This window comes from Panthera tigris, chromosome E2, assembly GCF_018350195.1.
Source record: "Panthera tigris isolate Pti1 chromosome E2, P.tigris_Pti1_mat1.1, whole genome shotgun sequence".
In the NCBI taxonomy this organism is placed as follows: Eukaryota; Metazoa; Chordata; class Mammalia; order Carnivora; family Felidae; genus Panthera; species Panthera tigris.
The window spans coordinates 46686999-46759087 of NC_056674.1; the positions used below are offsets into that span (position 1 = coordinate 46686999).

General features: G+C 40.0%; 1 protein-coding gene across 1 annotated transcript; it reads right to left on the bottom strand.

The window, feature by feature from the left end:
• Nucleotides 1-30782: 30782 nt before the first annotated feature.
• Nucleotides 30783-33695, bottom strand: LOC122234002. The gene is given in 2 exon segments (XM_042968082.1): nucleotides 30783-32290; nucleotides 33560-33695. Coding segments are annotated over 2 exon segments (1644 nt in total).
• Nucleotides 33696-72089: the final 38394 nt, after the last annotated feature.

Genomic DNA, 72089 nt, shown 5'->3' on the forward strand with positions numbered 1-72089 from the left:
TTCCTTATGCCTCATGATTTTTATAGGCCCAACACCCAGGACAGTGGTCTGGACATAGTTAAGTCTTCCATAAACATTCTTTGGAATAAATTTTAAACATGTTGTACAGAAGTTCTCACTGAATAGCCAAATGCGACTGTTTAATAGGCATTTGGAAATACACAATGGACGTTTTAGAATGGTATCAGAACTGTAGATGTAGACTTTGATTACCAGAAAGAAACAATATTTGATATGCCGAGAACAGGTTAATACTTTGAATGAAAATGTGAAAGAAACGGCAAATCGAGTAGAACTGAGGGTTAAAGACTCTGAGGGGCAAGAAGAAGAAAGGAATAGAAACAGGATTCAAAATATGAGATCTTTATTTAAAGGAATGGCTGATCAATCAAGCCAAATGCTAAAGATTGAGCAAGTTTCTGATGGTCTGTAAGAATCCAGAGGAAAATGATGTTTTCTTATTACTCATTTTATAATTTCTATATGACTATTGTGGAATATTATATTTGAAGAGATAGTATAGATGCTTTATAATTAGGTTTATTAGGCATTTGCTTTTTGTTTTCTTTAATAAATTTTGTATACTCCTCAGAGTAAAGGAAAACATTTTCATAGCTAATCAGTTCAGATGAAAAATAATTAATACATCGTAAGCTATCCTATTTCAAACCACCCTCATTTAATCACCTGACATGGAATATCCATTAACTTAAACATGCTTGAAGTTTACCATTATAACTTCCATACTACCATATTACAATGCCAGATAATCTCCATTAAAGGTTCTGTTTCTAATCTCTTATGATTTCCAGTAGATTTTCCCTTTTAGACAAAAGGATTACATGCTTTGGGTGGGTTCTGAAGCCTTTTGTCTGGAGAAATTCAGCAGAGTGTCTATTTAGCTGTCTTTTATTTGCATTTGAAATGTTTAAAATGTGCTCATCATACAGCCCTCTTTAATGTATTGAATTATGAAAACTGACTTCAAACCTTCTTGCATATATTATTTTGAAAATGCAATTGTTTTGTCACTGTTCTTTTTAAATAATCACAAAATACCTCATCATCTTAGAGAGCTAAGAACTCAGACCATTAAAGAAAAAGAATAACCAAAGTTATTAGCATTATAAGTACATTATTCTTATAATGTATCATAAGAAAAAACAATAGCAGGCTTTATTAGGTAAGATAAAACACATGCATCTTGTAATATAATTGGTACATTCTAAGAAATAATCTCTATCCATGTATCCTGGAGTGTGCATTTCTCCTGAAACTTGGAATAATAACCCTAGAATGATTATCTTTTAAAAGTCTATTCTCCATCAGAACTATAATAACATATTAATAGCTATAGGTAGAAATGTAAAAAATTCAATAGGACTAAAATCTAGATTATACAGAACAACAAAATAATCAGTATGTGGAGGGCAGTGGTGAGAAATTGACAAAAGCACAAAGAAATAATATATAAGTAAAAGCGGTTAATATAGAGAAGATATATTGAGAGGCTGCACACCAGGTCTAAAAATAGATCCACAGGGAGGCTCCTGGGTGGTTCAGTCAGTTAAGTGTCCAACTTGAGCTCAGGTCATGATCTCACCATTCTTGAGTTTGAGCCCCACATCAGTCCCTCTGCTGTCAGTGCAGAGCCCACTTCAGATCTTCTGTCTCCCCCTCTCTCTCTCTGCCCCCACCAAAATAAATAAACATTAAAAAAATTAATAAAAATAAAAGTAGATCCACTGGAAATGAATAGAAGGAAAAAGGGGGAAAAAACTATATTTGAAAAGATGATAACCTACAGATTTCCAGAATTCAAAAGTTAGTGGCCGTCACATTTAAAATGCACCTTGAATAGTGAGCAGGATAAATAAATGTAAAATCATACCAACTCACATTATAATGGACCTATAGAACATGAAGGATAAAGAAAAATGTTAAAAGCTACCACAAAAAAAAAGATTACCTTAAAAAGGTAACCGACATTTTATATGTTGAAAAGTCTTCTCAACAGAAACAAAAAATGCCAGAATATACTAGTGTTGGAGAGAAATTACAATCAATTTAGAATTTTATACTCAGCTATACTAACATTCAAGATGGAAAGCAAAACTATAGATGCTCACTGCACAACCTGAAAAATAGACAAGAATATAAGAAATAAAGATAACACAGAGGGAGACATGGAATATACAAAATTACAGCAAGCATAAAAATTGATAAATATATTATTAACAGCCAATTATAGAAAGGCTTCAAAATTTTTTGGTTTTAAAAAGGTTAATCCAAAAGTATAGACAATAATAAAATAGTGGATTGTATTATTTAATAGGTAATTAAAGTACACAAAAATCTGTCAAATGCAAGAGGAAGAGAAACATATCTAATAATTTGGTATTTTAGGCCTTAAGAAAACTTATTTATAAATTAATAACTCATAATTTTCAAACCTAAAATAGAAAAAGTAGAGCATGGAAACCTTATCAATGTTGCATTAAGATAAAAAAAGAGAGAGAGAGAGAAACAGAGTAAATGGAAACACAAAATAACTATTAGAAATGAGGCCAGGTGTATCAGTCATCACAATAAATGTGTAACATGTTTATTGAACGTGTTGAACTTAGTAAAATGCAATCAGGAAATAGACTTGTTTTCCTCTCACTAATCCCCTTCAGACTTCTGTATGACCTGCTGTTTCCCAGATAGATCCCATAGCCTTTTGTCAATTTCACATATTAATAAACATGCTTCATTTTCACATATTAAAAGTCCAGGCCACTCAGAGTACAAACTTCAGTTTCTCATTCAGTTTAAAGATTCTACCCTTCCCCTATCCCCCCTGCAGCTCAGGCCTGACCAAGCCATGGGAACTTGCAATGGGGAAGCATTCTCATGGTTTACCTTTTAAGGTTCCTCCTTGCTCTTGTTTCCCTTCCCTATTGTGTGACCTACCTTAGCTTTTCCAGGGTTGCAATGAAGAGGTTCAGGGAAAGGTAACAGGGAATTCTATTATAGCTGTCATATGCACATTGTCATGGGAAGGCTGGCTATTTGTCATGGAGTGCAAAACAAACAGGAAACAATAAACAAAATGGCAATAGAAAGCATTTTATCTATTAATAATTACATTAAAAATAATAGATTAAACTCCCCATTAAAAGGCATACAGTGGGTGAATAGATTAAAAGAAAATAAGATCCAGTAATATGCTATTTACAATAGATTCACTTTAAATATAAAGACACACAGGGGGCCCTGGGTGGCTCAGTCATTTAAGTGTCTGACTCTTGATTTCGGCTCAGATCATAACCTCACAGTTTGTGAATTCAAGCCCTGTATCAGGCTCTACCCTGACAGTATAGAACCTGCTTGAGATTCTCTCTCTCTCCCCCTCTCTCGGCCTCTCCCTTGCTCATGTGTGTTCTCTCTCTCTTTCTCTCTCTCTCAATCCCTCTCAAAATAAACAAATAAACTTAAAAAATAATATAAAGACATACATAATCTGAAAGAGAAGCAATGGAAAAAGATGTACCATGCAAGTGATAACCAAAAGAAAATAAGTATGGCTATACTTGTATCATACAAAATAGACTTTAAACAACTATCACTAGAGACAAAGAAAGTCATTATATAATGATGAAAGAGTCAATTCAACAGAAATATATAACCATTATAAATATATATGCACCCAAAATCAGAGTACCTAAATATATAAAACAAATATTGACATATCTGAGTGGAGAAACTGACAGCAATACATAATAGTAGGAGATGTCAGTACCCCACTTTTGATAATGAATAGAATATGCAGGCAGAAAAATCAACTAGGAAAGAGCTAATTTAAACAATATCATAAGCCAAATGGACCTAACAGGCATGTATACAACATCCCACCCAACAACAACAAACAGATCACATGTTATGTCACAAAACAAGTCTTAACAAATTTTAAAAGATTGAAATCATACTAAGTATCTTCTCAGATTACAGTGGAATGAAACTAGAAATCAATAAAAGAAAGGGGGAATGCCTGTGTGGCTCAGTTGGTTAAGCGTCCAACTTCAGCTCAGGTCATGATCTCACCGTCAGTGGGTGGGTTCGAGGCCCACATCAGGCTCTAGCCTGCTTCTTCGAATTCTGTGTCTCCCTCTCTCTCTGCCCCTCCCCCGCTCATTTTCTATCTCTCAAAAGTAAATAAAACATTAAATTTTTTAAAAAATGAATAACATAAACAGGAAAATTCACAAGCATGTTAACTAAACAACATACTCTGGCACAACCGTTGGCTAAAGAGGAAGTAAAAAAGGAATTTGAAAAATAGTTTGAGACAGGGGCACCTGGGTGGCTCAGTTGGTTAAGCATCTGACTTCGGCTCAGATCATGATCTCACAGTTTGTGAGTTTAAGCCCCACGTCAGGCTCTGTGCTGACAGCTCAGAGCCTGGATCCTCTCCCTCTCTTTCTTCCCCTCCTCCGCTCACACTGTATCTCTCTCTCAAAAATAAATAAACATTTAAAAAAAGAACATCCATCTTTAAAAAAAATGCTTTGAGACCAACAAAAATACAACTTAGCAAAATTTATGGGATGCAGGAAAAGGAGTACTAAGAGAAGTTTATAGCAACCAATGCCTACATTTTAAAAGAAGTAGGACCTCAATTAAACAACATAACTTTACAACTGAAGGAACTAGGAGATAAAAGGGGGCAAACTAAACCCAAAATTAGAAGAAGGAAGGAAACAGTAAATATTAGAGTGGAAATAAATGAAATAAATAATAGAAAAACAATAGATAAAATTGATAAAACTAAGAGTTGTGTTTTCAAAAAGGCAAAATTGACATAATCTTAGCTACACTGGAAAAAAAAAGACTCACATAAATAAAATGAGAAATGAAAAAGGAACATTACAATAGATGACACAGAAATAAAAAGGATTATGTAAGGGACTAATATAAATAATTACATACCATCATATTGGATAACCTAGAAGAGATGGATAAATTCCTAGAGACATGCAATCTACCAAGAATGAATCAAGAAGAAATAGAAGCCCTAAAGAGACCGATAACAAATAAGGAGATTGAATCAGTAATCAAAAACTTTTTAACAAATAAAAGCCCAGAACCAGATTGTTTCATGGGTGAATTCTACAAATGTTCAGAGTAGTACTTTACCAACTACTACCAACCCTTTTTATACTCTTCAAAACTAATACCAACCCTTCTTAAACTCTTCAAAAAAAAAAAAAAACAGAATAAGAGAGAATACTCCCAAACTTATTTTATGAAACCAGCATCACCCTAATTCCATAGCCAAAGACAATACAAGAAAAGAGAACTACAGGCTAGTATTTCTGATGAACATAGATGCAAAAATCCTCAACAAAATATTAGCAAACTGAATCCTCCAGCACATTAGAAGGATCATATACCACAACCAAGTGATATTTATCCCTCAGATGCAAGGATAGATCAAAATATGGAAAGTACTCAATGTGATACACCACATTAACAGAAAGACAAAAACCACATGCTCATCTCAATAGATGCAGAAAAAGCATTTGACAAAATTCAACATCAACATACCTCAATACAATAAAGTCCGTATATGAAAACTCACCACTAGCATCATAATCAATGGGGGGAGAGCTATTTTTCTAAGACCCAGGACAAGACAAGGATGCTACTGCTATTCAACATAGTACTAGAAGTCCTAGCTAGAACAAATGAGCAAGAAAAAGAAATAAAAGGCAATAAAAAAAAAAAAAAGGCAATCAATCCAGAAATGGGAAAGTAATCCCATTCACATTAGTAACAAACAGAATAAAATACTTAGGAATTAACTTAACCAAAGAGGTGAAAATTTTTCACACTGAAAATTATAAAACATTGATGGAGAAAAAATTTTTGAAAGACATAAATGGAAAGATACCTTGTGTTCGTGAACTGGAAGAATTAATATTACAATGTCCATACTACCCAAAGCTATCTATAGATTCAATGCAACCCCTATCAAGAGCCCAATGATATTTTTCACAGAAAGAGAAAAACAATTATGAAATTCAAATGGTACTGCAAAACACTTCAAATAGCCAAAGCAATCTTGAGAAAGACAAGCAAAGCTGGAGGCATTTGTGAAGTCACACTACCTGACTTCAAATTATATTTCAAAGCTGTAGTAATCAAAACAGTATGGAACTGGCATAAAAACAGATATATAGACCAGTGGAACAGAGTAGAGAGCACAGAAATAAATGCACACATTTATGGTTAACTCATCTTTGATAAGGGTGCCAGGAAAACACAATGGGGAAAGAATAGTCTCTTCAAATGGTGTTGGGAAAACTGAATATTGGCATGCAAAAGAATGAAATAGACCTATCTCATGCCCATACATAAAACCAACTAAAAATGGATGGAACACTCAAATATAAGAAACCATAAAACTCCTGAAAGAGAGCATAGGAGAAAACCTCCTTGACAATGACCTTGGCAATGATTGATGATTTTTTTAACCAAAATATGACACCAAAAGCACAGGCAACAAAAATAAAAATAGACAGCAGGATTACATCAAACTAGAAAGCTTCTGCACAGCAAAGGAAACAATAAAATAAAGAAGCAACCTATGAAATGGAAAAAAATATTTGCAAATCACATATCTAATAAAGGGTTAATATCCACAATGTGTAAGGAAATCACACAACTGTGAATACCAAAAATACAAATAACCTGATTAAATGAGAAAGGGACCTAAATAGACACTTCTCAAAGAATATTTTCACATGTAACAGGTACATGAAAAGGTGTTCAACATCTCTAGTCATCAGGGAAATGCAAGTCAAAACACCATGAGGTATCACCTCACATTTGTCAAAATATCTATTATCAAAAAGACAAAAGGTAACAAGTGCTGGTGAGGATATGGTAGAAGGAGAACCTTTGTACACTGCTAGTGGGTATGTAAACTAGTACAGCCATTATGGAAAACACTATTGAGCTTCCTCAAAAAATTAAAAGTAGAGCTACAATATGATCTAGCAACCCCACTTCTGGGTATATATATCCTAAGGAAACAAAATCAGTACCTTAAAAACATATGTGCATTCCTATGTCATTGCAACATTATTCACAATAGCTAAGATATGAAAACAACCTTAATGTCCTTTGATGGATAAACTTTTTATCCATTCATATATATGGAATATTAGCTTTAAAAAAGAAGGAGGGGCACCTGGGTGGCTCAGTTGGTTAAGCATCCAACCTCAGCTCAGGTCCTGATCTTGCAGTTTGTGGGTTCGAGCCCTGTGTGGGGCACTGTGCTGGCAGCTCAGAGCCTGCAGCCTGCTTCAGATTCTGTGTCTCCCTCTTTCTCTGTCCCTCCCCTGCTTGTGGGCACGCTTTCTCTCTCTCTGTCTCAAAAATAAATAAACAATAAATAAATAAACATTTTAAAATGTTTTTTTTAACAAAGAAGGAAATCCTGCCATTTGCAACAACATGGTTGGAGCTAGAGGACGTTATGCTAAGTGAAATAAGGAAGACACAGAATGAGAACTACTGCATGATCTCATTTACATGTGGAATCTAAAATAGACTCATAAAGGCAAAGAATAGAATGGTGGTTGCCAGGGGATACATGAAGGAGATATGAGGTAATATTAAAGAGTAAAAAATTTCACTTATGCAAGATGAGTAAGTTCTGGAGATCTAATATACAGCATGATGATGATAGTTAACAATATCATATTTTAAACTTGAAATTCATGAAGAGAATAGATATTAAATTAAATCTTCTATGTGCACACACAGGGTAACTATGGGATGTAGAGGTGATGGATATGTTAACTAGCTTGATATGGTGATCATTTCACAATGTGTACACGTAAAAAATCAAGTTGTACACTTTAAATACATATAATTTTTATATGTCAGACATATAAATAGAGCTGTTAAAAAAGAAACTCAACAATAGAATCGAATAGTAGAGTAAAATATTAAAAGGAGAAGAAGGAGAAAGAGCAGGGGGAGAAGAACTTATCTGGGCAACTTTCAGGCATCAGTCTCTCTGGCCCTGCCAACTTCAAGAGCTACAGTTCAGTTTCTCTAAAAACTTTCTCTTTTCACTCGGCTCTGTATCAAGGCAGCATCAAGTCTGCAGGTGTCTTCATTCAGCATGCACATGGGTGAGATACCTATGAGACATCACCTTCCCCTCTGGCATGCACCTCACCCCTCCCCTCTTACCTTTCTTGTCTTGGGAGATGGGATAGGGAAGACACAATACTCTCCCACCAGGCCAATTACTCTCTCTCTCTCTCTCTCTCTCCCTCTCCCTCTCCCTCTCCCTCTCCCTCTCCCTCTCCCTCTCCCTCTCCCTCTCCCTCTCCCTCTCCCTCTCCCTCTCCCTCTCTCCCCACTCCCATTCTTTTTTTTTCCCTCTCCCTCTCTCTTTCCCACTCCACTCCCTCCCTCCTTCCTTTCTCTCCCTCAAGCTTTCTTATAAATATGCTAGGCAAAGATAATGGGGTACAAGTTGCAGAACCAGCTTTTTGCCTTCTGTTTTATGTGGGGGTTGTGTGTGTGTGCAGAAATAGTTTTGCTATCTCTAAGAAAGTCTTAAAGATGAGTCTAGTTCCTTTCTTTATTGTGTAGCTACTCTTCACCCATTGCCCTGGCTGCAGTTTGGAAACCAAAAACCTTACAGTTATTTTTTTTTTAATTTTTTTTTAACGTTTATTTATTTTTGAGACAGAGAGAGACAGAGCATGAACGGGGGAGGGGCAGAGAGAGAGGGAGACACAGAATCGGAAGCAGGCTCCAGGCTCTGAGCCATCAGCCCAGAGCCCGACGCGGGGCTCCAACTCACGGACCGCGAGATCGTGACCTGAGTTGAAGTCAGACGTTTAACCGACTGAGCCACCCAGGCGCCCCCAAAAACCTTACAGTTATATCTTACTACAAATGTAAATAGATTTCTTTATATTTTTAAGAATAGAGATGATAAGATGAGATAAAGTAACAAAATCTTGCTATTTACTGATCACAAAATATGTATCTAAAACAAAAATGCATTGAGGAGCACCTGGGTGTCCCAGTCAGTTAAACATCCAACTCTTGGTTTCAGCTCAGGTCATGATCTCGTGGTTCATGGGATCAAGCCCTGCATTGGGCTCTGTGCTGAAGGCACAGAGTGTGCTTGGATTCTCTCTCTTCCTTTCTCTCTGTCCCTCCCCCACTTGTGCACACGTACATTCTTTCTCTCTCTCAAAATAAATTTAAAAAAGCATTTAAAGCAAAAATCATAAAAATGTTGAGAATAAAAGGGTGATTAGGACTTATCAGGTAAATGCTAAAAACTGGTTTTGCAGGATTAATAGCAATAAAATAGAATTAAGATAAAGGGCCTTAAGAGGAACAAAGCACAATTATACAAAAAACAAAACTCAGAAAGATATAACAATTAGGAACTTGAAATAAATAGAGAAAAATTGCTAAATAGCAAGAAGAACTTAACAAAACTATAGTAATAGTGGGAGACTTTAACACATCTCTGTCACGAACTAGTACTGCAGAGACAGATAAAACATAAAAAGGTTATGGGAAATTTAAACAACAAAATTAATAAGCTTAATTTAGTTGGTAAATAAAGATGCCTCTATCCCTATAAAGAGTACACATTCCTTACAGGTACATACAGAAAAATTATAAAATTTGAACATGTCTTATTAGGTCACAAAGTAAACCTCAACAAAGTTCATACAATTTTTTCTGTCTACAGTGAAATTACACTAGAAATCAACAATTATAAATAGCAAAAAAAGGCTTATATGGTTAGATGTCTGTAGATTTACTCATTAATAATTTGTGAGTTAAAACCACAAAGGAAATTTTAAAATATCTAGATAAGGGGCTCCTGGGTTGCTCGGTTGGTTAAGCTTCCATGATTTCATGGTCTGTGAGTTCAAGACCTGCATCGGGGCTCTGTGCTGACAGCTTACAGCCTGGAGCCTGCCTCAGATTCTGTGTCTCCCTCTTTCTCTGCCCCTCCCCCACTCACACTCTGTCTCTCAAAAAATAAACATTAAAAACAATTTTTAAATAAAAAGGTAAAAATATCCAATTATGAATTAAAATTAAAGTAGTACATATTAAATATATAGCTTTAAATGTGTTTGTGAAGGGGTGCCTGGGTGGCTCAGTTGGTTAAACCTCTGACTCTTAATTTTGGCTCAGGTCATGATCTCCTGGTTCGTGGGATCAAGCCCCATGTCTGTTCTGGCAGTGCAGAGCCTGCTTGGGATTCTCTCTCCCTCTCTCTCTGCCCCTCCCTCTTTCTCTCTGTCTCTTACTGTCTCAAAATAAATGAATAAATAGTAAAAAAAAAAAAATGTGTTTGTGAACAAGAAAGATTGAGAATAAATGATGTGTGTTCAACTTGTGAAACTAGAACACTGCTTTCTGCTGTGTCAGCCTGTCAGTAATCAATGTTGTGACTGGACCAGCCTTTGTGGTTCATAGTATGATTGCAAGAGGCTCTTCAGTAACAACCATCAGGAAACTGAAAAAATAAAGGTTTATTACTTTAAAAACCTGGCAGTTACACTACACGCCTGGGGACACGTAGCAAAGTGTCAGGGAAAGGGAGAGAAACATGGGCCTGGGGTTCTGCTTATTGGGGTTGAGAGTGGGGGCCTAGGGATTTGTGGGGTGATTCTTAATTGGTGAGCTTTAAGAATAAAAGCAGGAATGCAAAGCATGGGAAAAAAATAAAGCAAGTGGTCCAAATGGTCAGTTATTAAAATCAACTAAAGTTTCTAAAACAAAAGAGCCTTGGTTGGGGGTGGAGGCCTAGCACTTTATGTATTCATGTGGGTAGCAATGTGCTTATTTGAGATGCTGTCTTTGAAGTCGATGCTTTTTTGAAATGGATACCTTGGCAATCAAAGCTTAAATCAGGCACTTGCATTACAATAATAAAAATAATAATAACTTTCAGGGTTTATACTATAATTTACTCTGTGATGCCAGAGGCATCAGAGTCAATGGTAGAGACCTTCACTACCTGAGTAGGTAATATGCTAAAAGTCAAGGGTAAGACACATTTTAAACTAGAAATTATATGTCTAAATAGGATTTTTTAATGTTTATTTATTTATTTTGAGAGAGAGAGTGTGTGAGCAGGGGAGGGGCAAAGAGAGGGAGAGAGAGAATCCCGAGCACACCCTAAAATAGGATTATAGTAGCAAATCCTATAATTATACAGGCAATAGTCTAAAATCCAGTCCATAGCCACTCTCCCAAACTTGAAGGGTCTGGCAATGAAACTAAGTCAGTGATGTTGAAGGACCTAGGCATATGTTCAAAGATTGTGATCATATTGTGGAATATTTTAATATTTTGGGCCATCTGGTCTAAGTAGGTTTGAACCTGTCCTGATTTGGTAGGTTACTTCATATCCCATTGAACTATAGTCTCTTAGTCCTGAGAATAAGTTAGCTCAGTGAGAGGGTTGTGTCTCATTTTGGGAGACTGTGACAAAGGTGGGTTCCCCAAGTTAGGCTCCTATGATGCAAATATTTGCATCAGATGTTTAATAAGAGGCATTTCCACAGAAACAAAGAAATGATGTTTACTGATTGGAGCAGATTATAATCCCAAATTCTAAATTCTTAAGGCATCCAGTCCAACAGATTTCTAGATGTCAGGCTTGAAGCGTCTTCAAATAGAGTGAGGGCAACCAGTGGCAATATGATAGGTTTTACTTGTTTCCAGTTTGAATGTCTCTAGTGATCTTTCTAAGTGACCCATATGACAACAGGCATGGAGGTTGTTCATATATGATCTGTTGTGGTGATTTCTCTGACGTTCATGTCAAGTTGTCGTACTTTAGTTTGCATGGCTTTGGAAAAAAAGACAGTTTTAGTTCTCAGTGATTCCAAGTCAGAAGGGTAGAAGAAAATTGGAAACATTAGTTTGGAAAGTTGTAGCCAGATATTGGAGGAAATGAGAATGCAATATCTAGTCCAGTTGACAGGTAGGAAACAAAACTTCAAAGACACTTAACAGAACTAGAATCTAATATCCACAAGCATGTATTATAGTTTTTACTGAAACATAATTTGCTCTGTACCATCACTTCCATTTCAAGCAAAGATAACCAAAAGAAGACTAATGTGTTTGCAAAGTAAATCTAGTTTCCATAAACTTGGCTTGATTATTTACGTAAGTGTAGCAGGAATACCAATACACCATTTAGGCCCTTCTAAGTCTGCTCTGCTGGAACTTCTTATAATAGATCTCAGATTGAATTTTTAAAGCCTCTCAAAACTAAGAAGTCAAGCCAAGAACTCAGACTCAAAACTCAGATCAAGAACTCAACCCTTAGATTTCCCCTGCAATACTGATAGATTTGGGTGAATTCTGTGTAGTTGTCTCCAAAATATCCTGAGGTTCCTGGGCCTGCCAGAAAGTGACCTTCTTTATTCAGGTAAGGCTGCTGGGAACCCTGTAAGCAATTACTCTGTAGGTATTTTTCCAAGAGGTTTTATTAGCTCCATAAAGTCAACTTTAGTTCTTTAAAGCTGTCCAGTCACTCCAGGTAAAGATCTGGTAATACAACCAATGTTTCCAATTAGGTCCTATTACAAGGAGGACAGATTCTTATTGAAATTATGCAAATAACTATATTGCTGTGAGAGTAAGAACACTCACTCAGAATTTCCAAATTTTGGAGGGATCAGGTAGGGAGAAAAAATGATTGTTTGATCTTTGTTCACAAAGGTAGACTTTGCCAAATTGCTATAAGGTGTAGTTAGTTTAAGAGAAAAAGTTTTTTTTTAATCTGGAAAAAAAATTGACCCATCTATGTTTCGGATAAAAGTCATACAAAATTGTAATCATTCTCATAAGTTCATTCAGCCCCATGAAATTAATTTTTGTTGATCTTGTTCTTTCATTAGGAGTTTTATGAGTCCAGTTTTTTACTTAGAGTTCAATAAATTATTATTCAGTTCAGTGGTATGATCTGAGAGTTATCAGAAACCTGTACTTAACAAAAGTCAAGACAATAGCCTTGTGACCCAATATACCCTCCTTAGCTCTCCTTGGCCTTGAGGCATGAAGGACTTTTATGCACATTAAAAGCCAATTAAGACCTTTATAATTAGTGTTCTAATTGTCTCATTAGACTATATGGCCTTGATCACAGTACTCTGGGGATATTCTTGGATTATTATGACAGCCATGACCTTTTGGATTGGATATCACAGACAACACAAAAGAGAAGCAATGTGCTAAAGCAGCAAGACAGACTGCCAGCAAGCAGTGTTCCTTTCCCAGATGGTATTACCCACCTGACTTAGGTGGTTAGTAAGCAAGTTGCAGATAAAGGGCATTCCCTTGGTTAATTACAAGGGCAATCATGCAATCTTGCTGACTACATTAATTGTTTTGTACCAGTCTTAGTTTATCAATAATCAATGTTGTCTTTGAACCAGACCTGTGGTTCTTATTATGACTGCAAGACACCCTTTTGCAACAACCATTAGGAAGCTTTCAAAACATAAAAGTTTATAACTTACAAGACCTGGAAATTACACAGCACACCTAGGGCCACACAGCAAGGTCAGAGAGAGTGCACACACAAGAGAGAGAGCACATGCACCCGGGTTTTAGGTTTTATTGGGGTTGAGGGTAGGACCTAGGGCTTCTTGGGTCCACTCTTAGTGACTTTAAAATATCAAAGTGGGAATTTAAAGCACAGGAAAAGAAAGAACAAGTGACCCAAATTGGCAGTTATGAAAATGAACCAAGATCTCTAAACAAAGGAACTTCAGTTGATGGAGGCAGCCTATCTCTCTATCTATTTGTGTGGCTGGCAACTGAAGTGGATGCCTTGGCAATCAAAGCTTAAATCAGGCGCTTGGATTACAAAAAGAACAAGACAAACACCAGGGCTTATACTACAAACAGAATAAATTGAAAGAAAATAGAAGGAAATGATGTAACAGAGATAAGAACATAAATTAATAAATTGAGAAACAAAGAAATAATGGAGAAGAGGAACAAACTGAAAGTGAGCCTTTCAAAAACTAAAGTACAAAAACCTAGAGCAAGAGTGATCAAGAAAAAAATATAAAAAACATAGATTAATAAAAATTATGATAAAAAATAGTGCAGAGGTATAGATATGTAGATAACTTTTAGATCACTTGTGAATAATTTTATGCCAATAAATTGTAAAATATTTTGAAATGGACATATTTCTAGAAAATATAAATTATAAATGATCCAAGAGGAAATAAAAATCTGAATAAATCAATAGTTATCAAGGAAATTGAATTGGTAATCAAAGTATCCACATATAAAAGACACCCAGCCCTGTTTTACCAAACACTTGAGAACAATTTTCCCCATTTATTCATGGAGGATTTATTTCAAGGTCTCCAGTGGATACTTGAGGCCAAGGATAGTACTGAGCTCTATATATGCTATATTTATTCCTACACATATATACCTATGATAAAGTTTAATTAATAAATTAAGGACAGTAGAGATTAATAATAACTAATAATAAAATTGAAAAATTAAAACAGTATACTATAATAAAAGTTTGTAACATATGTAAAGTACATAATGTGTCAGGATCATAGTTGAGCATAGGTAACTGAAACCACAGAAAACAAAACTATGGGTAAGCAGGAACCACTGTATCTATCAAAACTGGCAACTAAGCACCATATAAAACCGCCTCCCCCAAAAAACCTCAACCTATGTAGAAAAAGTATTTAACAAAATTCATTTCATTCTTGATTTTGTTAAAATCTCAGCAAGTTAGGAATAGAAGAGAATCTCCTCAAACTAATAAGGGGTATCAACTATAGTAAAGCCTAGAGCTAACATCATACTTAATGGTGAAAAACAGAGTGCTTTCCTCTTAAGATCAGTAACAACGCAAGATTCTTCTTCAATATTGCACAGGAGGTACTAGCCAGAGCAATAAGGTAAGAATAAGAAATAAACAACATGCATACAGAATGGAAAGGAAGAGTTACATTTGTCTTTATTCACACTTGACATAAATAACTTTATAGAAAATTCAAAGAATCTTCAAGAAAGCTCATAAAGCTAATAAATGAATTTCACAAAATCTCATGATACAAAGTCAATATGCAAAAATCAATTGTATTTTTACATAGCAGCAGTAAACAATGGAAAATGTAATATAAAAACATAGCATAAAATATCATAAAATAAGGTAATTCTAACAAAATATGTATAAGATGTGTATGCTGAAAGTTATAAGGCATTGCTGACAGAAAAAAATTTTAAAATAGCTACATGGAGAAATATACCATATTTATGAAGAGGATGACTCAATATGATAAAATGTCTATTCTCAATTTCATCTGTAGATTCAATGCAATGCCATTCTTAATCCCAGCAACTCTTTTTCCCTGTAGAGGTTTATTGGCTTTTTCTAAAGTTTGTATAAAAAAGCAAAGGACCAGGGTGCCTGGGTGGCTCAGTCAGTTAAGCGTCTGACTTCAGCTCGCGTCATGATCTCAGGGTTTCTGAGTTCAAGCCCCACATGGGGCTGTCAGCATAGAGCTTGCTTTGGATCCTCTGTCCCCCCTCTCTCTGTCCCTCTCCTTCTCTCTCTGCCCCTCCCCTGCTTGTACGCTCACTGCTCTCTCAAAAATAAACAAGCATTAAAAAAAAAAAAAAAAGGAAAGGACCAAAAGTAGACAAAATACTTTTGAAAAAAGGAACACAAGTAGAAGACTGATACTACCTGATTTCAGACTTAAAAACTACTACAATAATCTTAAAAAATATATATTGGAAAGATGTGCAGATCAATATAACAGAATAGAGAGTTCAAAAATAAATGAACACATATAATGTCAATTTGATTTTCAACAAAATTGCTAAAGCCATTCAGTGGAGAAATGATAGTCTTTTCAACAAACGGTCCTGGAGCAGTTAGACATCAAAACATACACACACAAAAAATTCTCAGACCTTTGTATAATATATAAAAATTCTTATATTAGGAAAATATTTTTAGAACATAAAAAGCATGAACCATAAAATAAAATGATACAATGACTTTCATCAAAAATTTTTAAATTGTGCTCCTGAAAAGACACTGTTGACAAATGAAAAGACAAGCCACAGGCTGGAGCAAATATTTGAAAAACATGTATCTGATAAGGAACTTGTAACCAGAACACATAAAAAGCTTTCAAATTCGATAATTTAAAAATAAAGATGGGAAAGATTTAGATAGACACTTCACCAAAGAAGATATACAGATGGTGAATAAGTACACAAGAAGATGTTCAACATCATTAGTCATTAGAGAAATGCAAGTTAAAACCACAATGAGATACTACTATATGCCTATTAAAATATCTAAAATAAAAAATAAAAATCATACCAAGTGTTGGCAAGGATGTGGAGCAACTGGAATTCTCAAGCTACTGGTGGGTATGTCAAATGCAACAACCACTTTGGAAGACAATCTGGCAGTGTCTTAAAAAATAAACATATACCTACCATATATCCCAACCATTTTAATTCTAGTTTAGTATTTAACCAAGAGAAATGAAAGCATATATCAATATAAGGACTTGAACATGAATGTTGATAGCAGCTTTATTCATAATAGCTAAAAACTGGAAACAACTCATAGGGTTATCAACAGATGAATGGGTAAACTGATTATGTATATATACAATAGAATAGTACTCAAAAATAAAAAGGAATGAATTATTGAAATGTAACAACATGGATGAATGTCAAAATAATTGTGCTGAGTGAAAGAAGCCAAACAAGAGTACATATTGTATAATTCCATTTATATGAAATTCTAGAAAGTGCAAACTAATCTACAGTGACAAAAAGCAAAGCAGTACAGGTTACAACAAAAGGCTATGAGAGAACTTTTTTGGGTGATAGAAATGTTTTGTTTGTGATTGTGGTTATGTTTATACTACTGTACATACTTGAACTTTCTGTTTTTCATTTGTTTTTATTTATTTTTATATTAAATATAATTTATTGTCATATTGGTTTCCATACAACAGCCAGTGCTCATCCCAACAGGTGCCCTCCTCAATGCCCATCATCCACTTTCCCCTTCCCCCCACCCCCCATCAACCCTCAGTTTTCAGTATTTAAGAGTCTCTTATGATTTGTCTCCCTCCCTCTCTGTAACTTTTTTCCCCCTTCCCCTCCCCCATGGTCTTCTGTTAAGTTTCTCAGGATCCACATATGAGTGAAAACACATGATATCTGTCTTTCTCTGCCTGACTTATTTCACTTAGTATAATGCCCTCCAGTTCTATCCACATTGCTACAAATGGCAAGATTTCACTCTTCCTTACTGCTAAGTCAATGCAATCCCAATCAAAATTACACCAGCATTCTTCTCAAAGCTAGAACAAGCAATCCTAAAATTTGCACGGAACCACAAAAGACCCCAAATAGCCAAAATAATATTGAAGAAGAAAACCAAAGCAGGAGGCATCACAATCCCAGACTTTAGCCTCTACTACAAAGCTGTAATCATCAAGACAGTATGGTATTGGCACAAAAACAGACACATAAACCAATGGAATAGAAGAGAGACCCCAGAATTGGACCCACAAATGTATGGGCAACTAATCTTTGACAAGGCAAGAAAGAGTATCCAGTGGAAAAAAAGATAACCTCTTTAACAAATGGTGCTGGGAGAACTGGACAGCAACATGCAGAAGAATGAAACTAGACCACTTTCTTACACCATTCAGAAAAATAAACTCAAAATGGATGAAGGACCTGAATGTGAGACAGGAAACCATCAAAACCCTAGAGGAGAAAGCAGGAAAAAAACCTCTGTGACCTCAGCCGCAGCAATTTCTTACTCGACACATCTCCAAAGGCAAGGGAATTAAAAGCAAAAATGAACTATTGGGACCTCATCAAGATGAAAAGCTTCTGGACTGCAAAGGAAACAATCAACAAAACTAAAAGGCACCTGACAGAATGGGAAAAGGTATTTGCAAATGACATATCGGATAAAGGGCTAATATCCAAAATCTATAAAGAACTCACCAAACTCCACACCCAAAAGACAAATAACCCAGTGAAGAAATGGGCAGAAGACATGAATAGACACTTTTCTAAAGCAAATTTTTTTGAACTGTACAGTTAAAATGGCGAGTTTTACTCTATCTGAATTACATCTCAGTAGGTCTGATTTAGAAAAAAACTGTTGCAGATATAATGAATGGTTAATGGTTAGAAGTAATCCTATTAAAATTGATTTTTAAAAAGATATCCACTAGTACCCGCTAATATTCAACATTTACTAACAAATATCAGGACTTATAAAGTAATAAGACTACCAATGGAGGACAGTGAGAGGGGAGAAAATGAAACAAAAGAGACAAAAAGTGCTTATATTTGAAAATGATATAATTATTTAAAAGATCCCAGAAAACTTGGAGACAAAAACACTGAAACCAGAAAGATAATTAAACAAGGTTGGTGGATACATATACACACAAAAATTACTAGTATTCCCTTTCTCTAATATTAACCAACTTAAGTAAATCTGAAAATTGAAGTACTTTTTTTATCAAATAGAGTCAAAATAGAAACCCAAACTATAAGATGTCTATGAATTTCTAGCAAGAAATCTCAAAACCTTAATGTAGAGAAATGGCAAAACATTGTTGATGGACATTAGAAGACCTGGATTAATGGAAAGATATCCCATGCTTCTGGATAGAAAATCCCAGTGTTGTAAAGGCTAAATTGTTCTTTATATCAATATGTATTCAATGCAGTTCAAAACCAATTACTAAAAGGCCTTTTCATGAAACTTGACAAGCTGTGCTTAACATCTATATAGAAGAATACAGATGAGATCTTCCCATCTGCAGAGAACTTCTACTCTGACCTGATGTTACAATTTTGGAAACAAGGGAAAACTGTATCCGTGTGGGTACAGGTGTCTTAGCCAATTCTTACTCTACCCAAGCCAATTTTTCAAACTTACTGCTATTTAGAGCCTTATCAGCTGCTATTTAGAGTCTTGTCTGCCTTGGAACTTGGAAAGGAAAAAGTGTTGTATACTGCTACACCCACCTATGCCATATCCCCTGATATAGACTTTATTGATTATACAGCAGATCTTATTTCCTTTGCCTAATTTCTTTGACTCTATCAGTTGAGTCAGAACTTGGGTAGGAAGGATGAAATATGTAGTAAATATAAAATAGCAAATACAAAGATGTTTATTATATTATTTTCTACATTTTTCCATAATGAACAATATTTTAATATGCATATATATCAAGGTTCTAAATAATTGTGGAGATATATATGTGTATACACATACACATTCTCTCATACACACGTGCCTATAAATAAGTTGGCTTTTTCATAATAGATTTCTCACAATTATTTAAAAATCACTTAATAATAATTAATGAATTCAGAGGACCTGGCTAAACAAGTACCATATTTAAAAAAATTTTTTTTAATGTTTTTGTTTATTTTTGAGACAGAGAGAGACAGAGTATGAGCAGGGGAGGGGCAGAGAGAGAGGGAGACACAGAATCTGAAGCAGATTCTAGACTCTGAGCTGTCAGCACAGAGCCCAACGCGAGGCTCAAATTCACGGACTGTGAGATCATGACCTGAGCTGAAGTCGGACACTTAACTGACCTGAGCCACCAAGGCACCCCTAAACAAGTACCATATTTAAACAAAGTCAGAATTTCATGCTGGAGAAATAAGCAACTTCTGCTTTTCTACTCACATGAATCAAATATAAATGACCCTCTGTAAGCAAAGTTATCTGTGTTTGAAACCAACAAGGGATAGCTTTATATCACTTATATTGTAAAAATATGAATGACATGGAAATGGGTTTGTGAGTTTATTTTTTTAATATTTTAAAAAAATTTTTAAGGTTTTTATTCATTTTTTGAGAGACAGAGAGAACAAGCAGGGGAGGGGCAGAGAGTGAGGGAGACACAGAATCTGAAGCAGGCTCCAGGCTCTGAGCTGTCAGCACAAAGCCCAGTGCGGGGCTCGAACCCATGAACTGTGAGATCATGACCTGAGCCAAAGTCGGCCACTTAACCGACTGAGCCACCCAGACACCCCAGGTGATTTTATTTTTTTATACCTCAGGATCATAGAGTGTAAAAAATTAGTAAAACGGGTATCAAAAGAGATGCTTGGTTAACATAACATTATACTGGTTAAATTCACCAAACTTGTAATTCCTTCAAGCTTCTTAACTCCTTTCCTTCAATTCTCCTACTTTGTTGTTTTCCGTTTGACCATATATCTATACTTTTAGGACAAGGGCTTGCCCTGCAGGAGAGAAAAAGCTTACTGGAAATTAGGAGGTTTAATCAAAGCTTTTCTAGACAGCATGAACAATCAGCAAATGCTGAACTGAGCAAAATGAAATGCCATTCACATGGAAACAGCTAGAGCTTGCAGATTTCCCCAACAAAGAACATGATGCCAACACTTACTCTTCCTCATCTCTTCATACTTTTTCCAGTGTTATATGTGAATGAAATTTGGGATGTTGGAGAAAGGGGATTGTGAGGGGCTGAGAGTAAGGAAGAGTCATACAATACTGCTTCCTGGTTGCTACACAGAATTCAAGTCATTATTTTTCAGTGACAGGATCCAGGGACTATTTGAGGTGCTGCTCTCTGTGTCTCTTTTTTCTTTTTTCGCAACGTTTTTTAGTTCCTAGAAATTGGCTCATACTTTAGCCTATAGACATGTCCCAGTGTGTCATTTTTTAACCACTATGAGAGAAACAAAATGTGCTTCTGACTTTGGAAAGGAGGTCAGAGAAGAAAGAGCATGTGTCAGAAGGACCTCTACATCTAGATGAAAAAATGAGCATAAACTGGTTTCTTTCCCAGAAGGATGGTGTGTTATATCATATTCTCAGCACTGTGGATTTATTAATTATGACTCATGGATAGGCATTTGTCAATTGAAAAATATTGAAATATTATCAATTAAGCTAGTCCAATTATATTGCTTCCAGAATAAACTTCTTTTTAATAGCTCCCCCAAATGTTATAGCTACTGATTGGAAATACAAGAAGAAGGTAAGGGAAGTCAGATTATTTCAGTAATAAATTCATTAATTCCTCTTTCAGAGCTGAATTTAAGGGAATACGTCTACATCCTTCCTCCTGAACTCTAATGTCTGAATGCTCATTAAAATAGAAAATAATCTTTATTCCTAAAAATGTAGGATATCGTGTTTTTGAAGGTTTTTCTTGTCTTTTTCCTAAATGAACTTAAACTCACATTTGATTATTTCTCAAACATATCTTATTTATCATGTACAGCAGGAAACAGGGGTTTATCTAAAAATAATGTTGCAAATTGACTAGAGAGCTGTGGGCATGGTTAAAGGAAGCAAGGAGTGGCAGGCAAGGGACTCAGAGACTAGTTGCAGTGGAAGCCATTTCCACCCACTCCTGAGACTAAAGGGACAAAGGAAGGAATGGAGCTTACCAGAGCTCCTTGAGAGCTAAGCATAGAAGAAGGTGTTATTAGATGACAGCTTTAGCCATGAATGACCCTAGTCTCTGCTGTAGCAGGATGCTTGCACACAAAGGACACTGAGGCTTTTCTGTCCAGGAAGCAACTTTATTTGTCCTACCAGTGTGGGCTCAGTGGGTTTGTACCCAAAAAACTGAGCCCCTAGCACAGCGGGGTGTAGCCTTTTATGCAATTTCTACTTCTTTGTCTCCCATATATAGTGACATATATATAGTCTGATTGGACACAGTCCAAGTTACAGAATCATGTCATATCTATGCATATGTGTATAGGAATTGATTGGGCCATGTTGCCTTCCTTTGTTCTGAGAAAGCCTCCACTACATTCCCCCCTTTGATGCTGGGACCTCCCTTCCTTTGGGTCAAAGAGCATCATCTTGGTTTAGAGGTTTATATTTCTGTAACATCATCACATGCTTGGCTGTTTTCCTTTTGACCACTGCCTCAGTGAGGCTGGAGAGAGACCATATAACCAGGGGAGCTAGGCAAGGTAGGACTAAGCAAGCTCCTCAAATCAAGAGATTAATACCTATGATGGTTTTGAATCCCCCAAGAGTCGAAAACCATTCTCCAAATAACTCCCTGGGGTTCCAGCATTTCCAGGCCTGGACTGGGACATGAGGAACCTATCTCCTGAGATCTGTGATCTCCTCTATGACTTTTGTTTCATCATCTATCTGCAGGCAGCAGTTGCTGAGGTTAAACTTTCTACAAACTCCTCCCTTGAAAGCAAACAAGTAATCTAAGGCCGAGCAATTTTGATAGATAGCATTGTGCATTTTGGTTTGCTACTTGGCTAGTAAGTTAAGAGCTCTGGCAGTTTCTTTGGTTATAATTTCTATAACTGCTTGCAGTCTGATTATGTGGTTTAGCATGTAAATGGGAGTGTGGTAGCCCCCAGGACCCATCCTCTGCCCAGGAGACAGGGCAGTACTATTGGATTATATGCTTGGGAGGCCATTCATCATCTTTCCAATTGCCAATTTGTAGGGCACATCCCTCCCTTTGAGTCTTCTTGTCTGCATACAATTGGACTCCCAAATGTTCCCTTCTGACAAGTGGGAGCAGGAAGAGAGATGGATGAATAGTTCCAGCACACATGACCCTGACCAGCCTGAGGGAAGTACTATATAGCCTGTCTTTCCACATATCCAGTATAGTCCACCTGGAGCCCGCCATTCAACTGTTGCATCGAGATTGTCCCAGGCCTCTTGGAGGTGAGAGAAGTTAGACAAGGGGTGGAGATCTGGCTCAAGGTGATCTGGGGATCACCACCACTGGGATCTGGGTGGTTGAGTTATAAAATCTTTGGCCTAGGCACATTAAGCTTCCAAAAGAGATGGTGAACTTTGTTCTGCACCAGGCAAGGCAATTTTTTCCCATAATTGAGGTTTTGAGGAGCCAAACCCTGGTAGTAGGGTTTGGGTATTCTGTTCCATTATAAGGTTCACAGAGATCTAATACTCTAGCCTCCGATGGCCATTGATCCCCCATGTTGGTTCCCCCACATACATAACAAGAAGAGATCTTTAGAGTCTGGGCTATAGTCTCTGCTAGGGCTAGAAACAGATTTTTCATCATGATGGAGACAGGAGGAGGACCCTTCTCCATTTCTTCATAAAAGGAATGAAAGACCTGGTGGATCGTGTGGCTTTATGTGTGACAATAACTCTCTTAAAATACAACATGGGTCTGTGCCCTGCCCATAGATAAGTATGCCAATCTGGTAGTTCTTTTTCCATTTTGAGTCTCCTGGGTCAAGGATGGTAAAATTAATGGGGTTACAGGTTCCCAATTGGCAATTTGACTCAGCCATACCCTTTTGGAGGAGTGCTGTTTGTCTTTACTCTGCCAAATGGCCCATGTGACACTGCTTCAATAAGGACAGAAGAATTCAGGTGCCTGTAGCTAGGAACCACACATACCAGACTCCTCACACATATTTATCATTGAGTTGGTACTGTCGTTCCCATGTCAGACCTTCACATGGCAAACCATACAGCAATGTGTCACTTATGGCTGTACATACATCAAAGAATATAGACACCAGCCACGTTGGATTGGTATTTGAGTTTTGTTAATTCGTTGGCCCACATCGGCGTTGCCTATCTTGGGGTGACTCTGGGCCTCTAGCCATTCCTCTGTTGGGGAGTACTATGGGTTGAAACAAGTGTATTGATTCTCCCATTACCAAATAGAATAGGTGGTCTTATTGTGTATGCAGGTCCTCAGAATCGTTTCCTGGCATGAGAAGTGCGTATGGGATAGTAAGGTCCAAGTGACTCCCTGGCCTGACCTGGTTATGTGCATACATGAGTCCCAGGATGAGGAATATAGGTCTACAGAAGGGATCCAGATTAGAAGCAACCAATACCAATGAAGCATCCTATCCACAAAAGGAATGTGAGTGCTAACAGAAACCTCTCACCACACTCCCAGCTGTCCGGTGTGGCTTCTGTAATCCTATGGCAAAAAGTAGAGGAAGAATCACAATAACAGCAAGAAACAAGGGTGACAGTGCCTCACATTAAGGAAACATACAGAAAATAAGGACACAGTGTATTTGTTCCCCCAGACTGTTGATTCCTCAAGCTTCTGCTGTGTGTAGATTAGTCAGCTTCCAGAGTGACTGAAGCAGGGCTACAGTCTCCCAGAGCCTCTGGAGTTGTAGATTGCTTCTTCCATATGGTCAGCTTGCATGGCGTCAGTGGATCAGGAATGTACTCCCAGTTTCGAGATGCTGGCTTCACTCTGCTGTGGTGAATCCAGGGACCCACTTCAGCTACATTTACTGCAGTAAGGGTGGGCAAAATGAGTGAATGGGCCCCTCCAGAAGGGTTTTAGGGGTTGGACATTCCACTCCTTCACCCATACAGCATCTCATGGTTTAAAGGGGTGAGTGTCTATGGTCAGACTCACAAGTAATCGCTCCCTAACCCAGTGATATAAGGTGGTTAGGGTAGGGCCAAGGAAGGGCCCGCATCTGTTGCCTTAGGGTTAGATTGCCTATCTCATTTAGATCCCCCCTTATGCCCTTGATAATGGTGAGGAGGGTGCCCATAAAGGATTTCATAAGGGGACCCTGTCTTAGTGGGGCTACACCTGATTCTTAACAAGGTGATTGGCAATACCTTGTCCCACTATAGGTGGGTTTCCTGACATAATTTACTTAGTTGAGCCTTCAGGGTTCTGTTTATTCGTTCCACCTTCCTGGAGCTCTGAGGTCAGTATGCTGTGTGTAACTGCCAGGTGATCTTTAACCTCTTTGCCACCAGCAGAACCATCTCAACCGAGAAAACTGGCCCATTAACTGATCCCATAGTGATAGGGATTCCAAATTGAGGGATGATTTCTTTTAGAAGACAGGCCACTTCATGTGTCTTTTCTGTGTGAGTAGGGAAGGCTTCCACCCAGCATGAGAAAGTGCACACAAAGACCAACAGGTATTACACCCTCAGACCCAGGGAAGGTCAGTGAAGTCCACCATCATATTTTCAAATGGGACTCCCATGACACTCTGCATCCCAGGGGCAGCCTTGAGTCCCTGATATGGGTTATTCCAGATTCACATTTCACATCGCTACCATACTGCTCGGGCTATACTAGAGAGTCGAGGGATGTAGAAATGTTGACTCAACGAAGTCCCTAGAGCTGTCCGGCCAGTATAAAACTGATGAAACTGCTTGACAAAAAGCTGGAGCCAGGCCTCAGGAATTGCTACCCGCCTATCTTCAAATTTACGCTATCCACCTGGAAGGTAGCTTCCATTTTCATTCTTAAATCAGGTACTCTCATGTTGTGAGTAATTAAGGTCCTATTCTGCTAGTGGACTATGGAACAGTGTGGCAGTTAAAGCCACTGATTCCACTGTTCCTTTGGAAGCCACAAGCTTTGCCTCTCTGTCTGCCTTACGGTTTCCTCATGAAGCCGTGGTCTCCCCTTTGATGTCCCTGACAATACATGACTGCCACTCTTCTACAGGCCCACACAGCGTATAAGAGTTCGAGGATTTCCTTACCATACTTTATGTCTTTTCCTCCTTAGTTTACTAGACCCTTCTCTTTATATAAAGCCCCATGTACGTGGAGGGTGGTGAAGACATACTTAGAGTCTGTGTATATATTAACACATATCCATGCTTCCAGTTGGAGGGCTTGGGTTAGCGTGATGAGCTCTGCCTTCTATGCCAAAGTCCCCTTTGGCAGGAGTTTGGCCTCAGTGATAGAATTCAAGGTCACCACGGAGTACCTTGCAAGGCATTCTCCCTTTTTCACAAAACTGTTACCGTTGGTGAAATACTCAGCATAGGGGTCCTTGAGGGGCTGGTCCCTCAAGTCTCATCAGCTGGAGAACACCTCATCCATGATTTCAATGCAGCCTTGATCTGGTTGACTTGGTCCAACTGGCAGTAGGGTTGCAGGGTTTAGAGTCCACACTACTTCTAGGTGAATATGTGGGTTCTCACATAGCATTTCCTAATATCTGATCATCCAGGCATTGGTTAGCCAATATTGTCCTTTGTACTCCATTAATGTCAGTGCTGAATGTGCCACTCAGACTGTCAATTTTTGCCCCATACTTACCTTGTCAGCCTCAGACACTAAGAGGCCCATGGCTGCAAATGCCCATAGGCAGGGTCGCCAGCCTTGGGAGACAGAGAAATATGCCACTGGGCAGTGCTATGACCCCAATATCTGGGTTACAACACCCACCGTGATGCCAGTACATTCATGAACGTACAAGAAGAAGGACTTGGACATGTCTGGGAGCCCCAGACCAGGTGCATTGCCAAGGGCCCATTAGATCCCTTCAAAGGCCCTTTGCTGTACTTGCTCCCATAACAGACATTCCTGCTCTCCCCACTTGTGGCCTCATAAAGTGGTTTTGCCAAGACTGAGAAGTTAGGTATCCAGATTCTACAGAAACTTGTGGCCCTGAGAAAGTCCCAAAACTGATGTCAAGTCATTGGGACCCAGATCGAACAAACGGCCTGTTTTCTCTCTGGGCCAAGTTGGTACTGCCCCTGGAAGAGGTGAAAGCCAAGGTACTTGACTTTCTTTTGACAGATTTGGGCCTTTTTCCTTGAGACCTGATAGCCAGTTTCCCATAGGAGGGTAAGGAGCTACCGAGTGCCTTCCATGGAGTCCTCCTGAGACCTTCCAGCCAGCAGTAAGTCATCTAATACCGTAACAGGACACAGCCATGTTAATCCACTGGGAAGGCTCTTAGGTCTGAAGCTAATGCAGTGCTGAAAATAGTTGGGGAGTTCTTGAACCTCTGAGGAAATCTGGTCCAAGTCAACTGGCCCTTGTCACCATTTTCAGGATTCTCCCACTGGAAGGTGAAGATTGGTTGACTCTGGGCGGCCAGACGGATGCCGAAGAAAGCATCCTTGAGTTCTAGGCATGTGAAGAAGACACCTTCAGCGGGGATAAGACCCAAGAGAGTGTATGGGTTTGGGACAACTGGGTGCAGGGTGACAGCAGCCTGGTTTACTGGGTGAAGGTCTTGGGCCAGCAGATAGTTATTGGTGCCCAGCTTCTGGACTGGTAGAAGAGGTGTGTTCTAAGATGACTGAGGGCTGGAGGATCCCATATTTTAGAAGTCTCTCTAGGTGCTTCTGTATCCCCACCTGTGCCTTACAAGGGATGAAATATTGGTTTTGGCAGATGGGCTCTGCCCTGGCTTTAGTTCTATAATTACTGGAGGTATCTTCTGGGCCAGTCCTGGTGGGTTGTCCTCCGCTCACACCCCCAGTACTCTGAAAGCAACTCAGGTCCCTATTGTGGTTCCTCCATGAGACTGTACATTCCCCTTAGGGAATCGGGAGAGTCATAATCTTTTCTTCCAGCTTTCGTAGGGCCAGAGCAGCTTGTCTGTGGGAGTTGAAAGTTATCTGGGCCTGCAGCTTTCCCAAGTGGTCCTGACCCACTAAGGCCACAGGGCAGTTGGGGAGGTACAGGAATTCCTGGATGACTTCATGGCCACCTAAATTGCATTACCAAGGCAGAAGGAAGGGATGGCATGTCTGATTGCCCATGGCCCCCACAATGGTGGCTTGTCTCTGTGAGAGGGAGCCCATGGGTTGGGTCACCATTGAGTGTTTTGTCCCAGTATCTACCATGAAGTCTATGGGTCAGCCCCCACATTTGTTTGGACCATAGGCTCTTGGGGGCCTAACAAAATAGAGCCCAGTCTGTCCTAGTCCTCCTCATAGTCCTATATGGCAGCTGTCCCCACAAAATCATCTTTGGGAGCCCCATGAGGCTGTGATGCTGGTTGATACCAGCCCTAGACCACATGACCTCTTTCTTTTTGCTTGGGGCCCTGCTGACAATTACTCAGCTGCAGGGAGCACTCATTTTCCAGTGGCCCTTCTTACAACAGTGAGCATACTAGTTCAGTCCTAACTTTGGTTCTGGGAGAGATCATCCTCCCCACTGTTCCCCTTTTTGGCCCCAGCCTTGTCCCTGCAGGGCACCTTTCCAAGAGCATTCCTACCACTCCACCAAGGCATCAGGTAACAAGTATGCCTTTTTCTGCACCTTCCAGCCTTCTTCCCTTAGCACTGCCTGGTCACAGTTGACAAACACCTTAGTTGCTACTTTCAGCAACTGACTGGTGTTATACCCAGAATTCGTGATCCCCAAATACCGCCAGGGAGCTGAGTCCGATGTAAAAGCAAAAGAGCCTTTGTTCGAGCTAGCTCGAGCTCAATCCCCTACCTGCACTGACGCAGCGGTGAGGTGAGATACTGGGGAGAGAGAGGGAGTTTCAAAAGGACAAAGGTTTTATTGGGGCCTAGGGGCAGTTGGTGAGGTAATGGCTGTGGCCTCAGCCAATTGGCTGGGGAAGGGTCCGAGTCCTGTTAGGCAGGTGAGCGGGAGGTTATTCTAGGGGAGGAGGTGTGGTCAAGGTGAAGGACACAGAACAAGATGGAGTTGGCCGGCGTAGGCCCACCCTTTCATTCCCCCCTTGTCATGTAGCTTACGGACACAATCAGGGGACCTGCTGCATTTATGGTGACAAGGGGAACAGAGTTTGGAGGTTTACGCAAAGTTCTGGGAACCAAGTGTCCCTGGGGTGGCTCTGGGACGTCTGATTAAGTATTGTCCCCGAGCTGGTGTCTATGATCTGCTAGGTGATGTTTTGGGGGGCGTGGGGACTCCCAGCAGCATGAGCAATGACATGCAGAGTTAACAGAGTTACCAATATTAGGTGGGTGAGCTTGAGCGGGTTGTATGGGTCCCGATTGATGGCTCATCGCGTGACAGAGTCCTTCCAGATCGAGGAGGGGTCCGCTGGCCGAACGTGGGTGTGATGGACCCAGGTCGCGATTCCGTCTACTTTGAGAGCGGTGGGGGTTGTCAGCACCATGATGTAGGGTCCTTTCCAGCGCGGCTCGAGGGTCTCTTGGTGGTGCCTCTTGACGTAGACCCAGTCTCCCGGCCTGTACTGATGAGGTGTCGGGGTCGGGCCAGCCTCGTAGATGGCACGGAGGCATGGCCAAATGCCCTCGTGCGCCCTCTGGAGCCCTCTCAAGGAAAGAAAAAGTTCTTGATCTTTAAACTGAAGGTTGGGAATAGGGGGTGGCCTGCTAAACATGATCTCGTAGGGAGTAAAACCCAGAGTATAAGGAGTGTTCCTAACCCGGTAAAGGGCATACGGTAGGAGAGTCACCCAGTCCCTGCCAGTCTCCATGGTTAATTTGGTAAGAGTCTCTTTTAGGGTTCTATTCATTCTTTCTAACTGTCCTGAGCTCTGGAGCGTATAAGCACAATGTAATTTCCAATTTGCCCCCACCACTTTGGCTACTGCCTGTGTTACCTGCGAGATAAAAGCTGGTCCATTGTCTGATCCTACCATAGCAGGAAAACCATACCTGGGTAAGATGTCTTCTAGTAGCTTCTTAGCCACCGTCTGAGCCGTTTCATACTTGGTTGGGTATGCCTCTACCCAGCCAGAGAAGGTGTCTGTGAATACTAAAAGATATTTATAACCATACTTTCCTGGTTTGACTTCAGTGAAGTCGACTTCCCATTGGGCTCCCGGTCTGGTGCCTCAGAGCCTGGTTCCTTTTTTATTTGATGTGGCCCTCGAGTTGGTGAGCTGGCAGGTCTTGCAGGCAGATACAACTTGTTCTATTTTGGTGTCCTGTTGGTGAATCTTGATTCCGGCATGTCGGATTAAGTCTTTTAATTTTCTGGCCCCCATGTGAGTAGACCGATGTATGTGCTCTAATATTGAGACTCCAAGCCGGCCTGGCAGCACGAGCTCCTTGTTAGGTGTATACCACCATCCCTTTATCTCCTGGGCCATGGGGAGTTTCTTGATCCGCTGTAACTCCTCCTGGGAGTATTTGGGCAGGTCTGGTAAAACTGGGTCTCCCAAGTCCGGTAATTGTTAAGCCATTTTCTAGCTCCCAACGTTAGCGCCTTGGTGAGGGCTATGACCTCTGCTCACTGGGCTGACATTCTGGAGGGTAGAGCCTCCGCCCATACGGTGTCCGTTTCGGTGACCACCGCTGCACCCGCATACCTGTGTCTGTCTCGCACAAAGCTGCTGCCATCAGTGAACCAAGTAGCCTCGGCATCGGGGAGGGGCTGGTCAGTAGCCATGTCCAGGTGAGTTGCCCACTGTAGCCCTCCTCCGGATCATGCCAATCAAAGGCAAACAAGGGTTGGCTCTGGGGTGCCAGCGGCAGACTGAAGAAGGCGTCCTTTAAATCTAGTACAGTATGCCAGACCCTGGAGGGCGCCAAGGAGCTCAAGAGAGTATATGGGTTGGGAACAGTTGGGTGTATGTCCGTGATCCTCTTATTTACTTCCCGGAGGTCTTGTACTGGTCGGTAGTCATTTGTGTGAGGCTTTTTGACCGGCAGTAGGGGGGGTGTTCCAGGGAGACTGGCAAGGAACTAGTACCCCTAGGCTTCGTAGTCTCCGGATGTGTGGCTGGATCCCCTTCCGGGCCTCCTGAGACATGGGGTATTGTTTGATCCTTACCAGACTCTCTCCCGGCTTGAGCTCTACCAGGACCGGGGTCCTGTGAGCGGCTAGTCCTATCCCCCCCGTCTCTGCCCAAACCGAGAGGAATTCTTGTAGCCATCTGTCTATATTATCCTCTCTCGGGAGCGCCTCCTGGTTCATGGTCCTGTTTCATCATGCGCATCCTGGTTCATGGACCTGGTTCATCCTCCAGTTTCATGGTCAGGACCTGGATGGGGTGGCCCTTGCCATCAGTGACCTGAGGCCCCCCTTGTCTGAAAGTTATCTGAGCTCCAATCTTGGTCAGTAAGTCCTGTCCTAACAGCGGGTAGGGGCATTCTGGTATTACCATAAAGGAGTGGGATACCCGGCCCATCCCCAAATCTACTGTTCTTCGGGTAGTCCATGAATACTGGCTCATACCAGTTGCCCCTTGTACCCAGGACTTCTTGCTGGCTAGTTTTCCTTGTGGGGTGCGGAGGACCGAATGTTGTGCTCCGGTGTCGACAAGGAAGTCAACAGGGGTCCCCTCCACTCTAAGAGTTACCCTGGGTTCGGGGAGAGGGCCCAAACCCGGACTCCCCTAATCACTTAGTTCATCTAGCTCTAGGACTTTTACTCGATCAGTCTTGCTTCCCTTCCTGCCGGCCCTTTTCGGACAATCTCGGGCCCAATGCCCTATCTCCTTGCAGTATGCGCACTGATTTTTCTGCAGCCTCTGCGTCCCCCCCCCCCCCTTGGTGGTTCCTTTACCTTTTCTTGCATCATCTGCCAGCTGCCGGAGACAGTGGTCTCCTTCCTCGGGGAAGTCAGCAGTGGTAGTTAGTAGTATTCTGGCCAGGTCTCGAGTCTGCTTACTGCTGGCAGCAGCCATGGCATGAGCCTGCTTGTCCTCAGGAGGCTCCCGGTTATTATATACCTTTTCGGCTACCACCAGTAAGTCCTGCAGACTTTTTTCTCCTAGTCTATCTATTTTCTGTAATTTTCTCCTAATGTCTATGGCCGATTGGTTTACAAAGGCCATGATAACAGCTGCCTTGCTTTCCGGAGCCTCTTGATCCATGGGGGTATAGGTACAGAATGCCTCCATGATCCGTTCTAAAAAGGCAGCTGGAGATTCATCTTTTCCCTGTTGTACATTTCCTACCTTGGCCAAATTGGTTGGCTTTCTAGCAGCCATTCGGAGACCCCCCATTAGAGTCTGGCGGTAGACCCAGAGCCTCTCCTTACCTTCTGCCGTGTTGAAATCCCACTGGGGCCAAGTTAAGGGGAAGGAGGCATCTATCTGAGCCTGGTTGGTGGTGGGATTCCCGTCTGCACCCGGAACTAGTTTTCGGGCCTCATTAAGGATTCTTTCTCTTTCTTCAGTCGTGAACAGGACCTGCAAAAGCTGCTGGCAATCGTCCCACATGGGCTGATGGGTAAAAAGAACAGAGTCTAATAAATCAATAAGCCCTGCCGGTTTCTCGGAAAACTTAGGATTCTGAGCTTTCCAATTGTAGAGGTCACTAGTGGCGAAAGGCCAATAGTGATGGGGCTGGTTCCCCTCCGCGTCTGGGGGTCCCGTGGCTTGCAGGGGCAGAATAGTGGAGTCGGCGGTGGAGGCAGATTGCTCCCTCTGAGCCCTTTGTCTGGTAAGGGGTGGGCTTCCCACTGGAGCATTTCTGCCTCCCGCTCTCGGAACAGCGTCTGCCTCCCCTGGAGGGGGAGGATGGTGTTCTTCCAGCATCCTAGAGGGGTTATATGGGGGAGGAAAAATTAATTCTTCTTCAGTACCCCCTTATAGGACAGGGTAGAGGGGTGCTGAAGACTGGGTAAGACTTTTCTTCTTCTTTGTCCCCTGCAAAGCAAGAATGGGTTTTGGCTCCAGAGGGAGCAGGGCTAGGAAGGGCTTAAGCCAAGAGGGTGGGTCTTCTACAAGGTCCTGCCAAATGATAATGTAAGGGAGCTGATCAAGATGGCCCGTCTTAGGCCAAGAGATGATACTCCTGACTCGGTGGATGGTAGGGAGGTTGAAGGTCCCCTCTGGTGGCCATCCGACATTGAAAGTTGGCCACTCGCTAGAACAAAAAAACTGCCACCAACCCTTTCGGACTTCCACACTGAGGTTGTTAGCTCTTCCCCTCACATCCTTAAAGTGACCAATCATAATACTTAGAGGAGTAGTCTGAGTCTGTCCTACAACATCTGTCCAGTAAGTCCAGTAAGTCCACAGAACAAAACAGAGAAACACAAAAACAGACAGAGGGCCCCTAGAAAGTCTTCCAACTCCATCGAAGCAAAACTGAAAGCTAGCTTAGACCTTTGAGGGGATTCCACGTCCCTCCAAAACCGATGAGGGGATTCCACGTCCCTCCAGAAGGGAGGATCGGAACGTCTTCCGAAACTCCCGGCCCGTGGTCCTCCAGTGCGTCCACTTAGACCGCGTCAGGCACTACCAGAATTTCAGAAATGAGCTCACACAGAAAAGACGGAACGAACAGACACTAACCGTGGCCAGTCAGGCTCTCCGTGTCGGGGGTCCCTCGGGGGTCTTGGGGATCCCGGACAAGCCCCCAAATGTTATGCCCAGAATTCGTGATCCCCAAATACCACCAGGGAGCCGAGTCTGATGTAAAAGCAAAAGAGCCTTTGTTCGAGCTAGCTCGAGCTCAATCCCCTACCTGCACTGATGCAGCGGTGAGATACCGGGGAGAGAGAGGGAGTTTCAAAAGGACAAAGGTTTTATTGGGGCCTAGGGGCAGTTGGTGAGGTAATGGCTGTGGCCTCAGCCAATTGGCTGGGGAAGGGTCCGAGTCCTGTTAGGCAGGTGAGCGGGAGGTTATTCAAGGGGAGGAGGCGTGGTCAAGGTGAAGGACACAGAAAAAGATGGAGTTGGCCAGCGTAGGCCCGCCCTTTCAACTGGCATTCATGCTGGTGAAACCCTCTAGCTTTTGCAGCTATGCCAGATGTCCCCTTGGGCCTGACCTATGAAAGCCACATTGACCATCTGCTGGTTAATGGGCACCTTTGGATCAAAAGGGGTGTAGAGATGAAATGTCTCACATAGCCTCTCATAGAACTGGCTCTGGCTCTCCTCAGGTCCCTGGAACACTTCTGACATTTTACTCATATTTATAGCTTTCCCCCGCTTCTTTCATGCCATTTAGTTCAGTCCTTATGAGCACTCCATCTACACTTGAGGCATTTGGGTCCTATTTGGGGTCCTCCCCAGGGAAGTGGGCCCAAGCATAAGCCTGGGTGTCTAGCGTCCCAGCCGGAGCATTCTCCTCTAATCATTTTAGGGTCACCTGGGTAATTTGGTGATGCTCCTCTGTGTCAAAGAAGGCCAGGAGGAGGTGGAGGCAGTCTGTCCAGGTAGGTTTATGGGTTTGAATTATGGACTGCATTAGTTCAATCATAGCCTGGGGCTTCTCTGTATAGGAGGGGGTATGGTGCTTCCAATTTAGGAGGTCCATAGTGGTAAAGGGTTGGTATACAAAAACACTGGCCTCCTCGGATCTGGCCTTCCTGATCATGGGTCCCCTCTTTTCCCTCAGTGGCATCTGTAGGGATCCCCAGTGTTGCTGCAGGGAGGGGCTGTCTCCACTGGCCTGATCTTTAAGTTGCCTTCCGGGAGGGGTGTATGGGGTTAGGAACGGCGGTACAGGTGAGCCATTCACATCCAGAGAGGCTGATGGTGCTAGAGGTGGCGAGGTCTCAGGACAAGGGGCAGGCTCCAGTGGGGTTTCAGCAGCCAGGGCAGCTGGAAGCACTGGTGGCAGTGAGGGGTACAGTGGGGCATATGGTGCTCCCAATGGTATGGGTTTTTCAGTTTCTGGCCAGAATTTATGGGAAGCCATGACATGAGCCATCATAACTTTACAGGTCTCTTCAATACAGACTTTTAGCCAAGGTAACTGGATAGGACCAGATCTTGCCAACAGTCAATGTAAGGAAATTGGTTGGGGTGGCCTGGATCCCCCACAGCTATCCTAAATAGCCAACTAGTTCCTTATCAAGTGAGCCCTCAGAGGGCCAGCCTACCTGAACAATGGCCAGTTCCACAGAATGTCCAGAGCTTTCTGGGAGTTAATTTCACACCATAATTTCCTGAGTATTCCATTTTGAAATTTCTCAATATACACTCTAGGGGAGTCGGTTTACTCTCATATCCACCCATTTCCTCCCCTAATGGACATGAAAGAGGAAAAAGGGGGAAGGGAGGGACTAATTTGGAGAGGATGCACACTCACTTCACTCATTTCCAGCCATTCTTGAAGATATTTCAGGAGCCTCTTAGCATTGGAAGGTTCACTATTAAATCCTAACCCGGATCAGACTCCCCAGGAAGTCTGATGCCACCTTAAGTCATATGAGGTTGCCACAGAAGCGGGGATTAGGACTCAACACTTGCTTCGGCCCATTGGTCAGGTCGGAACCTTTCCGCTATCCCTCTCATTCACACAGTCACATGGCAATCCCAACCCACTGCCCAATGCCCAGGGCCTTGGAGCTGTGGTTTGATTTGTTACAGAACTACTCAGGCAATTCTGGGAGGTAATCGGCTCCCATTCTGCCTCTTACGGGCAGGTCTACCAAAAGGAACCCAGGTTCTCACCAGTCTGACAGGTGGCGCTCCCTGAGCTGACTCTTGGGCTTCACCTGGTACCGTGGTGCATCTGAGGTCCTTGCCCCGGCATGCCAGGAGGGGCTGGTCTCCTACAGATTACGTGGTTTGCTGGCACCAGGCAAGGTTGCTTCTTCTGGCACTCCGAGGTTCACACCTGATAACAAAGGAGGTGGAAACCCACTGTCTCCAAATTCTAGATGCAAGCCCCCAAGAGATGTAGTGGAATTCTCTCACAGAGAGACGGGACACTGAGGATTTTCTGTCTAGGAAGCAACTTTATTCATCATGCTGGCACAGGCTGGTACCTGAAAAACTGAGTCCTGAGCACAGCAGGCTATAGCCTTTTGTGCAAGTTCTACCTCTTTGTCTCCCATATATGATGACATATAGTCTGATTTGTTACAGTCCAAGTTATGGACTCGTGTTCTGAGGAAGCCTCCACCACATTCCTTAGGTAGGGGCTCTACCACACTTCCAGAATAGGAAAGATGACAAACAGGGAAGAGTGAAAGGAATAATTATCCAGATCTCCTCCTACCCTTCTATCTCCTGGAGGTGGCTCCAGTGCACAGGAAAGTCCAGAAGATAAGGGAGCATAAAGCAAGCTGATAGGCCACAAACACCCCCACCCCCAGGTGTGATACGTGTGATATATCTCAGGAATGCCCAACTGCCCAAAGAAAGGGGAGAACAAATGGTTAAGTAATAGAGATCACAGTCCTTCATGACACAGGTCTCCATCAATTTACAAATATCTTGGTAAAGTGTAAGAAAAAGACAACCTTATCAATAGCCTAATCTCCAGCAACCTATAGATTCAGTTTCCTGGAGCCCCACCATCACCTTCTCCTCCATAGTGATGCGGGGAACAAAGGCAAGAAGGACATGGCAGATAAAAGTAAATTTCCTTATAACCCACAGCCCATTGACAGCTACTTGAGGCTGGCAGAGTAAAACGTTTCTCCAGGAACTCCCTGCTGTCTTAATGTTAATGCTTTGCTAGAAGGAAAAACAACCTTAGCTTGACAATAGCTAGGTCTCCAGGATCCTGTGAATCTCCTTTAGCATATGAAAATCTCTTTGGAAACTTCCCCTTGACTTTACCTCCCCCAACTCCCAAGTATATAACCAGTCTCCCCACAGGGTCCCAGGGCAGCTCTTTCTGCCCACAGGTCCTGTCCCCATGCTTTAATAAAATCACCTTTTTGCACCAAAGACATCTCAAGAATTCTTTCTTGGCCATCGGCTCCAGACCCCACCATCACCAAAACCTCATCACAGATGATATGGTTAATAGAGGTCAGCTTCTCAGACACAGAGCTAGAGAAGAGCAAAGAATGGATCTGACAGTAACCAGAATAACCAGCACACCCTCCTTAGACAGTTACGTCTATGCCTCATTCATCTGCATGTTAGTGCATACCAGAGATCATCTCTAATATTATATAAGAACATCACAAACATGAATCCCATTTATCCTTCATTCTAAACACTACACTTCAGCCACACAGTACATCCTAACATTATACATTTCAGCCTCAACCTACCAATCCACCATCACCCCTGCTAGCAATTTGGAACTTTATTGTCCAGATAGTAGACAGTTGAAGTCTTTAGAGAGATTTAGGGTTGTTTGTTTGGGAAAATAAATCTGGAAACAGTTGAAAGATGAACTTGAGTTGAAAGACGTTGGTGGCAGGGAGATTATAGCTGACACTCAGGCAAGAGAGATGATAGATTCTAAACTAAAGTGGGGTCAGACTGGATGGATGGATTCAGAAGTTGCTGTTGAAATAGAGTCTATAGGATATGGTGACAGATTTGGAATGATGAGGGAAGGAAAAGGAAGAATTGAGAATGAAGCTTATGTTTCTAATTTTGGAGGCCAGGTCAATTTTTATACCACTCATCAAGTTGAAGTAAATATAGAGGAGCAGGTTTTGGTGAGAGAAGATAATGAACTTAGTCATAGACTCGTTAAATTTGAAATGCCTGAAGGAAATCTCTAAAGACAAATTCAATGGGGACAATTCCAGTCAAACTGGTTCTATGGGTTCATTGTTTGAGCAACCCCTATCCCCTACTCCACACAAAAGCAACAATTAAGTACAAAAAGAAAAATTGAGATGTGGTTGTATTCACAAGTAAGAGAAATACCCTTAAAGCCAAGAAATGAAACAAAAACTGAAATTAGTGGAGAAAAGGTTTGAATCCATGGATGGGGAGGGATCTGTGTTTGAAAACAATGATGTAGGCCAGCCTCTAAAGGTGATGGGCACTAAATTAGTTGTTCCTTTTGAGAAAGGGGATGGGAAGTAGGAGCCAGTCAATATCTGAAACCAGGGACCAAGGTGGAGAGCCCACAGCCCATTTAAATGGTGGCTGAGGGCAAAGCTGTTGCTGATTCTTGGCATGGGGCTTCAGGAGAGAGCAGACAATCTCAGTACCAGAAAATAAATAAACCTTCTCACTGGCACAGTGACTAATTTGGTGATGTCCCCAATATCACAGGGGTCCTCAACCCCAAACTTAAGCCTTGGTGTGGGACTTGGTGCCCTGAGGGGCTGCCTAAAGTCAACTACAAACCAATGAACAGGAAGGAGGGTGGGGTGAGAGAGAAGAATAGAGTTAAAAACCTTCTTTTCAAAAGACCTTGCAAACAGAAGTTCAAAAACAAATCTATGCTAAGATAAATAGAAATAAAAATTTAATCAGAGTATGAATTCATTCTAAATGATATTATTATTAAAAAACCTAGTTGGACAAAGTATTTAAAATACCCCTACATATATATACATTTCTCCCCTCCCTCACAAAATGTCCTTTATTTCCTTTATTATGTGACATGAAACACCCATTGTTCTGCTTAGGAATAAAAAAGTCTCCCTTTCTCAGGAGTTCTAAATCTGTTCAGCCTAGCAGCCTGAGATGGGGAGGGGGCATGTCCTCAGGAAGGGTCCCTTGGGAAGGGTATAACTGGGGTCCTGCACTTTCTTAGATGAGTCATAGTTGCTGAGCCCCTCAGGAGGAAACTTCTGCTTCTGTTGCTCTTTCTGCCCCTCCTGGGTCTCCAGCCTCACCCTGACATTGAAGCCATGTCCACCCACGTAGGCATTTCAGGAGCCTTGGTAGCAGAGTACCTGGGGTTCTCCTTGGCACTCTGAAGCCTTCCCCAGGGGAGTAATTCTGTTTGCAAGCATCCTGGGAGACAGCGCTGGCATTTTTCCTGTTTTGCTGAGCAGGTAAGTGGATAAATGGATAAATCCCCTTATCTATTTAGTGACTGTGTGGCCTTGGACAAGTTACTTAATCTCTCTGAAGCCAGTTTTCTTAACTCTAAGATGGGAATACTACCACTTACTGTGACTTCTGCCCACTGGCACATACTAGGTTTTTCATTAAAACTTGTATCACATTTTAAAATTTCAACAATGTTAAGTTTTTCTTTTTTGAGGAGAGGATTTGATGTTTTTTAAACTGGCAAAGCCCATTCATAGAGAAGCCTTATGGTGAGTGATTAAACTGAGTAATACTGTCTAGGATTTTTAAAAATGAGGTGTTAAGAGGCTTATTTTCTCATGTATCCTGTGTGCTGACACTGGGAGCAATTCTGTAAGAGAAATTTCAAAAGTGCGTTAGCAGCAATTAGTGCTGGTGGAGTTACTGTACAGTCTCCCAAGGTGACAACTTCATGGTGTGGTGTGTAAAATCTGATTTTTTGTTCTACATCATGTATTTTGCAGCATTTATATATACCCAATAAGCTTATGCATACCCACTTCTTTCTTTCCCTCACCAAATATTTTTCCTAATGGATTTTCATTTGAGGTTGTACTTTTTTTTTTCTAGCCTAGCAAAGCCACTATACCATTAAACCCAAGAGACAGAGATAGAGCAGCTGTGTGCTCCTCAACTTGGATTCAAAAAGTGTGGGTGGAGGAAGGGAAGGTCAGAAAATAGGTTGTTATTTCCATTGCTGGCAATTTAGATTCAGAGGCATTTCATCTGCAGTCCCCTCAAGTGTTGAATTGAATAAAAGTAGTAGCAGAAACAGTGGGAAGGGTGGTTGGGGGAGGGGCAGTGAACACTTCCAGCTAAATGCAAAGAGACAGGCAGCTTGTAAGCGTGCATCCTCAGCTTGGAATAAAAGCCACAAAAAGCCTGAGAGCCAGCCTTTATTGAAACAAGATGCTGCCGTAGTGAAACAAAACACAGACTGAAATCCATCTACACTGGCAGAGTAGTGTGATTATTGAGTATGTGCTCCTCCAACCGGGAGGGGCTATGTAGACAACTGTATGAATGAGAGGAAGAATAAAGCACTGCAGCATTTACATCCTAACATGTGAATGATGTAGGAACAGACATATTTCACCTGCATCTATACCAAGAATGAATGTGTCTATAAAGACTTACTCCTTATTTTACATTCAACTAGCATTCACATTTGCATTGAACTAGATGTTATGAAATACAGACTGTGTACAAGAAGCTTGTTGTTTACAAAAGTGTGATATCCCATATTCCATTTTTAAGCCCTTTAAGCCACTGTTCCTCAAAAAATATTGTTACAGATGGTGAGATGCATAAGCTAGCCTTCAAAGGTCTTTGTAAACAAATAATATACAAAATAAGACTAATACAAAGAAAATGAATAAAAAATAACATTGCAGGAAAGCTAGAAATTAAAACAGGAAAGAATAATTGCATACTGACTTATTTTGCTTGTTTGTAATCTTGAGGAAAATGACTTAATTAGGAGTATAAGGGGAAAGATGAAGACTTATTAGTTTATGAAGGACATTTTGATGTGCTTCAAGGATTACAGAGTTTCATAACACTGATCCTTTATTAGACCTAACTTACCTCAAAAATATGATTTTCCTTTTTATTTGTAAATATTTCAGTCATATAACAGATACGAATTAAGCCCATTCTATATAAAAGGTAGGGCATTATGTGCTGTAAGAGATACAAGAATCATTCAAGACAGTGAACCCTTTACCAGGGTGCTTGCAATTTATCTGCAGAGATAAAACATACATGGTACAAAAGTGTATATAATCAATACCATGTGCAGAAGTACAGACTAACAAAGAGATGTAACATGAAGAAGTGGAAGAAGCATGAACTTCAGGGTCATACAGCCTTGATTTTTTTCATACAGATTCTACTGCCTCCACCCAAAAAACCATGATCAAATTTCTTAATTTCTTGAAGCTTTGGTTTCCTTAGCTATAAAATGGAAATAGCAATATCTACCTTATGAAGTGACTTTGAATATTAAATAATAGAAATGACATGCCTAATAAAGGTACAAGGTAGCTACTTAATTGGTGTCCATTCTCACTCTTTCCTTATGATTAATAGAAGGGGGGAAAGAATCACTCTGCCTCTACCTGGCAGGTTAGTGAGGAGTAGATATTTAAATAGGACCTTGAAAGCATGGTAGAGGTATGGTATATTTTATTTTTATTTTATTTTATTTCTTTTCCTTTTTTTTTCATTTTTATTTTATTTAACTGCCTACCACCTACGCTTCCTTCTGATAACTGGAGCATTCCCTTCATTATGAGTATTACAGAAAACACCACACACTTATTTTCCAAATCCCTTTCCAGCTCGACTTGGCCAATTGGCCATTATAACTATTAACATTATTATACTTCTGTCTTGATATTTCAACCATTAGTCATACCTAATAGATTCCAGGCTGAGGTTCTTTGTCCACTCACACTACTTGCCCTCTCACATACACCTTCTTTGCTACCCACGATTTTCTTTAGCTATATGGCCTACATTCTTCTGGTGATGGCCCTTATGATTTTAAATGATAGCACTTTTTTTTCATGTTTGTTTATTTATTTTGAGAGATTGCGTGTGTGTGCAAGTGGGGAAGGGACAGAGAGAGAGGCAGAGAGAGAGCTGTCCGTGCAGAGGCTGAGGTGGGACTTGATCCCATGAACCCTGAGATCATGACCTGAGCCAAATTCAAGAGTCCGTTGTTTAACCAACTGAGCCACCCGGGCACCCTGAGAGGTTTTAAAAACCTATTCCTTGATTTATTACCCTATGAAAGTACAATAAAAGGTTACGAAAATACTGAATTTGTCCCTCCTTCCATTGCTTCTCTCCATTGTCCCACCAAGTTTTTAGTAGTTAAATTGTTTTTATCAGTGTTTATAACATTTATAATTTTATCTATAATTTAAGTTTTACATGCATTGTACATAGAGTGATTTTACAGATTCAAGATAAAATGCAGTTTTTACATTATAAATGTATAGTCACAATAGAACCACGTATAATGGTTGAAACACTAGAGAAGGAGGTGTAATCCTACATCATTGAAAGGTTGCCATTTGAGGGAGAATTTCCCAAGCACCAAAATCTCTAATCAGTTTTCTTTAATTATCTTTCTAGCTTCCTTTACTTTTTCAGTATCATACTTGGTTACTACTGTTTTTTGTGTTCGATATAATCCTCCTTTTTTGGTTCCTTTGCCATTTACTCAAAATAATCCACTTAAGTATTTTTTTATATAAAATATGTGGGTGGTAAACTTTCTGCGTGCTTACGTGTCCAAAAATTTAATTCCACACTAATATTTAATTGATAGTTTGGCCACATGCAGATTTTTTTCTCCTAAGAATTTTTAGTGCATTGTTTCAAGGTCTATTAACATGAATTGTTGCTGATAAGGATTTAGTATCAATATGCTTTTTATTGTTATAGATAACCTTTCGCCCTTCATCAAATTAGAATTTTCTGTTAACTATTTTCTATTAGAATTTTATTTTAACTCTTGAAGTTCTGAAATTTTACAAGAATATGTCTAGATGTGAGCCATTTTCCCCTTGGTCTCTGATATTTGGTACTGCCTTCAATCCAAAGATGTATGTCTTTTTCAGCTCAGGGAAATTTTCAGTATAGTCCATTATTTTTATGATTGTTTTACTCCTCTCTATTATATTAATTTTCTTCTTCAGGAATTTCTATTAAACATATGTCAGAGCTTTGGTTCTATCCTCTGTGTATTTTAACTTTTATTTGACATTTTTCTCTTTTTTTTTTTTCTTTTGTTCTACATTATGGAGATTTCCTTGACTTTATCTTCCAGTTCACCAATGTAATATTCAGCTATGTCTAATTAATTAGTCAACTACTGAGTTCTTTATCTTTGAAATTTTTAACTCCTAAGAATTTTCTTTTATTTTTCCTTTCTTATAGTATCTTATCTTATTTAACAAATATAATGGCTTCTCAGATCTACCTGACAGTACTACAATACTTTCTCAGATCTATTTGTGCATATTAATTAACATTTATATAAGGTTCTTTTCTGTTTTCCTCAAATAACTGTTTCCTCCAGGATTAGTTGTACTGTTTATATATTGGGATTTTTCTCCTTCGTTTTGTTGAGTCCTTTAAGTAGCTAAAGTTTTTATTTTTGTTATTGTCTTTGCTTTTTGTTTTTTGGGTTTATTATTATTATTATTATTATTATTATTGTCTATGCAACATTATGAATCAGGATCATGGTTTCCTCTGGTTGGTAAATCCGTTTGCCCAATAGGTCTCACCAATGAAAAGAAGGGCTGATTTCCAGTACTATGTAATGACTGAGTGGGTTTTGACTGATAGGCTGGGAGCAGGTAGGCTGCTTGGGGATTCCAGTGATTGTAAAAGCCAGGAAGCCATTCCTATGGAAGTAAGACTGTTTTGCATGTACCATTCTGGTGGAACCATCCTTTTTGTTTCTCCTCTTCAGGTCTTGCTTGATGGTACAGAGACTCAATTTCTACTCTGCTTCTCTTACACCCCAGTGCTCTCCAAATAACCATCCCTGAACAGAACAATTACTTTCTTCAGAGAGTAGATATCAGGCTCTGACCAAAGAATAAAAGTTACTGTTAACAAATGCTCAATTTATACCAAAAAACTAGATAGGGCCCCGCCAGGCTTAGAGTGCTGTTCTTTAGTGAATTGTCCAACTCCTGCCATTTGTAATTGTTCAAAAGCACCCCACTTATCGTGGAACTTTTTTTTAACCTACATACCTATTAATTTTTCCACCTACATATGTATGAGTGTATAGGTATGTATACACACACACACACACACACACACACACACACACACATATATGCACACACATATGTATATATAGTCTATTAACCTTTTGTATCTTTTTGATGTATAATAAAACACAGACAGGGGTGCCTGGCTGGCTCAGTGGGCAGGGAATGCAACTCTTGATCTTGGGGTTGTGAGTTTAAGACTCACATTGGGTATAGAGATTACTAAAAAATAAACTTAAAAAAGACATACACACACAGGGGTACCTGGGTGGCTCAGTTAAGTATCCAACTTTGGCTCAGGTCATGATCTTGCAATTCATGGATTTGAGCCCCCGTGGGGCTCTGTGCTGACTGCTCAGAGCCTAGAGCATGTTTCAGATTCTGTGCCTCTCTCTTCTTCTCTGTCCCTCCCCTGCTTGTGCTCTCTCTCTCTATTAAAAGTAAATAAACATTAAAAAATTATTTTAAAAAACACACAGACACAGAAAACTACATGGAACAAGCAGATAATTAAGTGAATTATTATAAGGTGAACACCCTTATAACCACCATCTAGATGAAGAAAGAGTACTTTTCCAGCCACCCAGATGTCTTTCCATGTTCTTCCTTCCTCTACTGACCATGATATTAGGTATTTATATTTATTCATGTTTTCATCACCCATATATATAGCTGTAAACACTATAGTTTAGTCTCCTCCATATTTTTTTACCTTTATATGTCATTGAAGTCTCTGTAGTTTACCTCTCCATCTTTCTCCTTTTCTTACATTTTATTTGTTGTTGAACTCAGGCTATTTGACTCATAAAGTTTCTTCTTATTCTGGATTTTGCTGATTGCAGACTCATAGTGCAGTTCAGTGTATTCCTCTGTCCTCTGTCTGGAAATTGGCAGCTAGATCCAGAGGCTGACCTCTGGATATTCAAAGAATTATACGCTTCCATCAGTAGACATATAAAGGCTGTTTTGTTTTTAAATGTTAATAGCCATTAATGTTGAATGCCTAGATCCCTTAATCCACTGAGCATTGCAAAATGGTGATATTCTCTATCTGACATTATCTCTATCTGGATATCTATCTGATATTCTCTATCTGATACTTCAGGATACTGAATTAGTCCCATTACCCTCAGGAAATAACCAATTAACTTTTAAATAAATATACATAATTGTTCATTCATGGATTTAAATATATTTTATAGGCTTCAATTTATTGCAATTCTTATGTTTATTGAAGCTTAAAATATACCATCTTTTCCTATGGGGCAAAATCTCTTCAAGTCATTCTAGATGTTTTGACATGATCCAACTAATCTTTGATTAGCTTTTGTGCTATCCAGTATTTTAAGATATTTCAGCTCATCTTTCATATTTTCTGACATCGACCTGGAATCAATCATTTTTCTAAGAAACTGTTTTTTTTAAACATGTAAAATGGTATATCAAAATCACAATGGGAGCACTAAGGATTCTTAATGCTACTGAATTGGTCATGGTTTCTAGACCTTTTCAGTGGATTGGCTAGGAAATATATGTATGTGTATGTTTTGTGAATGCATATACGTGTGTGTGAAATATAACATGTTTTGATCTATATATATTTATTTATTACATAGATTTATATTATTTTATTATACATATGTATATAGCTTATATTTACTTATGTAGAGAGATAATATACCTCATAAATTCATGTTGATGTCTCTAATTCAAATTCAGGACTATACAGATAATTTGTATATTTTGTATTATACCTATATCTTTTTTCTTACATATTCTAATTTTTGGTTTTCAAAGACACATGGGAGGATATAATTAGAATACCATAATTACTCATTTACTTTAATGTATCTTTATCTTTTACTTTAATGTATTACTTTACTTTTTATAATTTATGTATATATAAATTCTCCATCATTTTAGTCATCTAAAAGTGTGTTCTCTAGTCGATTTCTTAGGAAGGGTTCATGGCAACACTTTCTTATATCTTACATGCTCACAATTTGTGACCCTTTATTCCTGAAGGTCAATTTTGCTGGGTATGAAATTGGAGATTCACATTTTCTTCCCTTGAATACACTAGGTGTATTGCTCCCTTTTCTTCTGACATAAAACACTACTGTTGAAAAGTGTGGTGATGGATAATCTTTAATCCTTTATCTTTATTTAACGTTTACCTCCTTATAACTTCTCATTTCTCTCAAGAACTTATTTGTTGTGTTTATTTGTGTAAATATCATATTAATGTCACAAATGTTTTATTGAGTCTCCATGTGTCAGATGTAGGAGTACAGTGGTAGGCACTTCTCCTCCAGGGTCTTTGCCATAATAGAACTGATATAACGTTGAAGATCAGTCTTTAATAGGAGAATATTTCTCAATAGATGCATTGTTAAAATTTTGGGCTGGAAAGTTCTTTATTGTGCCAGGCTACCCTATGCATTGTAGGATATTTAGCAGGATCCCCTACCTCTACCTAGCAGATGCCAATGGAACACCTGTTGTGAGCTGTGTGCCCCCAAAATTCATATGTTTAAGAACTAGCCTATGATATGATCATATTTAGAGGTGGAGCCTTTGGAAAGTGATTAGGTTTAGATTAGGTGATAAAGGTAGAACACTCATGATGGAATTAGTGTCTTTATAAGAAAAAGAATGAGCACACACCAAGGAAAGGTCATGTGAGTGCACAATAAGAAAGTGGTTCTCTATAAGTGGGGAAACAGGTCCTTACCAGACACCAAATCCACTAGCACCTTGTACTTCCCAACCTCCAGAATTGTGAGAAATAAATTTATGTTGTTTAAGCTACCTAGTCTGTGGTATTTTGCTCTAGCTGCCCGAGAAGACTAAAATAACACCGCTGCCCCAATTGTGACAACCAAAAATGTCTCCATACATCTTCACATATCCCATGGGGGCAAAAACAGCCCCAGTTGAGAACCAGTGAATCAAAGTATCACACAAATTATTGTCAAATTATAATTATGATAAGTACTCCCTGCCTTAGTAAATGGCACTACTGAATCGCTAGGGCCATAAATCTTGGGGTCTTCTTGACTCCTCTCTTTCTTTCACACCCACATCTAATTTATCAGCAAGTCTTGATTCACCAACAAAATGTATCCTTATTCTGATTCTTTCAACCTCCTCCACTGCTACCATCCACTATCCTTTCTTACCTAAATACTGTAATACCTTCCTACCTGGCATCTGTTTCCACTTTTACTTCCTATGCTGTTTTTCCCCACATAGTAGCCAGAATTGGCCTTTCGTAATGTAGATCAGATGATGGTATTCTATAGTCAAAATCCTCTAATGATTCATCACTCTTGGAATAAAATGTAAGTCCTTGAATGGCCTGCATGTCTCTAAATGGCCTGCCATTATATAGTCCCTGGCTACCTCTCTGAACTCATTTGCTATTGCTCTTCTCCCTACTCTCTGCACTTCAGCCACGCCAGTCTCCTTTCTATTTCTTGAATATGCCAAGCCCACCCCCATCTCTGAGCTTTGTACTTGCTACTCTATGAGCCAAAATTTTCTTCCATGAACTGTCTGGTCATACACTTTACCTAATTTTCTGTTGGGTTGATGGCACTTTCCTTTTGAGTATTCTATTTTGATTGAAACTGTTATTTCCAAAAAAAAATCATGAGGGGTTTGCTGATAATTCATATCCTGTAATACTTTCACTTCTGACACTGGTAGAAAAAGAAGACAGCAGGAGGGACAGGTGCTTGGAATACATATAGCCTCAAAGGAGGGAAAGAAGAGACTTCTGATTGTTGCCAATATCTTCTGGGATTTTTTTTTATTACTTTCATTTCTGTCATCCTGATGGTTCTTTCAAACCATTTTTCCTTCCAATTCTAAAATGCCTGAATTTGGCGAAAAACTATTATGTAAATATCTAGGATTTGGTGCCTTTCTGACCTCATCTATTCTCTCTGTGGTTCTCCCGTTCCAGTCACCTGACCTCCTTCTGTTTGATGAATGATCCTGCCTCAGAATCTTTGAATTTACTATTTCCTAGGCTTGGAATGCTCTTCTTCTTACTATCTACATAGATGTCTTCCATTTAATCATCTTCTAAGTGACACTTTCCCTGACTACTGTACCTAAAATTTCAATATTTCCCCACCAAAGTTTCCTATTCTTCCTTTATTTCTTCTCCTTAGCCCTTATCATTAACTAACATATGAAAATTTTTTTTACTAATTTATCATTATATCTTTTTTTTCACCTCCTTTACAGTATAAGCTCCAAGAGGGCAGGAATTTTTGTATGTTCTATTCACAGCTCTATCCCTGAAACCAAGAGCAGTGCCTGATGTCTGGTTGGAACAAAAGCTCTTTAATTAGTTAATTAATCAATCAATCTAAAAGTGAAAGGTTCTTTGACCTTCTTTGAGCTTATACTGTCACTGAGAAGAACAAATGCAAATAGTCATCCATACATAGAACAACAAAAGATATATGTGTCTAGTGATGATAAAATGGGTTGCCTACGGTGATGTACAGAGAGATTAGTAATTTTGCTTTGGAATTAGGTAATGGGGAGGGGTTGACTCCTGAATTGTATCTTAAGAAATTGATAAACCTTGTCTGGAAGACAGAAATATAAAGCTATTCCCGAAAGACAAAGTAATAGAAGTTGGGTTAGGTATACCAATCAAAACAGCCTGATTGGAATAGAGGGACCAGGTAGAAAGTATTAAGAATTAAGTTTAGATGATACCTGAATATCCCAATCAAGGTCTCAGCAAGCAACAGGTGTCATACTCAGAGTAAGAACTTAAAAAGGGCCTACTTCAGCAACTACTTACAAATATTTAGGCAGAGGTGCAAACAATGGCAAGGCATAGTGCAGTATCCTGGAGCTAGTAACAGAACAGGGGAGCTGTTACCACCCCTGGCCTTGAATGTGAGGAAGGCAAGAGTGTTGTATAGAGAAGACATTTGGGAAGAGTCGCAGTGTTCAGTCAGAGAACACAGCTGCCCTCAACTGATATTCAGAAAGGGAGAGGATCTCCTTTTTACCACTGATTCCCTTTAGCTGAACCAACTGGAAACCAGAGACAAGGGGGCCAGTTGATACAGTTCACAGAGATCAGCCTCCACACAAACCTAGTGAAGAAGGAGGCAGAGTAAATCTGGAAGGGTAAATGGAAAATACCCAGCACACTAAGGTTAAGATAACCTGAAAACTATTGCTAAAAAGTCTTGAGTGCCCTTCATAAAGGTCATCATCTGTATAGTTGAGAAATCTTACATGGAAGCTTTTTCTCGACTACATACAGATTATATCCTTTTTACAAAACTGTTTGAACCACATTTTCATAATTAAAACATTGCTCGATTTGGCATTTGAGTAGTACAACACGTAACACAAAATTACAGAGGTTCAAAGCATCTGAATAAAGAATTTTTTTTAAAGAATCAAAGCACCAGCCAGCAAATAAATGACTCAATGAGCAGTGAAAATCAATGAGGCAAAGCCGTTTTTTTGAAATGAGTGATAGCCTTAGTAAAAATGAACTATATTCTCTTTATTAAGTCCTACTGTCCATATTCTACCACTTCCTCTTTATTTTACCACTTCCTCTTAATATTCTTTTATTCCAGTAGTCATCCTCTCTTTTACTTTTATTTCCTCATATCTTCACCTATATTAGGCATTGCTATCTATCCATTCTAACTGCTATCTGTAGCTATATAAAATAAATATCGGTTACATGGCATGGAAGAGAAATAGACAGACTTCAGCTTTACCGCAAAGAAATGGATTTGACACTTGTAATTCCTTCTAGCCCTTACCTATAGTGGACATTCTATATGAGTTTTTTGTGACCCGAGAGAAAACATTTTGTCATAGATTCACTGTCAGAGAACAAATAGAAGGAAATTGGGCCCATGCATAGATAACCAATGTCTTTGACTCCACCAACTATAGACCTTGGGCACTTGGAACAGGGTTTCTTTTCTAGCTACAAGTCTTTTCTCACCCAAGCAATGTACAAAATTTCTCTGTACTGAAAGTATAAATTATGTTGTTTACAATAGCAGCTGTAAGACCTCTCATTATTGAGTCTAAAATTGGTTTAACTTTCATTTTTAGTTTTTTAACTTGTGTAGTATTATTTTATTCCTACCATAATTCAGAATGGTCTCAAATAGTTTAGAGCCATGTTAATTCATACTATAGAGATATTATATAATACTTAAAATTATTTCAAAATTCTGGCTCAATCCAGAACAGTATTTTGAACTTTCTCATAGATACAGATAATTTAAGTGTTCATTTTTTTTAAATGAGCCATTTGCTTCACCCCCTTTTTTAAATGAGCCATTTGCTATCATTATTTAATTTAAATTAATCCAAAAATATTTACTGATGTTTCCCTATGCAAGGAACAGAATGGATCCAAGTATGAACTGTATCCACCCCTTACCTTGAGGAGCTTACAGTCTAATATTAAAAAAAAAACAAATGTATATTAGTAAATTAGGCTAGTCAGATAGCTGAAACACAGTGATGTGGAATTTCAAAGGTGGGAGAGAACACATGATTTGGAATTGGATATTATGGGTGGGTAGGATTGTGATAGAGAGCAGTTATTGGCCAAAAAAAAAAAAAAAGTAACTGCTTTAAGCTCCTGTTTATTCATCTGTAAAATGAAACTAATATTATTTACCTCATTGGGTTTTTGTGAGGATTACATGAAAGAATGCATATAAAGCACTTTGCAAAGCTCATGAGAAAAACACGATAAATGTTAGCTTTAAAAATATCCCTTACAAAGTTCTAGAAGCAGGAATGGTCTGCTGGCCTTTGGGGAGTTGGCAGTGGGGACTGGAGCATGAGATTGGTGAAGTGGAATAAAGGGAGATAAGGCAGCAGAAGAAAGTTGAGTGAGAACTTTCCCCCAGCAAACATTCATTGAATACGTTTTACCTCTTGGAAAAACGAGAAGTGGTATTAGAAACCAATGCTGATCTTGTGGGCACAAGGACTCTGTTTTCTGCTATGTCTCCAGTGCCTACAAAACAGAGCCAGGCACACAGTTGCACAGTAACTATTTGTGGAATGACCCTACCTTGTTGGGGAGATAATGAGGAAAGATTCTATAATCATTAGGATGAGGAAATCCATCTCTGCAGTGACAGGTAGAGGAGGAAGAAGGAAAATTCTAAAATTTCAAAGACTCTGCGAGGGAAGTATGTTGTGTACATATTAAGTGGGACAGTGGATATACACACCGGGTGTACGGAGGCATGCTGGAGCAGTGAAAGAGGTAAAGAACTCTCTTACTGCTTGCCATAATGATGTAGCAGAGCTGAGTTGCTAAGGGAGGAGTCTGAGACAAGGAGCTGCAGAAAAGAAAGGCAAATAGGAAAACCAAGAAAGAGCTAAGAATATGGAATGTCACATCCCCAGCCTTCCAAAATTCAAGGTATTCACACAAACACCCTGTGTGGGTGGTGTATACAGATCAAGTGCCAAGTACTGGCATCGTACCAGGTATCACAGTGGGATTGATACAGACCAGAGGGAAAGAATAGACCCAATGAAGTTGAATTCCAGTGACATCATATGTACCATAGAAGCTGGACTATAAGCCATTTAAAACATGAATTTACAGAACTCTGGAAAAGAGCATTGGACTTCCCATCACATGAGGGTTAGAGAGATCACATCATTTGAAAATATTAATTACAAATACAAGGTGGCTTTGGCTGCTTTGGGCATTGCAGCTGACAGCCTGCTGGCTAATTCTGGCCCAGAAATCACCTTCTCCATAACAGGATCCCATGTCTTTTCCTTCGCTCCCAAACAGGTTTTGTGGCCCTCCTGGGTGCTCTCCCATCACCTTTATCATGGCCTTTATCCTGTATTCTAATTATCTGTTTATGTTTCTGCCTCTCCTATTAGATTGAACACTGAAGGCTGGGCAGCATCTGAGCTCATTAACATCAGTGCAGCAGGGAGGCTGTAGCTGGAGGTACAGACTTTATAGTGAGGCACCGAGAGCCGTTAGGAAAGAGAATCAGAAAGGGAAAATCCAAGCCCAGGGTTCAGTTAGGAACCAGAACACGGAAACAAACAAACCAAAATATCAGAGACATGATCGGGGTTCACCTATAACATCAGGGCCCTATCAGAGATACGATCAGGGGTTCAACTGTAACATTGGGGCCCTCCCACATACCCGCATTTATCTTCACGCCTACTAAATAAGGTGCTTTGGGATCCTTTTGGGTCTGCACTTTGTTAGCTACCACCAGCATTTTCTGACATTTTCAGAAAACAATTTTTTTCTTAATTTCAACAGTCACCACTGTTGAAAATAGTAAATACCTGTTTTGAAAAGCTATGTTTATTCTCAACTATCCTAGGAAGGATGGACATGTGCTTCACGTATACAGCCTCAACTATTTAATCCACAAAAAGAAAAAGGAAAACTTTGAGTGGTTGAAACACAAAGCCAAGTGTCTGCAGCACATCTTTGTGTTGACAGGGTTCGTGAGGATATTTTTTCCCTGTCTTTACTCTCTTGCCATCAAAGGAGGGACCAATTAGGCCAAATAATAATAATATTTAAAATCTGACAGCCCTCGGGAGCCTGAAATGAAAAACTAAATCTGCCATATGGATGCTTTAGAGCCTGTGTTCTATGCATGACCAGGGACTCACCCTAGCTCGAAGCTGCGTGCGCTCCCAGTGTCTGGACACAGCAGAACTAATTAGAGAGAAAGCTCAAATTCTCTGCATCTGACTGTCGTTTCTCCTATTTGTTGATGCAAGTGAGAATCCCTCTCCACTTCTTATGAGAACAAAATAGAAGAGCCTAGAACACAGTGAATAGCATGGGATACTCCATTTGTCCCTGTAACTGCCTTCACAAAGCCGAAAGGGGCTGAGAGGAGTTTTAATATGCGAAGTGTTTGTGCAGAGACCTAGGACTTCTGTGACTATGTGTACAGAAGAATTAAACAACAAAAGCAGTTTGAACTATTTGTGTATTTTGTTGCTGTGACTTCTCACTCTACGCTCTCTCTTTTTTTTATTTTTTTTATTTTTCAACTTTAGCTATCTCTTTCAGTAGGGAATAAAAATTGTTAAGTCTCATAAAGAAGATAAAAACACTGTTTTTACTGTGATCCAGATACATGGCTTTTATTGAATTAGTCAGAGAGTGTAGTGTTTTTCTTTGTGGTGCAGGGAGCCCTCTGCACATGTATGAGGATCAGGACTAAGGGGGCACACGCATGTTTTCCCACACTGCCATCGTGTGTGTTTGTGTCCCAGCACAGCCATGTGTGAAAGTTTGTGTGCGCCTAAGCATGGCCATGTGCAAAGAAAAGGGACTCCTGCTCCATTATTCCAAGCAATTAAACTCCGACAGCACAAGGATGAAGGAGAGGCCCTGATTTTCTTTTCCTTTGCAGTAATTGCCTCAGCAATCATCTTTGATCAGGGAAGAGCAGAAGAGGAGAGTCCTGAAAGTTGACATCCCTGGTATAAATATATACATTTACATACACGGGGGCAGCACAGCTCTGCAGCTTTTTCCTGACGTCTCTGACCTGAAACCATTGTAGCTCCATTGACACTTCATTTAATTGAATCCTTCTCTAGCAGTGCAGAAGCCTGAGGACTTGAGAGGGGGAGGGGAGTAAGGATGAGTAATCAAGGCAGACTCTTCTGCCTGAATGTCTAAAAAATGACAGGAAAGTAATTGCTTTTGAAAAGCAAAAAAACAGAAATAGCACAATTTGTTCTATTTAGTAAGATGCTCAAAGGGGATAAAGATTATGAGGATTTTTCCCCAAACATAACAAAATCTCTACCCCGAGAATAACACTGATTGGGATTCCTGTACAGATAGGAATAAGAGGTGTTTTTTTTTTTTTAAAGAAGAAAGAAAACACAATTGTAAGAAAGAGAAGTCCAGAGTCTTCCCTGGTTCACAATGGCCAGAGACATTAGTAAGATCATTCTGAGCCCAGAGCCACAGCACAGCCCCTTTTGTCAGCTTCAAATCAGGGAGCTGGAGGGTCGAATCAGTTTAACCTGCCTCCATGACACATCACCCACCCGCCTGACCCCAGAACGGCCTCATTTTTATGGATGCAGAAGCTCAGGGTGTAATTCATTCCCCGGCACACCCCGCTCGTTCGGCAGCCTGCTTTTGCCACAAAGGTGCACTGCATATTCTGTGCCGGCTGAACCGATGAGATATCAGTTTGCTTCCTGCTTAATGCGGGAGGTTACCCTGCTCTATAGCTGAAGAGTAATGTCCCTTACCTGGCATCAATCTGTGGGGGCCTAGATCAGCCAGGCAAATTAGCACATGTCCACCAACTCAGAAGAGTTAAAGAAATCAGTCTGGACTTGGAGGACTCAGGCAGCGTGTTTAGGAAACATGAAATCTGAAGGATATTTAATAACCTTTTGCCTCCTTTGTCATCCACTCTCTATATTTGCTTCTTTGGTTATATGTTAATGAGAACACGAGAGCATGTGCACAGCAGGCAGCTGCTTTGCCCTTTGATTTAGTACATGGTACAGTGGAAAGCAAACAGGCCGACAAAACCAGCATAAATAACAATGCATTACTAGCATATAGCACCTTTACAAAGCACTTGTACATACACGGTTAAATTTGTTTGGACCTTTCAACAACCATGTGTAGTAGCAGTAGCAGCACCTTTATGATCCCTTATACAGATCGGGAAACTGAGGCTCGTATAGTTTAAAGAACTCGCACAAGTTCACCTCTCTGGTTAGGGAATTTTAAGATTTTTCGTACAATTGTAAATGGCATCGATTCCTTGATTTCTCTTTCTGTTGCACACAAGTTCTCAATCCTGACAAGCAACAGAGGAAGGAGTGCTGAGGCACAACATATTAGAGGGCTGTCCTCTGGCTTTACTCTGGTTGCATCTCATCCCTTCCCATTGTTTGAAGAGTCCAGGAGATCAAAGGAGGTTACCCACTCCCAGCCCTCCCTGCCTCGAGGCCATACTCTACTACCCAGCCCGCTAGAATTTTAAGTGCATTTTCAAGACCTGCACTGGAGTCTTCCCTAGGGCCACCCTCTTGGTGTGCACCACCAAGCCCACGCAGTGGGGGCTGTTGGGTGTGCAGGCATAATGTTCACATATGTGTGCATGAAGTCATTCACACTGAAAGACAAAGCCAGGGTGGCAAGAGCAGGGAAATGAGTTAGAGTTTGGAGACTGTGAGCTAACTCCCCACACAGCCATGGTCTAAAGTCTGAGGACTCATCACTAGACCTGGCCTTCCAGGGTGTTAATGAACATGTATATATTTGTCAGAGCAGGAAGGCAGAACATGTTTTCTGCAACCATTTGACATGTAACTTTTAAATATTTAGACATATGGTATGTAGACCTCCATTTAAGCTCTCATCCCAGGTTCTGCAAATATTAACGTGGGCTGCCTGGAGTAACACTGGTGTAATGATAGAGATGAGTGTAAGTTTGGAAGAGACTATATAATCTAGATTGTCATAAGCTTTAGTCGTCTTTAAAGGGCCAATTTATTGGCCTTCATAAGTCCAACACTTTTCCCAACAGTTCATTAAAGGCTGAAGTACCTACGTCCTCAGTAGTTAAGGGTACTGATGATGGATCTGGTGACAAAGTAAACAAGGATTTTATGTTCTATTAAGTGTATTAACACAGTCTGTGGGTTAATTAATTTGCCAGGTTCCTAAACCTACTAGCCTAAAGATGTTAGTATCTTTTTCTTCAGGCAATTATTAATTCCTCTTCCTCAGCAAGGGCAGGATTAAAACTTAGCCCCAAATTCATGATTAAGTTGAGAACATGTATTCATGTGGCTCCCTTCCGAAGTTCACATCTGGTTTCTATAGAAATTCTCCTGCTAACCTAAGGGACATGCCAAATCACCTCTTTGATGAAGCTCTCTTTCCTAACACTGAATTTCTGCACTCTATAGGGTGAGTATTATACTTTCTTCATCAATCATTTACATATCTCTTATCTATCCTAATAGATTATACAAGTCTGGAACCCTGAAATTTTTACCTTTAAATCCCCAAAATGCACAATTCACGGAGTAAGCATTCAATGAATATTTAGTGAATACACATAAACAAAATGATTCCTACTTTTGTAATTGTTTTGTGGTGGTGAGGGGGTATATTTTGTATTCTTGCTACATTTTATGTGGTGTGTGTTCTCCTTTATGGTAATTCTTTAATTGTCAACCAAACTCTGAAGAATGGCATTAAAAATATACATGAGGCTTTTCTTTTACCTTGGGCATATTCATAGGCTAACAATATTCCTATACGTGAACAGAGGAATTTTCTATCAGTTGGTATATGAACTGAGTATTTGCAGCCCCCACCCCAAAATTCATTATGTTGAAATCCTAACCTTCAGTGAGATGATAGTTGGAGATGGGACCTTTGAGTGGTAATTAGGCTTAGATGAGGTCACAAAAGTAGATTCCTCAAGATGAGATTTGTGCCCTTATAAGAAGAAGCACAAGACAGCTGTTCTTTCTCTCCACATACACACTGAGGAGAGGCCATGTGAGGATACAGTGAGAAGGCAGCCATCTCAAACCAAGAAGAGAAACTTCACCAGGAACAGACCCTGCTGGAACTAGGTCTGGGATTTCTAGCCTCCAGAATTGTGAGAAAATAAATTTCTGTTGTTTAAGCCACCAATTTATAGTTTTGTTATGACAGCACAAGCAGATTAAGACAGCTTGGAATGCTTCTGGCATTTTATTAGTTGAGTCTGTAATAAAGACATTCAATCTCACATAGTAAGAGGATGTTAGGACATTGGTAGTTCCAAAGACTCAACAACATTATTATCACAAACTCAAAACCTTTTTGTCCTTCTGTTCTGCCATCTTCAGTATATTGGCTTTTTGTCCCTTTGTTTGTTACTTTATGCTGATGACTGATAAAGTATATAGTAGGAAAAGGAAATGAAAATAGGTGGCACACATAAGCCAGTCTCTTTTTTTAGAAAGCAAACTATTTCCCAGTTGCCCATCAGTAGACTTGCCCATAAATATCATTGGCTGTGACTTTTTCATATGGCCACCTTAGCTTCAGAGTCTGGGAAGGGGAGTACTAAGAAAAGGACAGTGGAATTGTCAAATAGGCAAGTCCCCTGAGGATGAGCACATTGCCACCTGAACAAAACCTGGACTTCGTAAGCCAGGAAGAAAAGTTGTAGTAGTCATTGAATGACCAACGAATAGTGTCTGCCACTTCTCTGTTGTTTCAGTGTTATCAACAGATGTCTTACTGTTTTCCCCAAGCACTCCATACTGAGATTATTCTAAACTGAAATTTCCTGTGCCAGCAGTACTCCTGCTGTACTGTGTAGGTCATATACTGATTTGACATAACACCTAAAATTTGTCATACATAAAATTCACGAACTCAAGAAAAAAGGAAAGCATCTATGGAAATACATAATTAGAAATTTGTAAAACATGATACATTCTGAAAGTCTTGCCCAGTGATTCTATACGTTACTATTACATGGGGAGTTTTCACATGACACCCATCCTCCAAACCAGACCAGTGAAGTCACAATTTCTATCTGGCCCTGGAATTGGTAAAGCTTCCCAGGTGACTCAATGTGCAGCCATTTTGGGGAACTACTGCAAAAAAGGTGTATAGGAAGCAAAGATACGAATCATCTGTACTTTTAGCCTCTCTGGAAACCTGTACCCAGCCCATGAGAGATTTTGTCATTGTTTCTCAATATCCATATTTATTTATTCATTAAGATATCACTTAAGTATACATAATATGCAAATAGTTCTGGGTGCAAGGCTGTGGAGATTATTTAAAAATTTTTAAACAGCCTACACTTCAAGAATTTTCTATTCTATTGGGATAAATCAGTGAACGATTTCTATTTAAACAAGATCATATTTGTTAAGTACCAAAAAGAAAGGCACAGATATTATGGACTTCAGGAGGTCAGATGAGGGACAAATAAATGAGAATTTCAATGGTCAGCAAAGGCCTTATACAGGTAGAAGGGCAATTTTGATAGGCAGTGGTTAAGAAGAGGCCACATTTGTTGAGGATCACAATATGCTAACTCTGATATGTTTAGAATCTGGGTAAATCAATTGCTTCTCTTAGGGAGTAGAACATAAGACTAGAAGCATTGAAGTAACTGGCGTTTTCACAGGATGGATGTCACAGCTGAAGAGAACAAAGTGGTTAAAGCAGGCCTAAGTTTGCAAAAAAAAAAAAAAAAAAAAAAAAATTCAGGGTTGAGTTGAGATGAGGGAATGACAAGTTGGAAATTTCCAGTAGGTTGCATGGGACACAGAGTTGCATGGGGTATAGACATGATTGTGGTAACTGTGAAGGTGGGCATGGAGGTAGAAAGCTAGAAACCAGACACTAAAAAATGTCACGGCACTCAAACAGAATCCCTCCAGGATCTCTCCCTTATTGGAGCTGATACCGTGCCTTCAATACACCATCATTATAACATTTGACACAACTGTAGTACAATTATTCATCAGTCAACAAATATTTATCAGTCATTTAATATGTGCCAAGTACAGTTGATATAGCAGCAAATGATATAAGCAGAAGCTACATTTTAGGAGAAGATATAAGAAACTGTGCATGTAAACAAGAGAAGATGAACCTTGAAAAAATTACACTAAGTAAAATAATCCAGATACCTAAGGTGACATAGGTCACATTCAATTTATATGAAATATCCAGAATAGTTAAATCCATAGAGACATAAAGATAGAAAATGATTGCCAGAGCCTAAGGGGAGGAGAGAGTGAGGAGTGACTGTTTAATGGGCATGAGGTCTGATTTGAAGGTGATGAGGATATTTTAGAACTAGATGGAGGTAATGGTTGGACAACACTATGAATGTACTAAATGCCACTAAATTGTACCTTAAATGATTAGCTTTATGTAATGTGAATTTCACCTTGTTAAGAGAGACAGGCAGAAGTGTCAGTTGCTTTGGGACACCTGGGTGGCTCAGTCAGTTAAGTGTCCAACTTCGGCTCAGGTCATGATCTCACAGTTGGTGAGTTCAAGCCCCGCAGTGGCCTCTGTGCTGACAGCTCAAAGCTTGAAGCCTGTTTCAGGTTCTGTGTCTCCCTCTCGCTCTCTGCCCCTCCCTCACTCACACTCTGTCTCTCCCTCTTTCTCCCTCTGTCTCAAAAATAATAAAATAAACATTAAAAATTGTAAAAAAAAAAAAAAAAAGTCATTTGTTTTAAATCATGGGTGGAGCAGGTACCCCTTAAGCTCCATGTTTAAGAAATTTGGCAGAGAAGTGGAAGAAAGAAACAGGAAGATAGCTAGATGAACTATTGGTTCCAGAGAGACTTTTTTGGATAACAGGAAGATTTTTGTGTATTTTAAGGCAAAGAGGAAAAGAGTGAGACTGAAATGCAAGGGAACTCTCTGGGGTCTTCACAGGTCTGAGAAGCTGGAGATGTAGATGTAACCCCATAGTAAAGAGCTTGGCCATATGCTCTGGTAAAGAATGTTATAATTAGGATATTTCTAAGAGAAATGCAACTGGAAGAAGCATTAGAAGTGTTCTAGTCCACGGGGGTGCCTGGGTGGCTCAGTTGGTTAAGCGTCCAACTTCGGCTCAGGTCATGATCTGACGGTTTGTGAGTTCTCAAGTCAGGCTCTTTGCTGACAGCTCAGAGCTTGGAACCTGCTTCAGATTCTGTGTCTCGTTCTCTCTCTGCCCCTCCCCTGCTTGTGCTCTGTCTCTGTCTTTCTCTCAAAAATAAATAAATGAAAAACAAAATAAAAAATAAATAAAATAAATAAATAAATGTAAAAAAATGTTTTAATTAAAAAAAAATGTTCTAGTCCACGGTATTTACTAATGTGGGAGCCAGCTGTCCCAGCTTAAGTGACTTTACCAAGCTCACAGCTGGGTTGTGGAAACCAAGTCTCTGGTCTTACTAGGTATAGCAACCATGTTTATTTTTACTTTATGAATAGTTGAGATTATCCACAAAGGCCATTTTCTGTTTAAGCTGTAGTTTATCCTTCATTTTTAATTTTTTCATTCAGTGAATGTGCATAATAAGTGCTAGGAATTCAGCAAATGGACATGCTTGGCTGATGAGTTCTACTTACCCTAATTATAACATTTGTGTCTTTAACTTCCAAGGCCCAGTAACCCGATAATGTTGCCAAAAATTTAGCATGCTGGGGATTTACGTATCTTTCTTGGTCTGAAGTCTGATAGCAAATGAAGTTTGATCTGTGTGTGTTGCTATGGGCATTTCTACATGTGAGAGATATTTCTAATTAATTAATTAACTTATTAAATAGGGAATACATTCCTAGAATTCAAAAAGTACAAAAGGTACCAACAAAAATCCTCTTTCTCTGTCTCCCATCTACTCGATTCCCTTGCCCAATGGCAATCCATGTTACCAAGTTTTTGTGTGTCCTTTTAGAAGTATTTTATGTTTTTAAATTTTTTTAATGTTTATATTTTGAGAGAGAGAAAGAGAGAGAGAAACAGAGCACAAGTAGGGGAGGGGCAGAGAGACACCGAGACAAAATCTGAAGCAGGCTCCAGGCTCTGAGCTGTCAAAGCACAGAGCCCGACGTGGGGCTCAAAGTCATGAGCTGTGAGATCATGATCTGAGCTGAAGTTGGATGCTTCACCGACTGAGCCACCCAGGCACCCCTAGAAATATTTTATGCATATGCAAACAAATATATATATGCATATACTCCCCTCATCATTTTTACACAAAGAACACACTAAACATCCTGCTCTGTACCTTTTTAAAATACATATATCATATTTATAGGTATTTATGGTATTTCTGGACCTCTCCTGTCACCTATTTCATTTTCCTGCAATGGTTACAGAGAAGGAATTTCTACGTAGGAGAGTCCTCAGTCATTTCTACAGTTTCATGGTATCTCATTGTTGGATAAAACATTGTTTATTTAACCAGTCTCTAAATGATAGACATTTAGGTAATTGCTAATCTTTTACAAAGTTGCTATGCATCGTCATTACATGTGTGCCGGTATATCTGTAGAATAAATTCACAGAACTGGACTTGCTAAGTCAAAGGGTATGTGCATATTATTTCAGTGGATCTTAGGAAATCGCATCCTATAGAGAATGTGCCAGTTTCCACTTCTGCCAGCAATGTGTGTAAAAACTTGTTTTGTCCCATCTTCACCAATACATTGCATTATCAATAATTTTGGATTTTTGACAATATATTCAATATGAAATTGTATCTCATTGAGGATTTAATTTGAATTTTCTTATTCTAAGTGAGATTGTTTTTGTGTGTTTAAAAGTCATTTTATTTCTTTCCCTATGAGTTATTTGTTTGTTTACCATTAGGTATTGTAGTTTTATACATTGATTTGTAGAAGCTTTTTATACATTATAGAAATTAGCAATTTGTTATGATATGAATTATAAAATTTCCCAGTCGTCTCTCTCTTACTTTAATTATGATGTTTTTATCATACAGAAATTTGTCTTGATTTTAATATAATAAAGTTATGAATCCTTATATTATGATTTCTGGAGTGTGTCATATCACTCCAATATTATTTTTTTTAATTCGCTCATTATTTCTTCTAGTAATTTTGCAGTTTTACTTGTATATTTTTAATTCATCTGGAACATATTTTAGTGCATTTGTTGGGTATTGTTCCAACACCATTTTTCCCTTACTGAGAAAATGCCATTTGTGTTTTTTCCTCCAATACAACCTAAGTCAAAATATTGTTCCAAATATCCAAATGAAATCAATATTGATTGAATTACTATTATATGCAAGGCATAATTTCATAATGTTTTCTTTTTTTTTAATTTTTTTAATTTTTTTTTAACGTTTATTTATTTTTGAGACAGAGAGAGACAGAGCATGAACGGGGGAGGGTCAGAGAGAGAGAGAGACACAGAATCCATAATGTTTTCTTTTAAATTTTCCCTTCAAGAAGAAAAGAGACACAATTTTAAGGTCTAAGATCCAGAAACTTCTTTAGCAAAGAAAACAAACAAAATCTTCATTTGAAAGTCTCTGGCTATCAGTAAGAACTGGATATAACTATATTCCATGAGACAATGAGCTAGTTCAAGCTAAAAGCAAATAAAACACAAATGGTTCTTTATAGGTGTGAGTCCTCCTCTATATCTATAACCAGGGCAGGAAAATGAAATAGAAGACAGGAGAGATCTTACATACCACAATATCTATGAACATGAGATGCTGCTATGTAAAAACAGTGTTGATAGACACTATGTAAACATTCACTTGACATAAGGCCTATTGGCTTCAAGTGGAACAATACTAAGAAATTCTAAAATAAGACATAGTCTTTTTTTTAAATTCGAGTGTAGTTAACATAAAGTGCTACATTCCTTTCAGGTGTACAATATAGTGATCTAACAGTTCCATACATTACTCAGTGCTCATCCAGACAAGCGAAGTCCTAATAGCCTTTACCTATTTCACCCATGCCCCACCCACCTCCCCTCTAGTAACCTTCTGTTTGTTCTCTATAGTTGAGTCTGTTTTTTTGCTTTGTCTCTTTTTTATTATTTTAATTTCCTTTGTTCATCTGTTTTATTTCTTAAATTCCATGTATGAATGAAATCATATGGTATTTGTCTTTCTCTGACTGGCTTATTTTGCTTAGCATTATACCCTTTAGATCTAGCCATGTTGTTGCAAACAGCAAGGTTTCATTCTTTTTATGGCTGGATAATATTCCATTATACACACACACACACACACACACACACACACACACACATATACGTACATATACACAGCACGTCATCTTTATCCATTCATCTAGAGATGGACCCTTGGGCTGCTTCCATAATTCATAATTTTGCTATTGTAAATAATGCTGCAATAAACATAGGGGTGCATGTATCCTTTTAAATAGTGTTTTTGTGGGGCGCCTGGGTGGCTCAGTCGGTTGAGTGTCCGACTTCGGCTCAGGTCATGATATCACGGTCCGTGAGTTCGAGCCCCGTGTCGGGCTCTGTGCTGACAGCTCAGAGCCTGGAGCCTGTTTCGGATTCTGTCTCCCTCTCTCTCTGACCCTCCCCCGTTCATGCTCTCTCTCTGTCTCAAAAATAAATAAATGTTAAAAAAAAATTTTAAAAAATAGTGTTTTTGTATTTTGGGGGTAAATACCCAGTAGTACAATTACTGGATCATAGGGTAGAGCATTGTCTTTTAAATATACACTCCTATGGTATGAGAAAGAACACCATAAAGACTGCAAACCTCAAATCTTCTATTGAAAAAAAATCCTAGTTATGTAACTAATAGAGCTCTATGATTGTTATAGCTATTAAAGAACTCTTCCTCCAACCTTCCTTTACTACAGTCTGGAATCACTAGTTATTTTACTATTTGACCTAACAGCCATCATACTTCCAGCCTGAATCTACTAATTGTTTGACTTGAGGAACATAATTAGGATCCTTACCCTAGGAAAGGCTCTAAAAATACTGTACATTGGACACATTCATGATGTGTGTGTGTGTGTGTGTGTGTGTGTGTGTATTAATCCACAAAGAATATTAAAGAAATATTTCTGGTGGGGGAAGGAACAGGAATAAGAGTTAGTGGGTTCAAGTCACTGGCAGGGGAGAGAGCAAAATGCTATTAGCAAATATAGGGATACCTACTCTTTTAGAGGACATACAGAAACTGAGGGTAAACAGGAAAGGGAAGCATTACAGTTTGAAACTTCCCATCAATAGTGGGTTGAATGGTATCTCCCCCAAATTCATGTCCACTCAGAATTCTAGAATGTGACCTTATTTAGAAATAGTGTCTTTGCAAATGTAATTAGTTAAGTTGAGGTCATACTGGCTTAACCTGGACCCTAAATCCAATGACTGATGTCCTTCTTTCTAAGAAGAGGAGAGAAAACACAAACTCAGAGGAAAGCATTCATGTGAAGACAAAGGCAGATACTGAAGTGATGTTGCTACAAGCCAAGAAATGCCAAGCATTGCCAGGAGCCACCAGAAGATGGAAGGGGCAAGGATGAGTCCTCCCCTAGAGACTTCAGAAAGAGCATGGCCTTGCCAATACCTTGATTTTTCACTTTTACCCTCTCAAATTGTGAGAGAATAGACTTCTGCTGTTTTACAATAGCCCTAGGAAAAGAACACACCAGCCTATTGGAACTTAATGCACCACCCTAAACAATAGTTTTTCCTCTGTGTATCCATATGTCCTTTTTCCAAGTATGCTATAAATGAAAATATTCTCTTAAGGTGGATCTTTGGATTTTCAGGTTTACCAGACCATGTTGTGACCTGCTACTCACTAGCTATAATGCCTCTAGCAATCTTCTTATCTGTAAAATGCAGAGAATAATACCTGTTTCTTCATAAAGTTGTTATTTAAAAAGATGAGTTAATATGTGCAAAAGTGCTACTTATGCTAGAAAAATACTATATAAATATCACTTGATTGTTAGTATTGCAACTTCATAAATAGTAAGTGCGAATAGTCACCAGCCCAGATTTTTATTTTTATCAGCCTAATTTCACCCATAACATTACTAATATAAACAATTATCTCTTCTGATTTCCCCATTTAAATTATTATCTACCTTGAGAAAACTCTCAAAAGACTTTCTTTCCAAGGCTGACTTACTAATAATAACTTTTCTTTACTCATTGGGTATCTCATTTCCTCTATCTTAGAAGATCATGAGTGTCAATGAAGATATGGAACTCATTATTCATTCTTGTAAATATTACTAAATGTCCATATGCCAGGCACTGTGCTTGGTAATTGAGATTCGGTGTTCAAAAGCAAGATAGCAAAGCAGGGTAAGGTGATGGGGAGTGGCCTCTGAGGCGGGTGGTCTCTGAGAAGGTGATATTTGAGCCAACAGCTAAAGAACAAGAAGAACGGCCAAGGAAGGATGTGGGGATGGAGACTTCCAGGCAAAGAAGAACACTGAGTGCCCAGCACACAGGATATTGGAGTGTTTGGGGACCAGAAAGGTGACCCAGCGATTCCAGCAAAGAAAGCCAAGGGGAGAAATGTGCAAAGCCAGATCTTTTAGGATAGGGCAGGCCTTGGCAAAGAGAAGGGGGTTTTGTCAAAGTGAAATGGGAAGGCCTTGGAGGGCTTTAAGAGAGGGAGTAGACTTGTCTGATTTAATTTGTAAAAGATTGCTTGGGCCGCTGTGGGGTGAACTGGTCCCAAGTTGTAAAAGTGCAGGCAGGCAGGCCCATTGAGAGGCTTCTGGGAATAATATGATGGTGGCTTGGACAAAGATGGCCTTGGGGTCCTGGTGCAGACAGACCAGAAGGCACATCTAAAGGGACACATCTAAAGGGACAACCAGCACACCTCATGGATCAATGGGATATTTGGCTGAGGGAGAAAGAAAAGAGCTCAGATAACTTGACTCTTTTCATGATAAACAGCCCTGATTGAAAGCAGCCTCACCAGTATACCCAGTTCGATAAATCTCCGTTGTCCAAATCTCTCTTTCCTACTGGAGTAAGTCTACATTTGCTACTGGAAGAGAAACAAACGTTGTTGATCTCAGTTGTCTCATTTTGCTGCTCAGAACACAACTTTCTGTAAAGGTACACAAAGAAAGAAATTCTCTATGAGCCCCTGCTTTTTTTAGTGCTATGAATGGTTTTGCCTCTATCCAAACCTGCTAAGGAAGGCTAAGGGCATTTATCCTACCCCTGGTTCTGATGTAAAATTTGAGAATTTGGATTATTACATTTTTTTGTATCTGTCATCTGAGAAATGGGGATATTAGTGCCCACTCTGCAGAAGTTTTCTGGCAATTAAATGGAATAACACGTGGTCAGGTAACTAGCCAAACTTCAGTAAAAAGTAACAATGGTAGTGATCATGATCACTGTCTCATGAGATTAGAGGTGGATGAAATTGACCTGATCTCACCAGTTTAGGATCATCCAATTCCGTCTAAGTCTCCCCATTCCCAAAAACTCTTATTATACTTGAAATTGGGTCTATAAAGGAATATCATGGGATTTGTAAAGCAATATTGGTTCTTCCACAGCACCAGCTCAGGCTGACCAGGTAACCTTTTGATGTTACTATATTACTTATTCCTAGTTCCTTTATGAGATATAGAAATAATTTTTGAAACAGTAGCAAGAAAAAAGGTTTCTGATAAAATAATGAGCCTTTCTTATTTTGAGCCTTCCTTTGATACTTGCCACCTCCCTCCCATTATGGCTCTTTGTCCACCATTGAAAAGGCCAGTGTCCTCAATTTGTGCCCAGCTGGAAAGAGAACATTGAGCTGAAGAGTGCAAAGAAGCAAAGAAATCACACTGAGATGATATTTTCCTTTATGAGGCACTTCAACAATCATAACAGAGAATGTCTTATGAGCTGACCATCAGTTTTAAATATGAAAAATATTTTCTGGCTTTGGGGCAGTCATTATGCACATATACATTAGATATCACTAACAAAGTAAGTTGGAGATTTGTCCTGTGTAAATTACATACCTAACATAAGGAGTGAAAAGAGAAAGATAAAAATGACTGCTTCCTGAATCCCAATATGTACCAAATCCTGCACATTTGGCAAGAGGGTTGCATTCTTGATCCTCATGCATTACTTGTATGACCTCTCTCCAGTTCATTCTATTTTCTCATTAGGCCTCACTATTTTTGTATGATTTTGATACCTTCTTTCATGTTTTTAATAACTTTAAGCACACTTACTTTGCAGTCTCCTCCAGATTGCTCTATCATCTGAGATTCTCAGACATCTAAGTCATGCTGCTTTCTTTGTCTATTACTCTCACTCATGGTTTTTAGTTTTGTAACATGTGGATATATCTTAAGCAGAGCTTTCTTGATAAGAATCCCAGGTGACCTATATGAAGCTGTGGCCCTCCAGAGTATTTTTGGGTTTGCCCTTGTCAAATGCCACAGGAACATTACTAGCCTGAGACCAAGTTTGATTTTAAGTTTTCAGCTTAGAGGTCTCTGAACTTGGTGGGTAGCAAGTATAAATCCTCAAACCTGTAAGGCATAGTCGCAAATTCTCAGGGGAGACTTTTTCCCATGGGTCAGGGGAAGTTAAGCATCCTTGGAAAAACAGATTTTTTTCTTTTTTTCCCCCTAGGCCATCCTTTTAGGGGTCCCAGTTTTGTATGGGGAATATCAGTTCTAACTTCCTAACTTGTATGGGCCACTGGGTCCACATGAGTGTTAAAAGCTGATCTCTCCAGTAACTGAGACTAGGTAGTGCTCTTCAAGGCATTTCGGGAGTTCTGTACTTGCAAACTTAGCCATTTGTTAAAAAACAAAACAAACAAACAAACAAACAAAACACAGATGTCTTAACGGTAGAGAATAAACTGTGGGTTGATGGAGGAAAGTGGGTGGGGGGATGGGCTAGACGGGTGATGGGTATTAAGGAGGGCACTTGTTATGATGAGCACTGAATGTTGTATGTAAATGATGAATCCCTGAGTTTTACTCCTGAAACCAATATTGCACTGCATGTTAACTAACTAGAATTTAAATAGAAATTAAAAAATAAAATGAAAGAACATTTGTTCTACTTTAGCTGGAATATATCCTAAGATTTTTGATTAAAGGAATATTTCTGTTCTGCCATATGGCTGGAAATGAGACTATCAATTCATTCTTCATACTGCAGCCAGAGAGAACTTCTCATACAACATACAAATAAAACTTTGTTATCAGTCTTGCTTAAAACACTGTAGTGGCTTCCCAGTGATCTTAGGATGGAAACTAAGATCCATAACCTGCAAGACCCTGAATGAACCTTACCCAGTTCCCCGTCCTAATGTTGCACCATATCTCTTCTCATTCTCTGTTCTACTAACACACGGATTCTTTCAGTTCCTAGAATGTACCTCACTCCTTACAATAGCAACTTTGCTGGTTCTGTTGTCTATTTCTGGAATGTCCTCATGTTCTCCCAATTCACTTACCCTTCAGCTCTCAGCATAATTGCACAATCGCAGTTGTCTAGGTAACTTTCCTCTGATATGTGTGTATATTGGCTCAGACCTCTCCCTATTATACTTATCACAGTTGTCTTTTTATGTTTATTTTTGTAATTATTTATTTAAATCTCTTTCTCACCGAATAGACTGTAAGCTCTGTGAAGGCAAGTGCTATGTCTATTCTTATTTAACATTTTTATTAGTCAGTAAGAAAACACTAACTGCTACATGGACATTAACACACACAAAAAGTCCTCAGTAACTTCACATCAGATTTATTCTTCATATGATAATCCACTGTGGGTCCAGGCAACTCTCTGCCAGACCTAGATTGCACCACTATCTTCAACATATTGCCATCAAGGGTACAATGGAAGGAAAAGAGAACAGAGGATAAGGTGGAAGGTTTTTATGAGCCAGGCCAGGCATGCATCACTTCCACCCACATTCTCTTGGCCAGAACTCAGTCATGAAGCTCTATTACAAAAAAAGCTGGGAAATATAGATTACCCAGGAAGAAGAAGAGGAAATGGTTATCAGCAAGCACTCAAGTCTCTGTCACATTTTATATTTTTAGCAAAGAGCAGTTCCTGACAATAGGAAGTTCTCAATAAGCACAGATTGAATGAATCAACAAATGGATAGATGGATGGATGAAGAATGGATGGGTGGTTTTGTTGTCAATGGGTAGCTCATTGATTCAGCTAGTCTGTAAGTTCTTTGAGTATAGAGACCATATCTGTTATTGCCCATCATTGGAGAGAAGTTTGGGGCACATAGTAAAAGCTCAGAAAAGAATAAATGATCACCACTACTTGGAAGATTTCAGGGAGGAGATGGACTGCTAGTAGATCTTTAATGAAGCTATGGAATGAAATTGGAAAAGCAATTTAAGAAGTGACCTTGTAAAGGTGTGGAATGGATAGGGAAAAAGTAGAAGAATGATGAAGAAAGGCTAGTATGTGTATAATTAAGAGTAGCAAGGAGAGGAATCAGTGGAGAATGGAGAAACTAACAGGAAATGCCTCCCCTGGCTGGTGTAGCAAAACACTGTGTCTGCCGAATCCCACACTCCATCATTTTCTCTTTTGTTGTATTATAGACTTATACCTAGGAATAAGGGTTCCTCTTTAGTGAAATAAGACGTTTTCCCCTCCCATTTTGGACCTTCCTGTTTAAAATGAGTAAAATGTGCCCAGGAAGTACGTATTTGGGTTGGCCAGAAGTTAGTACTACAGAAGGCACTTTGCCCCTGACCATGCAGAATGGTAAACCACCCTAGTTCCAGCCCCAGCTGTCAGGCCAGGATTTCTCCCTAGCCCTTCTCCAATCAATACCTAGAGCTGCCTGGTGCCATCGGGAGGGAGCTGTATTTAAAAAAAAAAAAAAAAAATGAATGAAGTAGAACAGCCAAAATCTTTCCATTCTTTCCGCTCTTCTCTGCAGCTTTCTGCCCAGGGATAGAGATCCCTCTTAGAGCTGCGGCTGAACAGCATGAGGGTGCCACCCTCCCCTGCCCTGAGAAAGGGTCAGGGTTACAAAAGTAGCCAGCCCTACATTACAGGCTTCTGAAATGCACTGTCGGAGTTAGTGACAGGGGAGCTGCCTTACCTCTGGGGCTACAGCAGTGCAGTGAGCTTTAGTGGATCAATACTTTAGTCTTGTCATGCTAATTGCTCATTGGTTGACATTCATGATCCTTCCTTGCTCCCTCCCTATGTAAACTCTTTACAGCTGGAACAGCGAGATGCAAAAATCCTGAACCTTCAAAGCCAGCTCCTGCAGAAGAGAGAGGGCCTGGCAGCTGAGGTATGGTGCTCCCTCATTTTCTTGCTCCCCTTTAAAAAGCTTCATGTGTGCCTGCATGTGGTCGTGTGATGGGGAGACGCACGAAGAAATGCCCGGGGTACCTCTCTGCAACACGTAAATGGTATTACCTTTTCAGAACAAAACAATATCTCCTCCCCTTCCGCTCCTCCCCCTCCCCCTAAAAAAAAGAAAAAAACAGAAAAATACCCACCCCTTCTATGAGTTTGGTTGCAACCCTTCTGTTTTGGTGAATGTGTCACCCTGCACCAGCTCACAATGAACATGCACCTACACTGTCCTCTGCTCCCAGACTAGGGCATGTCAGACTGAGCTGACATGGGTGTGCGTGCTTGTGCATGTGCGTGTGCGTGTGTGTGTGTTTGTATGTGTGATCACGCCTACCATATTGGCTTCCTGTCCCTGGAACATCAGCTTTTCTAGCTGGCTGAGCCTGTCCCCACAACCAGTGTTGTCACTGAGACCACCCCAACTCCTACCCTGTAAGCTTCAGGCCTGTGCTATGCATGCAGGGTTTTTGTTAAGCCGTTTAGTATTAATTGATTTTTTTCCATTTTTTTTTCTTTCTTTCCCTGGGCGGGTCAATAGCTGGATGCTTCAGGAGCAGAGGATCTATCAACTGCAGACCAAGCATAGGGAGACGCAGGCAGACCTGGAACAGAAACCCAGCCAGCGCCAGCCGCTCCGACAGTACTTGGTGGCCAGAGAGTCAGCAGCAGGAAGCATGAGGCAGGAAATGACCCAATCCTTGAGGTCTGGTAAGTTTCCTCACTTTTGGAAAGTGAGGCAAATGATAACCAAGTTTTTCTTTCCTTACTCAAAAGAGTCAGCCGCATTTCTGCTAAATGAGCTAAAGATCAAACTCGGGATGCCCCCAGCAGAACTGGGAGGGTGTAGGGGCTTGTAAGGGAGTTTGCGGGATAGATGAGGGCTAACCATACTCCGGTCCTAAGGTGAGCCGCTGCAGCCAAGCAGATGTCCTGGGTATCGATCCGTGCCTCCTGATATTGATTTCCTCTTGGGGCCAAGAATGGGGTGGACCTACAAAGGACAAGAGGAGAACCCGACACCCTCCCAGAGGGCCGGGCAGCCCTAATCGGTGATAACAGTGTTAAGTGGTCAGCCTGGAGATGAGGTTTGCTCAGATCTATTGATCTGCGCTCTCCTGGGATATAAATCCTTCTGAATTTGCTTCCGTGGATATAAATATTTATAATTAAAATAGCCTGGAAGCCTCTTTCAGGCACAGGGAGAGTGGCCCATCCTGGGGTAGGTGTGATATCAGTCTCTGCCATCTCCCTACTTTGTATGCTCTTCCCACTCTCGCATCTGTTTATACATCTCTGCTTTCTCTTCTGAACCCTATTTTTCTCACCCTCTGAGTGACAGGCACAATGTCTCAGACTATCAGAAGCCAGGAAAAATCTATTCTTTCTGAATGCAGTCTCCAGTTGAGGAGGGAGTGCCGCTACCCCCCCCCCCCCGAGCCAGTGCTCTACAGTTTCATGTGCAGTCAGGAGTCTGGACTCAGAAAGGAATGGGCTGTTTGGGGGGGAATAAGGGGAAGACTTCTTCAGTTGTTGCTTTGTTCTTGCTTTCATTGAGGCATGAGATTGGCTCCAGTAACAAACAGCTTTATAACGCAAATGTGTTAACCAATGCCAAGATGCCGTGTTGACTCGCAGTTAAATCTAGAAGAAAAATTTGAAGGTCCTCATACTCCTGTTTCTCAGCACCTCATAAATCTAAGCTCACATGAAGTAAACAGAGCATCCCTTACCCAAGAGAATGGAAAAAGAAAGGAGCCTGAGGACTTATTCAGAGGCAGAGCCCTTGAAGCCAGTTGAAAAGACCAAGACCATTGACCAAAGCTTTCTCCACTGCAAGGACAACCTTATAAAGGATAGGAACCATTAGACTTAAGTTGTTTGTTTTTTTTTTTAATTTGGGTAGTAGGGAGAATGGTTTTAGAAGTCATTTACCATGCTTCATAAACCTACCGTGTGCTTCACTGTCCAGGATACAAATCTGTTCACCCTGAATCCATCATTTGCTTTGGTATCCAGGATACAATCTTTTCGGTTTTGGAATTTCTGTTTCTGTCAGGTGTCTGCCCTGCTTCAGTGCTTACCTCTGGAACTGTGTGTCTTTGTGTGTCTGCCCTCAGCAGGTTTCATTAATTTATAATTGATGCCCACAAAACTGTTTAAGGACTTCTGGATCTTATTCTTGTTGAGGGAGTGTGTTAGTGGGGATGTATGTACTGTCTAAGATGTGGGGGAAATTCATTGGGTTTTTCTTCTCTTCATTTCAGAATGTGTAGTCACTCCGGTCCATTTATGTGAGTTGATAAATGTATGTCTGTGTATCTCTGTGCAGGTGACTGTACCTGGGAAGCCATGACCATGAGCTGGTTAGAGTGGTACCCCATGTTTCTCTTCCTTCTGCATTAACTGTATCTTTCCCAGATGCATATTAAGCTTTGCTCTTTTTTTCTTTGTATTCAGAGGCAGTAGTTTCTGAACTCAAATTTAGCTCATTTGTCTCTTTTAGCAAATGATTGAGGGTTAGGGACTATTCCAATTGGCAGTCAAGGGTCAGTATTTTGGACTCCATTTGGCTTAGATAATTTATACAGAATAAGTCTAACAGGTATAATCACCAACAGCCTTGACTTAAGAATGCTTCTAAGCATACTTGAGTTTGAAAAATACTTCAAGCTAAAAATGGAAGAATGTTCTGGTTGGTAACTTGTATGCTTCTGTGGTAATGGAGAGAATTGGAATGCAATTCTCTTTGTTTGATTTATATGGCGACACTCAGAATGTGAAAGGTGTATTTTACTGCAGAAATAAACTTTCAACGTTGACTTAAAGAATAGAAGACCCAGGCCAGTACTTACATCCTTTGCTAGTTTTAA